The sequence below is a fragment of the Leptonychotes weddellii genome, chromosome 4, assembly GCF_054177405.1.
Source record: "Leptonychotes weddellii isolate Sample4059 chromosome 4, ASM5417740v2, whole genome shotgun sequence".
Taxonomy (NCBI): Eukaryota; Metazoa; Chordata; class Mammalia; order Carnivora; family Phocidae; genus Leptonychotes; species Leptonychotes weddellii.
The window spans coordinates 18,265,317-18,332,692 of NC_138372.1; the positions used below are offsets into that span (position 1 = coordinate 18,265,317).

At 52.5% G+C, this 67,376-nt stretch overlaps 3 protein-coding genes and 1 long non-coding RNA gene across 11 annotated transcripts in view; 1 reads left to right on the forward strand and 3 right to left on the reverse strand.

The window, feature by feature from the left end:
* UBXN11 (UBX domain protein 11) overlaps window positions 1-7,084 on the reverse strand; it is a 21,949-nt gene extending 14,865 nt beyond the window's left edge. For 3 of the 8 annotated variants that reach the window (XR_014144744.1, XM_081817796.1, XM_006746634.3), the window contains exons 1-4: window positions 7,008-7,084; window positions 2,696-2,801; window positions 1,887-1,915; window positions 1,177-1,275 (exon numbers count right to left, since the gene is read on the reverse strand). Coding sequence is in view for 5 of the 8 variants with exons in the window: in XM_081817796.1 (XP_081673922.1) it covers window positions 1,177-1,275; window positions 1,887-1,915; window positions 2,696-2,766 (199 nt within the window). In the remaining 3 variants the exon portion in view is untranslated. The remainder of the gene's footprint in view (window positions 1-1,176; window positions 1,276-1,886; window positions 1,916-2,695; window positions 2,802-7,007) is intronic. The other 5 variants (XM_031017427.2, XM_031017429.2, XM_031017428.2 and 2 more) reach the window with 5 other exon arrangements.
* Window positions 7,085-8,215: 1,131 nt separating this feature from the next.
* Window positions 8,216-20,108, forward strand: LOC145721207 (uncharacterized). The gene is made up of 3 exons (XR_014144745.1): window positions 8,216-8,424; window positions 12,308-12,457; window positions 19,089-20,108. It is a non-coding gene; the product is annotated as an uncharacterized LOC145721207 (long non-coding RNA).
* Window positions 20,109-23,074: 2,966 nt separating this feature from the next.
* On the reverse strand, window positions 23,075-50,334 carry CRYBG2 (crystallin beta-gamma domain containing 2). Its single transcript, XM_081817799.1, has 22 exons — window positions 49,885-50,334; window positions 47,775-47,844; window positions 45,499-46,187; window positions 38,351-40,976; window positions 37,867-37,914; window positions 37,678-37,790; window positions 37,385-37,514; window positions 35,365-35,504; window positions 34,415-34,541; window positions 34,136-34,171; window positions 33,654-33,790; window positions 33,369-33,495; window positions 32,926-33,065; window positions 32,702-32,828; window positions 32,447-32,479; window positions 32,241-32,353; window positions 28,727-28,856; window positions 27,298-27,437; window positions 26,819-26,942; window positions 25,121-25,279; window positions 23,362-23,521; window positions 23,075-23,259 (listed from the first exon to the last, which is right to left on the reverse strand). The coding sequence occupies exons 1-22, from the start codon at window positions 49,998-50,000 to the stop codon at window positions 23,171-23,173; spliced, it is 5,574 nt and encodes a 1,857-aa protein (XP_081673925.1). The 5' UTR covers window positions 50,001-50,334; the 3' UTR covers window positions 23,075-23,170.
* Window positions 50,335-51,798: 1,464 nt separating this feature from the next.
* ZNF683 (zinc finger protein 683) lies at window positions 51,799-58,888 on the reverse strand. Its single transcript, XM_081817800.1, is given in 8 exon segments — window positions 51,799-52,039; window positions 52,042-52,180; window positions 53,206-53,334; window positions 54,863-55,515; window positions 56,930-57,134; window positions 57,773-57,897; window positions 58,085-58,144; window positions 58,747-58,888. Coding segments are annotated over 8 exon segments (1,497 nt in total). The 5' UTR covers window positions 58,757-58,888; the 3' UTR covers window positions 51,799-51,863.
* Window positions 58,889-67,376: the final 8,488 nt, after the last annotated feature.

Genomic DNA, 67,376 nt, shown 5'->3' on the forward strand with positions numbered 1-67,376 from the left:
CTCCCTGCTGAGCCCGACTCGGGGCTCATCCCAGGACTCCAAGATCATGACCTGAACCAAAGGCACACGCTTAACTGACCGAGCCCCGAAACCTGGACTTTCGATGACGTCTTTGAGTGGATGGATGAACAACCCTAGAGCTACCTCCTGGACTTCGTGCTATGCGGGACAGCAAGTCCTCCTCAACGTTCATGCTAGCTGAGTAAGGGTTTTCTCTGCCTCGTAGTCAAAGCTTTGTAATGGCTATACAGACATCTGGACCCGGTCTGTGCATAGAGCGTGGATGAGCTCACGGAGGCAGCGGGGGGACAGGGAGGGGAGAACCCAGGGGAGGAGCACCACACTGAAAAGCTGGGAGGAAAAGAAGGAGCGAGCAAAGAGAGGAAAGAGCCTGGGAGGCAGGAAGAAATCCGAGAGAGCAGTGTCATGGTGGCCAAGAGCCCAGGGCGCTCTGAGAAGGAGGGAACGGTGACCCGTGTGGAATGCTGCTGTGTAGCGAAGGGAGACAGGACAAGCAAGTCCTTGTTTGTGACCTCGGTGGGGAGAGACACTGACTGAGAGTGGGGTGAGGAGCAGACGCCAGGGGAGAGGCAGAGAGCGCATGGGACGGCTCCTTAAGGGGAGGAGCTAGTTATTGGGGTTGCTAACAACAGTGTCCCCAGCTGCGCTGCAGGACAGCCTGACTGTATGCCGCAGAGGCTGTGGGGCCAGGCTCTTCTGGTCTCCTTTTCCCACCTCAATTCCCTGTCCTATCGCGTGGAGCGGTGTTTGGTGGAGGAATGCCTCCCACCTCACAGACGAGGAAATGGGATGCAGAGAGACAGACTGTTGCTTACCCAAGGTATCACAGCTAGGGGAACCTTCTAGCCTCATCCCCAGCTCCTCCGGGCTTGCAGCAGACTCTGACCCTACCTGCCCATGTCTCCCCGGTGCCCAGGCCCGTTCCACCCTCCCTCCTCTGGGAAGCTGCCGGGTGAGCCCCATCTGGGCACCTCTGAGATCGGGGTCACCACAGCCCTTTGGGGACAGTACAGACCAGGCAAGGAGGGCTGTCTGGGGACCGGGGGCTCACCCACAGCAGGCAAGAGTCGGTCCATGCCTCTCTGGGCCTCGCCCCCTCTCTGAGACCCTCTCCTGCTGCTGGGGACCCAGACCCCTTTAGGCCTCTGTTCTCACCTTGTCTCCTCACAGGGGCACCTACAGCGCCATAGCAGGAAGGGACAGAGAGCCTCTCTTCTGAGCCAAGTCCATTATTCAGCACATCTGCCTCGTCTTCTGCAGACAGGGATGCCCAGGTCACTGCTCTGGGGCTGAGGCCCAGAGGAAACTGGGACCCTGGGCTCTGGCCCGGGTGAAGCAGCCTATACTCTGTACCCCCAAGTGTATGCGGATAGAACAAGTGGGATGTCAGGGAGCAACGATCCAGCCAGAGCAGGCTTTCTTGCAATTCTCCCAGCCTGGCTCCCGGGAGGACCCGAGTAGCCAATGCCGGCCACACAGTGGCAGCGAGAATGGGGTTGGGATGCCAAGGTCTGAGCCTGCGGGAGGCAGGGCCGCCAAGCGAGGATGGGGCTTCTGGGGGGAAAGGCGGTAATGGGCTGGGGGAGGCTGTCAGGGGAAGGAGAGCTGGAGTCTGACCCCCACGGCTTCTTGGCACCCACCAGCCAACCCCACAGTGAGTGGAGGGCTTCCCACATTAGCAGTGACATCTCTGCTAAGGGCGCGGGGCCTCTGAATCAGGGAGCTGCCACAAGTCCTGTCCTCAGGGAGGCGTGGGGGTTCTGACAGAGGGCACCATCCTGCTCCTTCTCTCCATCGGCACGACCCCGGGGACACACCGCAGGTACAAGGTGGGGGGGAAACCCGAGGCCAGAACCTGCACTTACCATCTCCGTAAATTTTTATCCCTCGCCTGCTGGGAACCCGGGCAGGAAGGAAAAGGAAGACAGACAAGTTAGGACCCTCTGGAATGTCATCAGGGGAGCGGCTCTGGCACTAGGTGCCCAGCCAAGCCTAAACGAGATGGAGGCCGGGCCTCTGCCTCCCGAGGCTATCTCCTCCCCGAAACCCATCCTTGGCACTGGGGCAAGCCAAGGGACAGGCTTCAAGGTGTCCCCTCATCCCAGCGGAGAAGGGCGGGGAAGGGCTGAAGGGCAGAGGTTTGGGTGGAAGACACAAGAGCTCCCGGGCCCAGGAGCCCAGCTCCAGCTCTGCTTTGAAATGGCTGTGGGACCCCAGCTGCCCTAGATCTCCCTGGCCTTCACATGACTCAAAGCGGTGTTCAGAAGAGCAAGGAGAGAGGTAAAAAAAAATGCTTCAAAAGGATGAAAGCGCAAAACAGATGTAAAGGATTCCCTTTACTGAGGGCCCAGCACGTGGCACCGGCCCATCGGTGTTGGCAAATGGACACCCAAACCGTGCGTACCCAGGGGCTGCGCCACTCCCACCCAGCCCACCCCCTGGCACAGGGCACAAGCCCGCATTCGCTCGGACATGCTGTGGAGCCTCTCTGTCTGAAGAATTTATACAGAGAAAGATACAGTGGTCAGGAAGTCTATGTGACTCCTCATTTTTTCCCTGAGACACTAGGAGCCATTCTCCTAGTCCACAGGGGCCAAGAGGAGGCAGGGGCGTGAACACAAAGACCCCCCCCTCACCCCCCTCCCCCCCGCCCCAGCAGAGGCGGGTTCCTTACCCTGGATTCACAGGCTCTGACTGCAGGGGGACTCTTCGGGTCTTGCCAAGGGAGGCCAAAGGGGAGCTCATAGTTCTACTTCTAGACTCTAGCTGTCAGGGACTCCCTGAGAAGAAAGAAGGAAGTCAGTCCTTGCGGGCTGAGAGGGGGCCCAGGGCTTCAGGACCAGAAAAACATCCTCTTCCCTGGTTTCTTTTCCTAGGAAGGAGCACTGTCCAGGGAGCAGCAGCCCTCAATTCTTCCCACCGCCCCTGTAGAGGTTTCTGGAGGCAGCTTGGCCTCAGGATCCCTGTGCCTGATGTCGGCCTGATCCTCTGGATATCCTGCTCTCTGCTCTGATCCTGGAGGCCACTGGCCTGGCTGGGCAAGGGCGATGGGTGTGTGTGTGGGGGGAACAGAGGTGGGCCAGGAGTCCAGGACTTTCCCAACTTAGAGCCAGGACACAAGACTACCTAGAAGGTCTGGGGCTTTTATCCATCCTTCACGGAGCTGGTTGACACAAAGCTCAAGTGTCCCGTCCCCTCCTACAAGAACCCAGCTGTCACTCGGACTCTCAGAGCCACAGAGGGGCAACCAAGGGAAGGATGCGACCAAGGCACAGTCCGTGTGGAAGGGAGGTCAAGAGCCCAGGCTCTGCAGAGGCTCTGCCGTCCACCAGGCTAACCCGTGCCTGGGTTTCCTTTGACATAAAGTAGGGATGGTGATAGTACCAGACAGGTAGGGTTATCAAGGGGATTCAGAGATAACATTCGTAAAGCACGTAGCCCAGTGCCACGCTAAAAGGAAGCACTTAAAAATGCGAACTGTGTGGTTAAGCGACTGCCTTCGGCTCAGGTCATGATCCTGGAGTCCCTGGATCGAGTCCCGCATCGGGCTCCCTGCTCGGCAGGGAGTCTGCTTCTCCCTCTGACCCTAACCCTTCTCATGTGCTCTCTCTCATTCTCTCTCTCTCAAATAAATAAATAAAATCTTAAAAAAATAAAAATAAATAAAAAATAAAAATAAAAATGTGAACTGTGTGGGACATGTGGGTGGCCCCGTCAGTTGGGCATCTGCCTTCAGCTCGGGTCATGATCCCAGGGTCCTGGGATCAAGTCCCGCATCGGGCTCCCTGCTCAGTGGGGAGTCTGCTTCTCCCCCTGCCTGCCACTCCCCATGCTTGTGCTCTCTCTCTCTGACAAATAAATAAATAAATAAAATCTTTAAAAAAAAAAAAAAAGTGAATTGTGGGGGCACCTGGCTGGCTCAATCCGGTGGAGCCTGCAACTCTTGATCCTGTCAGGGTTGTGAGTGTGAGCCCCATGTTGGGTGTAGAGATTACTTAAAAATAAAAAATATATATATTAAATAAAATCTTAAAATTTTTTTTAACGTGGCTGTTATGGCTTTTGTTACTATACACCAAGGACACTCATACATGTTCGTTCCCTTCCTTCTCTCTTCCTTCTGGAAAGATGAATGTACATCAGGGATGGAATGAAAGGCCACTACTCTATTCAGTGAATTAAGTATATTATGTGGCTAATATCTAGAAACCCTAGAACCAAAAGACCGCCATCAGGGCCTGAATCAAGTTTTTTGAGGACAAATCCAAGGCAGCTGCCCTTTGAAAATGTACGGCATGGCCTCCCCCTGCCGCTGAAGCTTCCCAGCAAGGGGAGCCGTGCCACCTGGAGGCAGCTTCTCTGTCTTCATTCAGAGTTTGGGACTCATGCCCCAGGCCTTGCGTTTCCTCACCCCCACCACGAGCCTTCCCGATCTGCCCCTAGTCTGTCCCCGTCCCTGCTGTCTTGTCCAGGCATCCTCATGGTTTGTGTGGCCAAGTGTGACAGCCCCTCCTGGTTCTCTGAGCCAGTCTCCAGCCAGAGGGATCTTCGGAAACCTAAAGCTAACATGTCACTTCCTAGCTAAAAGCTCCCAATGGCTCCTTCTCGCCCAGAGAAAAGAAATTCCCAAATTTCCGTAACAGAGATGATCAGGTCCCTGCCTGTGTCTCCTGACCTCACTCTCCCATCTCCCCCAACCCCACCTTGAGCCAGATCGGCCTCAAATGCACAGGCCTTGGCACACGCAGCTCCCCTGGCCTGGAACCCCCTCCTGGAATGGCGTCCCCACTCCGACCCGCACCCTTCCTTTGGTTGGGCTAACTCCTCTTTTTTTTGTTTGTTTTTGTCTGTTCTTTAGTTATATTTTAAGTTTTTATTTTTAAATTATTATAGATTCGCAGGAAATTAGGAAAATAGTACAGAGAGGATTTGTGTGCCCTTCACCCAGTTGCTCCCAACAGTGACATTACATGTGTGTATCCTTTTATGCTTTGTCACCCACATGGACATTCCAGGTAACCGTAGTCAAGGTAAAGAACTACTCCATCACCACAGAGATTCCCTCACCCTGAGGATCGCCCTCATGCCAACCCTTTCTGGTCACACCTGTACCATCCCCCACCCCTGGCAACCACTACTGTTTTCTTACTTCAAGAATGTTACATAAATGGAGACATACAGTATTGACCTTTAAAAAAAAAACAGCTTTATTGAGATCTAATTCACATACTTAACCCTTTTAAAGAGTACAATTCAGTGGTTTTGAGTATATTCAGAGTTGTGAAACCATCACCACAATCAATCTCCAAATTCTTATCACCATAACGACCCCTCAGAAGAAACTAGTTTAAAAAAGACAGACGTTAACAAGTATTGGTGAGGAGGTGGGGAAATTGGAACCTTAGCTGGAATGGAAAATGGCACGGGAGCTGTGGAAAACCATCTGGCAGTTCCTCAAAAGGTTACCTTATGGCTCAGTGATTCTGCTCCTGGGTATCCACCCAGGAGAAATGAAAACTTATGTCCACACAAAAACTCGTCTACATGTTCACGGCAGCATTATTCACAAGATGAAATAACCCAAATGTCCATCAGCTAACGGACAGATAAAGAAGTCTGGTATATCCTTACCGTGGAGTATCATATGGCAATAAAAAGAAATGGAAGTCAGGTCACCACATGAATGGACCTCGAAAATATTATGCTAAGGGAAAGTCACAAAACACCACATATTGTTATGACCCTATTGATATAAAATGTCAGAATGGACAAATCTAGAGACAGAAAATAGATTAGTGGTTGCCTAGGGCTGGAGGCTGTTGGGGGGTAAATGCGGGTAGTTGCTAAAGGGTACAGTTTCTTTTTAGACAGATGAAAATGTCTAAATTGATTGTGGTGATGGTTGCACAACTTTCATGAATATCCTAAAAACTGTTGAAATTTATATTTCAAAGGGGTGAAGTGAATAGTATGGGAATTCTATCTCAACAAAGCTATCACAGAAAAAAAAGGGACCTGGTCCCCAAACCAAACCCAACATTTCCCTCAAATTAAGTTCCTCCCACTTTCCCCTTCTTTAGGGGACCCCATCATCCAACCACAAAATTTTCCTCTCCTTCCTCCTCTTAACCCCATCCATCGCCAGACTTTGCAGATTAAACTCCGCAGTGTCTCCCATACAGTTCCTTCCTTCCATACCCACTTTGGTCATCCTCGTGGGGCTCTCCCTGCCCTTCCTTGGGGCTGTCACGACGGCCGCCAAGTGACTTCCCGGTTTCCTGTCTCACTTCAGGCCAATCCAACACACTGTCTCCAGGTTAACTTTCCCATGGATGATAAGAGACCCCTGGGGGTGATGACTGCATCTCCCTATCAGTCTGGGGACTCCTGAGCGCGGGACTGTGTCTCCTCCCTCAGACCCGGGGAGGGGGGGAAGGGGGGCGCTGAGGATAGAGCCACGTCAACTCCCCTCACATGGGGGCTTCCAGGGGCCAACTGTTGACTTCCCCCTCAGGCTGGAGACTCATAAAGGTTAGACTGTCTTCCCTTCAGGCCGGGGCTTTGAGAGGAAAGCTGTGTCCCATTCCCCTACATCTTCAGGACCCAAGTCAGGGCTGCGCTTGACTGATTCATCCTCCGGCACGCCTACTTGGTCTATTCGCACAACCCACGCCAGGCCCCAGTGCTCTCCAGCGCCGACAAGGCCCGGCCGGCTGCACGCCTTCAAGCCCTCACTCTCCAGCTGGAAGCGCTCACGACGCGACTTCAGTCACGACCTAACCCCTCCCTGGGAGCCGCGTCGCCTCCTCCGGCCTCCTCGCGTAGCCACGGTAGGCGGGGGCCCGAAGCCGCTCCCAGGACGCGGAAGCCTGCTGGGCCACCCGGCCGCGGGTCCCGCGGGTCCCGCGGGTCCTCCGGCTCTCGGGGCGAGGGCCCCAGCCTGCGTGCGGGACTCCGGGGCCGCAAAGGTTTGAGCCGGGACTCACCACGCACGCCACGGAGCCGTCCCGCGGCGCCGCCATCTTGTTGTCACGCGGTTTCCCAGGCGACCAGGACCCGTGCGCTTCTCATTGGCTAATTCAAGGGGGTCCCAGCAGGGAACCACCGCCTGTGCTCGAATTCTATTGGCCTACGAATCTAAACTCTTCGCGGGACTGCAAATCCCAGAATCCACCGCCGTGAACGCCTTCGGAGTCTAGAGAAATGGAGGGTTCGTTTATACCCCCCCAGCCTCCACCCCGAGAAAGGAAAGAATCTGGAGTTAGATTCATGAAGCCTCTGAAATCTTAATGTGTAATCCGACAGTGCAACCGTTTTTGCTAAATTGATTTGGGGGGAGATTATACCTCTGAGTCTCTTGTTTCCCCATCTGATCAGTCCAGTACATCTCGGGGGCTTTTTTTGAATATGAATTGAAATGATGCAAGCACTTAATAAGTGTTTCCTAAATCCGAATTTCTCTGCTCACTTCTTGACCAGATGGCGCCCTACAGGGATGCTCAAATCCTAATTCCTTTGTGTAAAAGTTCAGGTGAGACTCCTTCTGCCTTTTTTTTTTTCAGATTTTATTTGACAGAGAGACACAGCGAGAGAGGAAACACAAGCAGAGGGAGTGGGAGAGAGAGAAGCAGGCTTCCCGCTGAGTAGGGACCCCGATGTGGCGCTCGATCCCAGGACTCTGGGATCATAACCTGAGCCCAAGGCAAAGGCTTAACGACTGAGCCACCCAGGTGCCCCTCACTTTGCCTTTTGATAAGACATTGTCTTTGAGTGAGATATTTCCCCTCCCCAGCCTCATCTAAAAAAGTAAGATGTTAGGTTAGATCAACCAGAGGCAGTTTAATTAAGAGTATGGACTTTGGCCTCAGGAGTCCTGGTGCCTGACTTGTGTGTCCTTGAGCAAGGAAACCTTAGTTTCTTCATCCATACAATGGGGTAATACTCACCCTGCAGGGTTGCCCTGAGGATTAAATGAAATAATTATTCACAGTACCTAGCAAACACCCAGACAGAGTAAGTTTTCAAAAACATTTCCTGCTTTAAAAAAAAAAAAAGTATTTCCTGCTTTTAACTATCTTTATCATTATCTCTCAAACTTTCAGCAGTGATGATCTAAAAATAGATGACCTCTACTCTCAGGCACCAACTTCCTTACACCTGGGCTCAACCACCAAAACTCTTGCATATCTCAGACTGCACTTTGTAATATTTTCCATTTGACTTTCTAATCTACTGCCGTCAGGGGAGGGCCAGCTCCTTGAGGCATTCCTTACACACCAGTTGGAAGCTGAAGGGAACTACGAATTAATGAGTGCCTTCCAAGTGCCAGATGCCAGCATTATGAGGTTTACAGATGAGAAAACAAGCTCAGAGAGGTGAAGAGATTTGCTAAGGACTATGCAGGTAATCAGTAAAAGTGGATTCAACCCCAGAACTCTGCCTCCAGAATCTGTGCTCTTTCTAGAAGTTCCCACTTTGGTGAAACAGGCAAGCAAAGATAGGCCAAGGGAGGGGTTCAGGTGGAAAGTGTGACTGGAAGTGAGAGGTGGGAGAGCCCTCTTGCCACTGAGCTTCTCCCAGAAATTTCTCTGAGGCTTGAGATATATGAGTTGAGAAAGCTTTAGGTTATGCGGGGCCAAGTGTTTTTGGGGGGTTGAAGCCATGGTCAGCAACTTTATATTGTCACCTTGTTTATATTCATTCTGCTCTTGAAGGTAAGCAAGGATCAACAGCGTGGGAGGCGGGGGCAGGGGTGGTCTGGCCTCACGAGCCCTGCTGTGGTCTGCCTACTGCCTCCCTTCTCAGCAAGACTGGGGAGCATGGATTGGCATTTACCCAGGCATCAGGGTTTACCACATACCTCCCTCCTACCCAGGACCTGAAGCACAGCCTAAGATCCTGGAGCAGCAGACACTCAACAAACACCTAGGTCATGTGAAAGAGGTGGGAGCCCTATCTACCCTGGTAGGCCAGTCTATTAGTTTTTTTCTAAAAAACATTTATTGGGAGAAGTCAGAACCTTATTATAAAACAAGTATAAATTTTCACATAGAAACTTGGAAAATAATTATAGCCATCATTTATCGAGGATATATTATGGGTCAGCATAACTTATTAAGTCTATAAAGCTGGGATCTGTCACTTGTAGCTGGCTGTTCTTGCTCAAGCTACTTCACTGAGCCTCAGTTTCCCTATCTATAAAATAGAGATACTAATAGAACCCACCTCATAGAATTATTTTTTTGAAGATTTTATTTATTTATTTGAGAGAGAGAATGGGAGAGAGTACGAGCGGGGGGGAGGGGCAGGGGGAGAGGGACAAGCAGGCTCCCTGTACAGAGGGGAGCCCAACGCAGGGCTCGATCCCAGGACCCTGGGATCATGACCTGAGCCAAAGGCAGATGCTTAACTGACTGAGCCACCCAGGCACCCCTTACCTCATAGAATTATTGTGCAAATTAAATCTCATAATGTCACATTATTGATTTTAAAAAGATGTTTTCCAGAAACAAAGTTATAAAAACAAAACTAGAGTCTAAGCTCACCTAATAGTTATTTTTCTTAGATTTCACTATCCCTCATCTTAGGTGGTTCTGGAAATATTTGCAAGGTCTCTAGGCTCACATGAAACTTGAGTGTTGGGAGGACATTAGAGGCCACTCTGTCTAGCTTCCAAGGATTCCCTCTGGACATCTGGGGTGGGGGACACTCGTCCTCTTTTTCATTCCAACCCAGGGTGGATGTTCACTGTTTGATAGCAGTGAACAGACTCTGGACTGGGAGGAGGGAAGTCCTGAACAAGGCTCTCTCTGGGCCTGTTTTCCCACATGCAAGATGAGGAAGTAGACCCCAGACCTGGCATTAGATGATTCTGGAAGTCTCTATTCTTGGGAATGGACAGAGTCCTCTGCTTTTAGGCCATTTCCTGAAAGACTCTTATCAATTATGACCCCTTTGGGGTTAAAGAGTTTATTGGGTCCCAGCAGCTGAGGAGGGAAAGGTAAATAATAAAGGAGAGAGAAGTCCTCGAAGTCCATACATTCCTTTCAGAATAAAACCCTCGCCATCTCTCCCATCTTCCCCTCTTCCCACCCATGTCAAGGCTGATTTATGCATCTTTCATGCCCCACCATCTCTAGTTTAACTGGCATTTAGGGCTTTCAGAAAGATGCCCTCCATCCTTCTCAGTGTTCCAGAAACTATCATGCTCTCTCCTATGTTCAGGCTTCTCCTTCCAGTGAGAACATCCACCTTTGCCTTTTTCCCTTGGGAAAATCCCCCTTAATCTTTCAAGGACTAGCTCAAGTGTTCCTTCCTCCATGAATACGCCTACTCCTCCCAAGCAGAATTACACTCTGCATTCTAATGGTCCTGCTGCCATTATGGCATTTCTTCTTCAGTTTTGTGATTATTACAGTATGTGTCTTCCTCTTAGACTATGAACTCAAGTGAAGAGACCCTCACTCATTCATCTTGCCTCATACACAGTAGGTGTCAATAAATTGCCTGAAATGGATGGATGGGTAGATGGGCAGATGGATGGACGGATGGAGGAAGATTTACCTTAAGGTGCTCTGTGGTACTACTGGATCACAGCCCTTAGTGGGGATGAAAGATGCAGGACAGACCATATTGTAATATGTGCTGCAACCCCCTTCCCCTCCCTCCCAGGGCTTAGACCCCAGTGATAGGTAATTGAGGGCTCCTCCCGCTTCTCTCCTGAACCAACACCCCTCCAGGGGCCTCAAGACTCCTACCCCCTCCCTCCCCACTTCCTGGCTTTCTCTCACCAGTTTTCACTCTCAGTTCTTTTTTCTTTCTTTCCTTTTAACCAGGGATGGAGGCCCCTAAGTGCCCATTCAGGTTTTTCTAAAGCTTGCAACAGGAGGCTTAAAACCATAGAAGGGGGGCACCTGGGTGGCTCAGTTGGTTAGGCGACTGCCTTCGGCTCAGGTCATGATCCTGGAGTCCCTGGATCGAGTCCCACATCGGGCTTCCTGCTCGGCAGGGAGTCTGCTTCTCCCTCTGACCCTCCCCTCTCTCATATGCTCTCTCATTCTCTCTCTCTCAAATAAATAAATAAAATCTTTAAAAAAAAAAAAAACCATAGAAGGGAAGTAGAGGGGTTTTCTTTTACTACCTGGCATGCAAATGAGGCACAAAATAGACTAAGGTAGGGTGATATGGTGAGGCTAGAGCTGGGCTTCACGGACAACCACTGGATCCTCTAAGAGGGAGATGGGCAGGGAATCAGTGACTTCTAGGGCAGCCCCAGAGGTTACATACATGGCTGTGGCTTCAGACAGACCTGTATTCAAGTTCAAATGAGGCTGGCTCCACCATTTACTCCCTTGGACAGGTCACTTAATATCTAAGCCTCAGTTTCTTCATCAGGAAAATGGAGATAATTAGAAAATCTATCACAGGGGCGCCTGGGTGGCTCAGTTGGTTAAGCGACTGCCTTCGGCTCAGGTCATGATCCTGGAGTCCTGAGATCGAGTTCCGCATCGGGCTCCCTGCTCGGCAGGGGGTCCGCTTCTCCCTCTGCCCTCTTCCCTCTCGTGCTCTCTGTCTCTCATTCTCTCGCTCTCAAATAAATAAATAAAATCTTAAAAAAAAAAAAAGAAAAGAAAATCTATCACAGAGCCCCAGTGAGAGAATAAAGTGAGAGAATGTATAAAGAATAGAGCACCATCTAAGCAGCTTCGTGATTTATCTCATCCTCCACCCCTCCCTGGGACTTCATGGCCATCCCCACTCCAAATCCCTTCTGCTACAGTTTAGTCACCAGCTTGTCCCTCCCCTAGCCCTCCTCCCATCCATCCTAGATTGATACTGTGAAAATTAGTAAAGGGAAACCTCACTAAAATGTAGTCGGGAGGCCCAGAAGGGGGAGCTCTCATGCCATATCACTCAAGGCCAATTACAGGAAGAATTGTCAGTTGCGGACCCCAAGAAAAGAAGTGTCCACAGGAAAGAATCATCAATTACAGGCCTTAACAGGAAGAGAGGTACATTGCATCTCCTACAACAAATCAACTATTCCAACAACTCAGCCAATGAGAAACTGTCACCACCTTGAACTCATGCTTTTCTTCATTGGACCTTTGTTCAAAACAACTCCTCCCAACTTTCTCCTTCTTCTCCATAAAATGTTTCTCTCCTTTGTTTGTTGGACTAGCCTATGGTATTTGCTGTAGGTTGTTTGTCCTAAAGTGTAATTCTCTACTTATGCCCAAATAAACCCATTTTTGCTGGTAAAATAACTGACAGTTTTATTTTCAAGGTTAACATCACCTGGTGTCAGAAGTGGGATCCAGAGACGACCCTATCCCCTCCCCACTGCCAACAACTCCAAGGCCGGTGAGCAAGCAGGTGCCAGTACTCACCGGGACCACTGAGCTCACTGCTTTCTTACTGACACTGGAGCTTGAAGGTGAGTCTCTGCTGGAATTTGAGCTCCACTCTCATTGTGTTTTGTGCTCTCTGGGCTTTATTCAGGATCTGTTTTAAGGATTTGTCCTTTCTTTTTTTTTTTTTTTAAAGATTTCATTTATTTATTTGAGACAGAGAGAATGAGAGAGAGAGAGCACATGAGAGGGGGGAGGGTCAGAGGGAGAAGCAGGCTCCCTGCCGAGCAGAGAGCCCGATGCGGGACTCGATCCAGGGACTCCAGGATCATGACCTGAGCCGAAGGCGGTCGCCCAACCAACTGAGCCACCCAGGCGCCCCAGGATTTGTCCTTTCTAAGAGTACTTGTCTGGCTTTTGGTTTGACTGCTTTGGGGAACTGGGCTATTCCTATTGGAACTATGCTGTTTAGGATTTTTCTTCCCCCTCTAGAAAAGCCTGTAAGAACTGGGATCCCAGTAATCAAAATGCTTTGAGAGTGCATTCCCCCTTTCTGGCACCCCAGCTGGTTTTATGTTTAAAAATTTCAGTCCCTTTTCATGTGCATTTCTAACTAAATGGATCACTTAACCAAAAGTAATTTAGAACACAAATGCTCATTATGGGGAGCTTTCAATCACCCCAAACTTACTTTTCTCAAAACTGAATTGAATAGCCATGGCTCTAAAATTGTCAAAATGACATGAAATGCCTCTTTTGATGTTTTAAAGCTTCCAAATGTTATCAGGAATCTAAAATTGCCTCTCTACAAAGTACAATTTCTGGACTGAGGCAAACAAACAACTAAAGATAAAAGGGCTTCTGAGGCCTCTCTTTTCCCTCCCCCATTTCCTTTGTTTCCAAACACACAGTCCCTTTATTTATTTATTTATTTATTTATTTATAAAGATTTTATTTATTTATTTGACAGAGAGACACAGCGAGAGCGGGAACACAAGCAGGGGAAGTGGGAGAGGGAGAAGCAGGCTTCCCGCCGAGCAGGGAGCCTGATGCGGGGCTTGATCCCAGGACCCTGGGATCATGACCTGAGCCGAAGGCAGATGCTTAACCGACTGAGCCACCCAGGTGCCCCCACACAGTCCCTTTAAATTAAGTCTTCTGAGGATTCAAATAACCCCCAAATGTCTTCTGTTCCCTGGATGAAGGCCAAATTGTGAGCCATAGTTAAAGAGTTTCTTATGAAACTGACTGAGGACCCTCATAGGTTTGCTGAAGAATTAATAGTTATTCAAACTTACCAACCTGGTTTCTCAGATTTATATCAGTTAGTTTGTTGCTGAGGACCAGGCCAAACCTTGGCTAAAACTTGCCTGATGGGCACATCATGAACAGGATTTTAAAAAACAAGCCCCTAACTTATGGCTAGAATACTTGCTGAAAACCTCCACTGAGCAATGGCGATAGCTTTCCCTAAGCCTCTTAATTGGAACAAAATTCAGGCTTGCACACAAAAGTCTGATGAACCTGTTCATGACGATTGTAATCAACTTCACATTGTTTTCAAAGAAAACTCTGGTCTTCCTTTAGATGCTGGATCCTCTCGGGGAGACTTTCTTTATTAATGGGCTGAACCAGGATCTTTCTCTTTCAGTTGAAAGGACCAGGATGGAATGGGAAACTGTGTCCACTCCAGATTTAGTTAATTTGGCAAACCAGGTCACTTGCACCCTAGATGAGTCACCTAAAAGAAAGACTGCTAAAATTAATTTTCCACTCTGGCAAATCCGGCCCCTAAACAAAACCAAAAAATGTCCCAGTTTCAGCTATTATTGCAAAGGGCCAGGACGTTGGAGAAAAGATGGTTACAAACTCAAGTGCCCCCGGCATCTTTAGCCCCCTAGCCAGCCTTTCTAATGTCCTCCCAATTCCCACTGTCGGGGCTCTGAGGAACTACAGAGGCTCTTCCCAGTCCTTCCTCTTTATCAGCTCAGAGAAACCACTCTCTAGAATGAGAGTGAATCTCTGTCCTTACAGATACCAGCCCTACACTATCAGTGCTCAGCCCCACTGCAATAAAACAGCACCTGCCTTGGGGCACTAAAACAGTTTGCTCACTTTGGCGGCACATACACTAGAACTGGAATGATAGGGAGATTAGTATGGCCCCTGCGCAAGGAGTACTAAACAGCTCAAATGGAGAGGTCTCTAATAAACCTCAACAAGTTCCTCTGTCTGTACCTATTCTCTTTCATTTTGGCTCTTTGAGAGACACACCTTTTTCTCTGAAGTTCTTCTGTCTCCATTTATTAGGCCACGATTTCTATTTTATTTTTAAGATTTTATTTATTTATTTATTTGAGAGAGAGGGCACAAGTGTGGGGAGGAGCAGAGGTACAGGGACAAGCAGACTTGCACTGCCCAATGCAGGGCTTGATCCTATGACCCTGAGACCAGGACCCGAGCCAAAATCAAGAATCAGACACTTAACGGACTGAGGCACCCAGGCACCCCATCAGGCCAAGATTTCTTGAGAGTAGTACCATGTCAGAATTTCCTTCTCCCAAAAGGGGGAAATAATTCTAGAATTTGACGGTAGCCATCAAAATAGCTAAGCAAGTGAATTAAATGAGTTTTGACTTTTTTAATTTGCTCTACTTCTAATGGCACGATAGCTGACTCTGGGGACAATGATCATTAGTCCCTATTGGATCAGGTACCACCCTTCTTATGGGCAAAATCTTCAACTGATATTGGCAGAATCCATAGGGCCTACCTCCCCTGTCCCACCTATCCAAAATACAATCCAGGGAAATCTGTTGGCACTGCTCCCAGACACTTTAAATGGCCTGATGGACCCTTTGAGTTTTGACACTCGCCCCGTCTCATCAATATAAATATGTTTTAGTTATGGTTTGTGTGGGGTTTTTTTTGTTTTGTTTTTTGTGGTTTTTTAAAAGATTTTATTTATTTATTTGACAGAGAGAGACACAGCCTGAGAGGGAACACAAGCAGGGGGAGTGGGAGAGGGAGAAGCAGGCTTCCCGCAGAGCAGGGAGCCCGATGCGGGGCTCGATCCCAGGACCCTGGGACCATGACCTGAGCCGAAGGCAGACGCTTAACGACTGAGCCACCCAGGCGCCCCCATGGTTTGTGTTTTCTCACTGAATTGAAATCTTCCCTTGTAGACAGGCCATTGCCTCTTCTGTGGCTAAAATTCTGTTAGAAAAGATTATCCCTATCTGGGGAACCCCTCTTGCACATCATAGTGATTGGGGAACCCATTTTACTGGGCAGGTGCTTTGACAAGTCTGTGCTGTTTGGCCAGTTTTGCAATACTTTCATTGTCCATGCCATCCTCAATCCTCAGAGCTAGTCAAACATGGCACTATTAAAACTCAACTGGCAAATTTGTAGAAACCCTCCAAATACCTTGGCCTGACGCATTGCTATTTTTCCTTCTAAATCTCAGATCCAACCCCTTGGGAACACATAGATTCTCACCCTTTGAGATAGTTACAGTAGGTCCAATGCACTTGGCCCCTGCCTCCTTTGACCCACAATTAATAAAAGAAGTCGTACTTCAATATAGTAAAGGCGTAATTGCTTCCATTAAAAATAACCATGCTAGGTGGTACTGGCACAAAACAGACACATAGATCAGTGGAACAGAATAGAGAGTCCAGAAATGGACCCGCAACTCTATGGTCAACTAATCTTTGACAAAGCAGGAAAGAATATCCAGTGGAAAAAGACAGTCTCTTCAACAAATGGTGTTGGGGAAATTGGACAGCCGCAGGCAGAAGAATGAAACTGGACCATTTTCTTACACCATACACAGAAAAAACCTCAAAATGGATGAAAGACCTAAATGTGAGACATGAATCCATCAAAATCCTAGAGGAGAACACAAGCAGCAACCTCTGTGACCTCGGCTGCAGCAACTTCTTGCTAGACATGTCTCCAAAGGCAAAGGAAACAAAAGCAAAAATGAACTATTGGGACTTCAAGATAAAAAGCTTCTGAACAGCAAAGAAAACAGTTGACAAAACCAAAAGACAACTGACAGAATGGGAGAAGATATTTGCAAATGTCTTATCAGATGAAGGGCTAGTATCCAAAATCTATAAAGAACTTATCAAACTCAACACTCAAAAAACAAATAACCCAGTCAAGAAATGGGCAGAAGACACGAACAGACATTTCTCCAAAGAAGACATATAAATGGCCAACGGAAACATAAAACATTCTCAACATTACCCGGCATCAGGGAAGTACAGATCAAAACCACAATGAGATATCACCTCACACCAGGCAGAATGGCTAAGATTAACAACTCGGGAAATGACAGATGTTGGTGAGGATGTGGAGAAAGGGGAACCCTCTTACACTGCTGGTGGGAATGGAAGCTGGTGCAGCCACGCTAGAAAACAGTATGGAAGTTCCTCAAAAAGTTTAAAATAGAGCTATCCTACGACCCAGCAATGGCATTACTAGGTATTTACCGAAAAGATACAAGTGTAGTGATCCCAAGGGGCACCTGCACTCCAATGTTTGTAGTAGCAATGTTCACAATAGCCAAACTATGGAAAGCCCAGATGTCCATCAACAAAATGAATGGATAAAGAAGATGTGATATATACATACAATGGAGTATTACTCAGGCATCAAAAAAATGAAATCTTACCATTTGCAACGACATGGATGGAACTAGAAGGTATTATGCTAAGTGCAATAAGTCAATTAGGGAAAGCCAATTATCATATGATTTCACTCATATGAGGAATTTAAGAAAGAAAACAGAGGATCATAGGGGAAGGGAGGGAAAAATAAGACAAAATCAGAGAGGGAGACAAACCATAAGAGACTCTTAACTATAGGAAACAAACGGAGGGTTGCTGGAGGGGAGGGGGATGGAGGGATGGGGTAACTGGGTGATGGGCATTAAGGAGGGCATGTGATGTAATGAGCTCTGGGTGTTCTATGCAACTGATCAATCACTGAATTCTACCTCTAAAACTAATAATACACTATATGTTAATTAATTGAATTAAATTAAATTAAACAAATAATAACCATGCTGGGGCGCCTGGGTGTCTCAGTCGGTTAAGTGTCCGACTCTTGATTTTGACTCAGGTCATGATCTCAGGGTTGTGATACTTAGCCCCAGGTCAGGCTCCATGCTGGGCGTGGAGCCTGCTTAAGATTCTCTCTCTCCCTCTCCCTCTGCCCCTCCCCCCACCTTCTCTAAATAAGCAAACAAATAAATAAATAGAATAACCATGCTTTGGTGGAGCAATCTTTTCATCTTGCACTCTTGGGAGATGAAGACCTTAAACACCATACCCTGCAACCTGGAGATTTTGTCTATTGGAAAAGAGACATTCTAGAAAGACTTTTCAGCCTCGCGGGAGAGGCCCCTCTCAGGTGTTGCTAGCCAAACTCCCGGGCCTAGAATCTTGGATTCACACGACACAAGTCAGGAAAGCACCAAACCCTGATTGGACCCGCCCACCATCTGGTGACCTGAAAGTCAAGATTTCCCGGAGTCTGAGCCGACTACATCCGACAGACAATGTTGCCAAGATGTCCAGACTAGGCCTGTTAGAAGGTTCAGGATTCATAAAAGTCTCTCTTTTTCATGTGAACTATTAACAGACTCTGCATTCTTATCCAAATTCATATTTTCTGAATTTACAGCTTTACCAGCTATATTACTGATAACACATTTCATGTCAAAGAGTTCTTTTGAGATAAGAATACTGTGGGGTTTTTTTGGTTTTTGGGTTTTTTTTTTAAGATTTTATTTATTTACTTGACACAGAGAGACAGCGAGAGAGGGAACACAAGCAGGAGGAGTGGGAGAGGGAGAAGCAGGCTTCCCGCCAAGCAGGGAGCCTGATGCGGGGCTCGATCCCAGTACCCTGGGATCATGACCTGAGCTGAAGGCAGACGCTTAACGACTGAGCCACCCAGGCGCCCCAAGAATACCGTTTTTAAAACATATTTGAAGTTTTGCTGTTTTGCAAAAATTTAACCAACTATTGCTTCATGGTCATACCTGCACTGTGTCTTCACAAATGCCCTCTGTGAATTCTTTCAAAGGGCTCTTGCGGTATTCACTGTTTTGCGTTCATGACCAAGTTAAATAGGCACTTCCGGGAGGCATAGGTCATTGGGGGTTTGCCTCCACAGGGAGAACTTTTCTCCCCTATGTTGGAATAAATGCCAATATTTTCAGTTGGCTACTTTCAGGCCTAGGGTCCTGGTTTGGAACCACAAATTTTATCTTTGGAATTGTCATACTACTTTTGATTCTGTACTTGTTGCCTGCCAGACCTTTCTAAAATGATATACCCAAAAAGGAGATGATCTCCGATACTACGTTCTTGATAAATGTGAACTAAAGGCGGGAAGTGCCTGAGAGTTCTCCTGCTTCCCCTCCTTCTTCCTCCAATGGGAATTTCCAACCTGTACAATTTCCTTTATTTGGGAAATGACACCCAGGGAAGACCCGTTCTGGCACTGAGGAACAGAAGGTCACTGAATTAGGAAAACCGGACTCTTGATCAGGGATGCTTTTGGAGAAAGATCTTGATCACGAGGAGGAAATGTGGAAAGAAAAGGAAACCTCACTAAAAATGGAGCGGAGAGGCCAGCAGGGGGAGCTCTCAGGCCATATCACCCAACCTCAATTACGGAAAGACTTGTCGGTTACAGACCCCAGCCGGGAAAGGGAAGTGGACCACCCCAGCAGCTCAGCCAATGAGAAACCAGCACCCTGGACTTGCCGCCTTCTCTCCTTTAGACTTCTGTTCAAAACAACTCCTCCTAACTTCCTCCTCCTCCGTTAAATAAGGTTTCTCTCCTTTGTTGGGCTAGCCTCTGGGTTTTGGTGTAGCTTGCTGGTCCTGAATTGCAATTCTCTTCTATTCCTGAATAAACCCGTTTTGGATCAAATAACTGTTTCACTGTTAAGGTCAGCAATACAAACAACCCGTCTGCTATTTTCTGTTTCCAAATCACAAAATTCTAGGCCTTAAAATAATCATCCACTCCAGTCTTCTCACCTGAAAGGTGAAACCTGAGGTTTGGAGGGAATGGGCTCACCCAGGAGTTAAGTCTCTGGATTCCTAAAGCTGTGCTCCTTTGATTTCGCAGAAATCTATTAACCCTAAGTTTTCATGGTCCCCAAACGTTCGTTCTGAAACTGTGGAGCCAGCTACAACCTTACCTTGAAACCTAAGCCTATCTCAGTCTCTTTTTTAGCTCCTATCCCTTGCTCCAATATTCTCAATTATATTGCATTTAATCCTCTGGCAGCTCTTGGCGTTAAAGATTCAGAGAGGCACAGTTGCTAGCCCAGGTCTCAGGGTTTATAGGTAATTAGACCAAGATTCACTCCCCACTCTGCAAGACTCCAAGCTCAGGGCCCTGCTTACTGTCCCACAGAGGCTCCCTTGGTTTGCCCACCTCCCATCCCAACACTTGCCTCAGTCCCTATCCAGAACCTACCATCTACAGCAGGCCTTAGAACCTAGGGCCTGGTGTCCTCAATCATGAGGTCTGCAGAAAAGTAGAAGTACCCCACCCCACACCCATAGGCCCTCCTTCTTCCTGCTTCTACCCCGCCTCTGCTGCCTCCTGGTTCAAAAGCAGCCAAGCCAAGAGGCCTGCAGACAAGCCTGCGCTCATCTCTAGAAGCTGCTACCAAGACAGCCACCAAGATTCTCCAAAGATGAAGGGCTCCTTCTTCCTCCTACTCACCATCAGTCTCCTGGTTCTGATTCAGGTAAGAACAGCCCCTTGGAGCCCCCTGACACCACCACCCAGGACTCCCCAGACCTGCCTGGCAGGGGAGGGAAGAAATCCAGGCTCCTGGGCACTCAGCCTTCTTCCAGGAGAACAGAGGGTCCCAGCAGGAGAACCCAGGACTCAAGGGGCCTGGTCCCAGCATTCCAGCCCTTCTGGCTGGACGCAGACTGCTTGAGGCTGGGGAGCGTTCGCAGGGTGCCAGGCACAGTGAGGCACACAGGGGGGTGATGTGGAATAGGAATGACAAGGCTTGGGGAGACAGCTCGGAGTGAGGAAGGATGGCATCAATTCCCAGGGAAGCTGGGGAAGTGGCCCTGTTGGGAAGGGGCCAGGACAGGTTCAAGGGGAGCTAGATCTGGTCCTGGAGACAGCAGGGAACCACCCCAGGGAGAAAAGCCTGTGTTCGGGAATGCAAAGAAGATAGAAATCTCCCACTCCAGAAACAGCTGGAGTCTCAAATTCAACTGCTATTCCAGGAGGCAGATTTGGCAGCATCCCATGTGCCCTAAGGGCGCTAGCCCGCATAGGAGACCAGAGCCATCAAGTTCTAGATCAAGAACAGCTTGATCAAGCATCAAGAACAGCCTGATCGCCATCAAAAACAGCTTCATCTCCATCAGGGGCAGCTTTACTTGTAGCCTGGTCAAGCATTGAGAACAGGTGGATCACCATCTGGCGATTTCCTCGTGCAAGAGGTCACACCCTCCCCACCTCCTCACCCACCCACACTTTGCCAGTGTCTTCTCCCCAGCCTCGTTTCACAAGACCTCGAGATTGTGATGGGCTCGTTCAGGAGATGAGGAAGTAGGCTCAGAGAGGCTAAGCCCCTAGCCCAGCTAGTCAGGTCAAGGGCTGAGACCACAGGTTCCTGTCTCCCACATGCTGGAGGAGCTGGTGGCTTGGCGGAGGTGAGAGGAAGCTTCCATGGGAGGAACTGCCTTTGACCCTGCCTGTGCCAAGGCAGGAAGGTCCTGTCCCCACAAGACCTTGTGGCAGAAGTCGTGGTCATGGGGGACAGAGACCAGAGAACTATTGTATCAGGGTAGGGGAACTAGGGCTCTAAATAACCTGAGCTTCGAAAGCCCTGAGCTTGCCCCACTTCTCTTGCAGATAGAAACTGGAGTCCTGGGAAATGGTACCACAGCTACCACCACCAAGGAACCCAAGAGTGCGTCCCCAGCACTCAGCAACGTAGGCGCTAGCAGTGTCTTTCTCTTCCTGGCTAACACCCTCGTCCAGCTCTTCTACCTCAGCTGAGGTGACATGCCTCAGCCCTAGCTCCGGGCCCCCTGAGACAGCTGCCACCATCACTAGCAAGAGAAGCCCCCCGCCCCACCACCACCACGTCCCTGGGAGGGGTTGATGCCAGAGATGACCAGGCTGTGGCAATTGAGAGGCAGTGCCTTGGAGCTATGGGGGGGCAAGCGGCACCCAGCTGGGGATCAATAAAGTTGTCCTGTACTCGGAGCGGGGTCCTGTGTGTGGTCACTGCACATCGCCGGGCTCCAAGAGCCTGGTTTGCAGCAGCACCAAGGATCTTCCCTTGCCCCCACCAGCAGGAGAGGTAGCACCAGAGAGCTCCTACGCTAGCGTTCCCGCCCCAGAATCCCAGGGCGGAGGCCTCTCCCCTCAGGATCACCTTGCAGGGACATGGCCCAGAATCTGCCAGCCTCTTTAGTTGCATGTGCTTCACCCAGAGGACCCAGAGGACCCGCCCTCCCCCATCCTGCCCCTGGACATCCCCAGTTGCAGAAGCTCAGAGAGTCCCTCACCCTATACCTGGGTGTCTTCAGAATGGCAGATTCAGAGACCCACTCCCTCAGCTCTTGGGGTCTCAGCCCCACAGGCACCCTCCTGTCCTCACCGGACACTGGACACTGGTCCACCAGGGGTGCTGAGAAGGATGACGAGGAGGCCGTCCACTTATACCCCACTGAACCCAGGCTGGGAAGGCAGGAAGGACACAGGTGCTCTAACCACTTCTAGCATCCTGGGTCTGCAGTGGTGGTACTAGGAGCTGCAAGGAGGGAAGGGAGCCCCAGAGAAGCCCCCAAGGGCCTTGAGCTTCTCTGTCTCTTCCTAGAGGACCTTGGCCAAGGGGCTGAGAAGTGCCTGCTAGATCGGGGGATGGAGGGAGCTGTTCCTCTTCTATGTCCTGTCTTTTCTAGGCTGGGTTAAGAACCAGACTCCCTGTCCTGGCTTCTTTGACTGAGAGGCCAAACCTTTGGGCCTTTAGACTGGAGTTGGGGGAAATTAAGAGGGACGCCAGTGGGCAAGGTCCTTGGGGGTGTGTCTCCCATTCACCTCTCCTGCCTGGCCCACTGCAACTCCTTCACACTGAACTTCCAAGTCTTCACCCCTCGACTTACCTGCATCCCTAGAACACTTTTCCTCCGCCACCCTCTAGCCTGGCTGACTCCTTCCCCTCCTCCACATCTCAGCTGAGCATCCCTTCCTCCCAGCGGCCTGCCCTGTGCCCCTAAGTGGTTCAGGTTCCTCCTCTGTGCATCCTTCTACTTCCCTTCCTATCCTACCATTGAGTGTTATCACCCTACCTGTAGGAATCCTCCACTAGCCTGTGAGTTCTCTGAGGGCAGGCACCAAGGGGCTTGGCTTCTGTTTGTGCCCCACAGCTCCAGTGGACCCATTTGGACCTGGCTCAGAGCCGGCTCTTGGAACCCATCATTTGGGGTGACAGCATAAAAGACCACACTCATCAGTTCGTCTGGGCCCAGGGCTCCCTCTGGTGGCCAAGGGAGGCCTTACGGCTGAGCCCCAGAACCAGAGCTGGGAGGAAAGAAGTAGGGCGAGTATAGGGCAAAGAAGGCAGGTGAACAAATCCTCACCCCATCCCCAAATATCAAGGTGCACAAAGATGAGGGTACCTGGGAGCATATTAGAAAACAGCTTATGTTACAACAACAACAAAAAGCCTATAAAAACATTCCATCCCAGGGAAAGCCTCCAGGGCTGGGGAACGGGGGCGGTCAGAGCACATGGACGGTCCAGATCTGGGACGCCCGGTCCTTGGCCAGCTCCCACAGCACCGCATGGTCCTGGTCATAGCCCCGGCCGCCTGGGGGAAGGGGTGAGAGATGGGGAGATGGTCAGAGATTGCTGAGGACCCCACTGGCCGCAGCCCCCCCAGGTGCCTTCTCCCACATACAGGCCCCCTTACCCTTCACATCTAGGATCCGGCCTTCAAACATCTGGCTGCAGATGTGGCCCGATTCACTGATGCTCCACGTCTGGCGGGGCAGGCGGCTCTCAGCCCACAGCACCGCCTTCGAGCCTGTGTTGGGGGGCCCGATCACCTGCAGGCTCATGGTTGGGGCCACCTGCGGCCCCAGGAGGTCATCAGGGACTCTGCCAAACCCGACACGCTTAACACACACCCAGCTTTGAATCCTGGCTCTCAGGGACTGGGACCCTGGGCAAATCTCTTAATCCTTCTGCGTGCTGGATTCCCTGGGGATGGGAACCTCTGAGTGCTGCCTGATGCAAGCAGTCCATGTGAAAACCCATACAAGGTCTGGAAAAATAGCTCCTCCAGGAAGCCTCTTGTGACTGACTCCCAAAGCACAAGATTTCGCATCAGACAAGCTTCCACACACTAACTGCCTGTGTGACTTTCAGCCTGTTACTTAACTTCTCTGTGCTCCAGTTTCCTCACCTATAAAATGGGGAGTAGAGTAAGACCTGCCCCATAGTGCCCTCTGAGGATCATACGAGGCATTCATGTAGAGGGCTTACCACAGCACCTGCCACAGAGCCAGGTTCTCTCCCATTTCAAGTAAGAAGCGAAGCTCCTTCCATGGCCTACAAAGACCCACACCCCCGTAACCTTTCTGACCTCCTCTCTCTTGCTACTTCCCTCCCGCCCTCCCTTCACTGCCGCCAGTGAGGGGAGCTGGCTAGTCCTGTTGCCAGGCAGGTTCCCACCTCAGGGCCTTTCCGCGACTGTTCCCCCTGCAGGGAGCACGCTTCCTGCAGATACCTACATGGCTGCCTCCCTCAAATGCCACCTTCTTTTTTTTTAGATTTTATTTATTTTTTTTGACAGAGAGAGACATAACGAGAGCAGGAACACAAGCAGGGGCAGAGGGAGAGGGAGAAGCAGGCTTCCTGCCGAGCAGGGAGCTTGATGCGGGGCTCGATCCCAGGACCCTGGGATCATGACCTGAGCCGAAGGCAGACGCTTAAAGACTGAGCCACCCACGGGGCGCCTGGGTGGCTCAGTTGGTTAAGCGACTGCCTTCGGCTCAGGTCATGATCCTGGAGTCCCTGGATCGAGTCCCGCATCGAGTCCCGCATCGGGCTCCCTGCTCGGCAGGGAGTCTGCTTCGTCCTCTGACCCTATCCCCTCTCATGTGTTCTCTCTCTCTCAAATAAATAAAATCTTTACAAAAAAAAAAAAAAAAAAAGACTGAGCCACCCAGGCGCCCCAAATGCCACCTTCTTAGGAAGGGCTCCCCTTGTCAGAGCTACTGATACTCCCTGTTCCCCTTTCATTGATTTTTCCTCGCATGCACTTCTCATCCCCTAACGTACTGAGGTATTTTACTCATTTAAATGGTTTCTGTCTCTCCCCCACTACGATGTCAGCTTCGGAAGGGCAGGTGCTTGGGAAATGTTCGTGGAGTGAATCTATCCTTATTAATAGGATCCAAGGTCTGTCCCAGGATATCAGAGCTAGGAGTTCCCTTAGAAGTATCTGGTTCAATGCTCTCGTTTTGCAGATGGGGAACTGAGGCCCAGAGAGGAGCCCACACTGCCCAGGGGAGCAGAGCCTGCAGTCTTCCCCGCCTCCCCAGGGTCCTGGCAGGTGTGTGTCTCTCTCTGTCTCTCTGGCCTGAGGGCAGGTCCTGCTTCCCCACGCAGGGAACCTTCGAGTGCCTGGGGCTCTGGTGTTCCCGTCCCAGCCCCTCAACCAGTACCTGGTTCTTCAGCAGCCCATGCTCGTAGTACCAGATGCAGCTGCCTCCCGCTTGGGGCTCAGAGACCACCACACGGCCCGCCTTCATGTCCTCCACGTGGTCTGGCACCGCCAGGAATCCCCTCAGTGCAGCATTCCAGAGGCGGAAATAAGCCCGGGGCTGGGGGGGGGGCAGGGGGAGCAGAGAGTGAGAGATCCCTGGGGCAGGGATGCTCCCAGCTGGGCACCCGACACCCTCAGCTCTGGAGCCACGAGCATCCCCAGCCCCCCAAGCCCTCCCTCCTGCCCTGAAGCCTTCCTTGGCCCTGCTTCTTCTCTCACACATGTGTATCAGGGATGCATCTGTGGTGCACACCCACGACCACAGACACCAGGACACACTGGCAGAGATGCCCCAGGTCCCCGTGGTTGGGCAGAAGTTTGCCGCAGCCACAGAGCCACAGACACATGCAGCCCCGCCCGCGCCAGCCGACTCCACACCCCATGTTTGCTAACAGGATGGATGCAGGTAGGCATACAGACATGCGCACACACACCCGTGCTGAAGAAAACACTGGCCCGGGTGTGGGGCAGACGCCCGGTTGTCACACATCAGACCAGGCTCTGCCACAGATCAGCCGGGGGTCTTGGATCGTGGTGATGGTAATAGCAGTCAGAAGAACCACCGCTAACCCACTCAAGCACCGTTCTAAGGGCTTTACAAACATTATTTATCTTCAGTCCTCAAGACAACTCCATCACATGTGTTATCCCCATTTTATTTCTTTTTAAAGATTTTTTTTTTTGGGTCTTTTTTGTAAGTAATCTCTACACCTAACGTGGGGCTTGAACTCACAACCCTGAGATCAAGAGTCGCATGCTCTACCGACTGAGCCAGCCAGGTGGCCCCTACGTTATCCCCACTTTAAAGAGGTCCATGGAGGTACAGTACTTGCTCAAGATTGCAGAGCAAATCCTTGTCCATTTCTGTGGACCTTTATTTCCCCATTTGTAAATGTGGGAGCCGGACAGAACCTCCAACCTTTCTTCTAGCAATGCTGTCCTAAGAGTCTGTGAATCTAGGGGCCACACAAAGATCCTCATACAAGGACACACGCTGTCTCAACAGTGTCACAAAAGCAGGCACAGGTAGTCATTTACACACCTCCCACACAACCACGTCACCTCCAGAGCACAGACACATGGATACAAATAACATCACAGCCACAGAAATACCCTGAGAGGGCATACGTGCGCGTGCACACACACGCACGCGTGCGTGCGCGCGCCCCATGGCCATGCCTCCACAACAATGCGCATGTACATCAATGAGAAGCAGGTCCAGACATGCGCTCTGAGACCTGGAGAAACCCAAGCGTTTCCAGGTGTTCCAGTGTTTCCCAGAGGGAGGCACATGAGATGTGGATAAACAGATGGCTAAAAATTTAATGGTTATGTATTTATTATAATGCCAATTAAAGAAAAATCATACACACACACCAAACCCATGATTTTATGGATATCAGTCCCTAGCATAAGGATAAAGTGAAGACAAAAAGTGAGTTGGTTTAGAGAAAAATATTAAGTAGATAATGGTTCAAGAGGAACGACAATGTGGCAAAATTGTGACAAAAGTACCCAAATGCTGAGTTTGGGAAACATGGGAAGCACACGGCCCGAAAGACTGGCACAGACACACACAACCCGACTCGCTACCCACCTGCTTGATGGGGTAGAGGGAACCCACCCTCTGCGTCCCGCTGTACGTCAGCCAGTTGGTGATCTTGCAGCCGCCCACCAGCCACTGGCGGCCCCGGAAGTCACTGTGCTCACACAGCACCCAGCTGGGCCCCACAGGTGCCGGAGATGCAGAGAGCAAGACAGATAGACAGACAGGTGGAGGAGAGGCACAGATGTCAGAACATTCTCCACCTCCTTTTCTCTCATGCTGAGACTCCTCTGCCTGGTGTTAGGGTCCCGAGGGAGGAGAGGGGGGCCGGGAAGTGGATTTCGGATTTGCAGGGCAGAGGAGGGTCGTGGAGGATCCAGGCTGGGGTCCAAGGCCCTCCTCACACTGCCCCTCTCCCTCCTTCTTGGCTGGGGGCAGGGAGTGGAAGGGAATGGAAAGGGGCAAGAGGCCAGGGACCCCGCCCTCACTCCCTAGCAGCCCCTACCCTTGAGCTCGCCCAACACACTCACACGCCGCCCCTGATCCGCACGGACAGCACGTGGTTGTTGAAGCCCTCGGCTTGCAGGCTGCGCACCTCCCTGTCCAGCTCGATCTCCTTCCCCTCAAAGCACTCCAGTCCGTACAGAAAAATGGAGGGCTCTGAAAAGTGCTGGGGCCGGGGGCATGGAAAAGCGGTGAGGCCGAGAGAGCCCCAGCCCCCACCTCGGCCCCAAATTCCAGATACTCCAATCCCCAGATCCATATTTCAGGCCCTCTTCCCTCCTGAGCTCCGCCCCACAGGGCCCTGGACTCCTGGACACTGGCAGCTGGGCGTCCCCCAGATTCTCAGATGCAGCACGTGCCAGAGTGGGCCCCCCACGGCCCCCTCAAACCTCCTCGCAGTGCCAGTTAATGGTGCTTCTAACAGTAGTAATTATAGCAGTAATTATAGCGGTTCTCATGTATTCAGGGCTTACCACCCGCCAGATTCTGTGCTAAGTGCTTTACCTGATCTCATTATAACTTCTCAACAACCCTGTAAGGTAGGTGCTGTTATTATCATCCTTGCTTAACAGAAGGGAAACTGAGTCTGCAGAAGATCAAACCACTTGCTCAAGTCCCTAGAGCTGGGCTTCAGAACCGGGTCTGTCTGCCTGCAGAGCCCAACGTGTACTTGTAAAGCTTGGACTCAGCAGCGACGCTGCCTCGGGGAGAACTCAGCTCTGCCTGTCACCACCTTTGCGGCCTGGAGCAAGTCGCACGACCTCTCTGTGCGTCTGTTTCACATCTGGAGAAGGTTGCTGACGGCAGTGACAAAGCTCATCGGATTAAGTGCAGGGGAAGCATTTTACACACCGCCTGGAGCTCGGCGGTCACCGTCTGCTGTGCTGCCATGGCTGGCCCACCCCGTCCTCCAGACTCTGGTTCCTTACTATGGCCGGGCCGCTTCCCTCCATCTCCTCCCTGGCCCAGGGTCCATCCTTCCCCCTCTCCCTTACTGGAGCGGCAACCCTACTGCCTTGTCCCCAATCCTCCCCACACAGCGGAGCCAGCCCTCTGTCCCACTCCTTCCCGCACAGAAGCCCCTCTCCGCAGTCCGGCCCCTGCCCCCGATCACCTGAGTGCTAGTCCCTCCTGTCCCCAGACCACCTCTATATCTGGGCACACCACTGCCTTGTCATCTTTATGTCAGTGTGGCCATGGGTTCCTTGAAGGCAGGGCCGTGTCTGATTTATTTCAGCGTCCCCAGCGACCTGTCACGGTGGGTGCTCAATAACTCTCTAGTAAGTCAAACTGCCTTTGAAGCCACGGGTTCGGAGGGACCTGGGGTGGTTCTGACGATGACTGGCTTGAAGCTCCAGCAGCCTAGCCAACAGTGAGAAGAGACCCGGTACCTGGCATGCCCCCAGCAGCACCTCCTGCCCCAGGGGTTGCCTGGACCTGGACAAGGTTACTCACCAGGGGTACCTTCTGGAGAGAGCCCAGGACTGTGGAGGCTAGGCAGCCCATGGCTGTGAGAGTGGGGAACTCGCCCTCGGAGAGAATGTGTTGGTCACCCTCAAAGTTCTTCTCATCAAACAGGATCCAGCTGGGGAAGGGGAAGAGTAGGAGGATGTGAGTAGGTATCTGAGCTTGTCCCATCCTGTGCTTGGCCTGCCAGGCCCTCTGAGATGCAGCAGAGTGGAGGCGGACTTGATTGTGACCCCCACCCCCCGCTCCAAGCCCATGGGAGGTCAAGGATGAACAGGCCCTGCAGCAAGAGACTGAGGCCAAGGCTTCAGAAATGACTGGATGAAATCATACTGCCCCTATGGAGGGAAATTTGGCAATATGAAGCAAAACTCTATGCACAATCACTCAGCAGTCCCATTTCTCGGAATCTCGAAACCTCCTTCAGAAACCTGAAATGGCGCATGCACAAAGTTCTTCGTGCAGTGTGGGTGGCCATGGCAGAGTGGAAGCAGTCTAAATGTCCATCAACAGGGGAGAGTTGATTAAACTAAGAATGTAGAGTATAATAACACAGCAGTAAAAAGGAATGAGGAAGAGCTCTTAAAGGGATATAAAATGATCTCCAAACTGTTAAGGAAAAACAAACAAGGGGCAGAACAGTGTTTATAGTATGCTTCCCTTTTGAAAAACTGAGATATAATGCACATACCATAAACTTCATTCTTTAAAGTGTACAATTCAGTGGTCTTTAGTATTCGCCAGGTTGTAGTACACTTCTTTTTGTGTAAGAAAATGGGGAAAGAGGGCAACAAATATATTTGGTTTCTATAGTTATATACAAATTTATATATGAGAGTATATTCGCATATATTTTCAAAAAGAAACAATGGATGAGTTAACTAAACACTGAAAAAACAAAAGATTACCTATGAGGGAGGGAGGGGAAAAGATCACAGGGATAGAGATAGGTCCTACTGATTGACTTAGCTTTGGAACTGCTCTGGACTGAATGTGTCTCCCCAAAATTCCTATGTTGAAGCCCTAACCTCAAATATGATGGCCTTTGGGAAATTCAGATGAGGTCAGGAAGGTGGGCCTCATGATGGGTATAGTGTCCCTATACAAGAGGAAGGCACAGGAGCGCTCTCTCCACCACATGGGGACACAGGAAGAAGGCAGCTATTTGCTAGCCAGGAAGTGAGGCCTCGCCGGGGAGCCGAGAATGGGCCTGCACCTTGACCTTGGACTTCCCAGCCTCTAGAACTGTGAGAAAATAAGTTCCTGTTGTTTAAGTCTTCCAGCCTATGATATTTTGTTACAGCAGCCCAAGCTAAGACAGGGACACTATAAATTTTTTATGTAATTAAAAAACAAGTAAAAATGGAAAGTATTCCTAAAAATTTAAATAAATTAAATAAAATAAATGAACCTAACTGTATATCAGGTTGGTGGCATAACCACACACACAAAAAGTATTATTTCAAATGTCTTAAAAATGATACTTTGAACTGCACATACCAAGTGGGATGTTGGTGAATGTCCTGAGGACAAAAAGAACCACAGAGAAACCTCAAACAGTTTTCACTGCTTTTTACTGTTAGTAATATTAGTAATATAGTTTTGAAACATCCAGCTTCCATCCAAATACCATTGGAATCGGAGTCCCTTGGCAGATAACTAAATCCAAGTTTAGGGCAAAAATGTACAAAATGATCCTGGAGCATCTTATTATACCACGAAAACAAGGAAATTATAAAAAACCTACTGGAGTCACATCAAAAGCAGACAATTTGAAGGGGCTCTCATTTGTCAAAGAGAGAATGATTAGAGCACACAAAAGAATAGTAACTCCAATGGACGGAGGCATTTCAATTACATATAAATCCATGAGTTCATAACAATACTTAAAAAATATTTCATTAGCTCTAGAGATTGCTAGGGCACCAATTCAGAAATTATTCTGAAAATTGATCAAGAGAAACTGATCCTTGGGAAAGGATCAAACTGCCTTTTTTATATAAACTATTTTGGGTAAACAAATAATAGAAAAGGGAAAGCTCTTCTTTATAGAGGTATTCCAGCTAACATATGTAGAAGGAATACCAAAAATCTTAAAATCATCATTTTGTAACCTCTAAAGATATAAGGGGTCTAGGCAATTATCATCAGTGGATGCTAATACCATTAGGTGAGAGGTAAATGACAAATCTTGTTTTTTTTTATTTTATTTATTTATTTATTTTTTTAAAGATTTTATTTATTTTTTTGACAGAGAGAGACATAGTGAGAGCAGGAACACAAGCAGGGGGAGCAGGAGAGGGAGAAGCAGGCCTCCCGCAGAGCAGGGAGCCCGATGTGGGACTCGATCCCAGGACCCTGGGATCATGACCTGAGCCGAAGGCAGACGCTTAACGACTGAGCCACCCAGGCGCCCAAATCTTATTTTTTTTTAATGGCAAATCTTACAATGTAGGGATCTTGATATCATTAAAAGTGGGACAACCAGGTATGTGCCTGAGGTAATGTAGTAAAAAGTACAGGGTACCACTTATATAGTCTTCTTGCCAACAGAACAAAACACCCTGAATCTCATCAAGCCTCCGGATCTACCAGTTTACAGGAAATATGGGACACAAAGGGAAAAAAGGCACCCGAAGGAAGCAATAAGCCAAATTCAGAAGATGGGAAACTTACAGGGCAAATTATTGGTTTTCTTTTCTTTTTGGGGAGGGGGAAGGGGGGATGCAGAAGGAGAGGAAGAGAGAGAATCTCAAGCAGGCTCTACCCCCAGCGCGGAGCCAGACACAGGGCTCCTGGGGGGCTTGATCTCACCACCCTGAGATCATGACCTGAATCAAAACCAAGAGTCCGTGGCTTAACCAACTGTGCCACCCGGGCACCCCTCTTGGTTTCTTTAAACAAATGAATGATATAAAACAAAAAGAAAGGAGGGGAACTGCTATAAATTAAAGACCAAACTGACCAAAAGCAATGTGTGGACCTTGTTTGGATCCTGAGAAAAACAGATCAATTTCACAAAGGCACTTTTTTAAGACAACGGGAGAAATCTGAACATGGCCTGGGTATTAGGTAACACTAACAAACTACTGTTAATTTTATTAGCTGTGATAATAAATTATGGCTATGTGGGTTGGGGAGAGTTCTTTCTTACTAGAGATACATATTTAAGTATTTACCTGTAAAATTTTATGTTGGGTCAGGGATTTTAAATGCTCCACTAAAAAAAAAAAATAAAAGGCAGCGAGATAGATGAAACAAGATTGGAGTTCTTTATCCTATACTACCTACAAGTTTTACGTTTTCCATTAAACCTTTATTTTGCTTGGTTTGCTTTAAGATTGAATGATTCGGGACAGAATAGCTAATCTCAAGGAAGCCGAAGGAAAGAAATCATTTCAAAGAAAGACCTTCCAGCAGCCTGGATTTCCAAGTTGAGTTAAGCGCGCTCGGGGCCGGTGCGGCAGGTGCGCCCCGCTTCTCCCCTCCCCCACGTCCTCACCTGCCCCCGTGGACACGGCAAGACTGGACCTGGAAGCAGGCGGGCAGGGAGGTCTGGTCATCCTCGAAGGAGATGTGGTCGCCCAGGAAGTCGGGGCCGGAGAAAAGCTGAATCTGCAGGTAGAGACATGAAGAGCTGAGAATGGAGGGCGATGGAGTGGGACAGAGAATAGGGAAGAGGAGACAGGCCCCGCACCAGCTCCTTACCTTTGAGACAAAGTGCAGATTGTGCTCGCCGACCTGAAGGGAGGGCCCAAAGTTTCGAGACTTAAGGAGGGTACCAGCCTCTAGCCTCAGTTTCCCGACTCTTTCCACAGCAATCCGTCGCTCAGGCCCGTGTTAGCTCCGCCCCTTCTCAGGGGCCCCGCCCCCACGCTCCCCGCGCGTGTCTCCCAGCCCCGCCCCCGCAGCGGCGGGCCCCGCCCAGGCCCCAGGGCCCCGCCCCCCGCGGCTGGCGCGCACCTGCAGGACCGGCTGCAGCGAGGCGAGGGCGCTGTTGCCCGCGCCCCAGTCATAGCAGTTGCGGTACACGCCCTTCTCCAGCACGTACTGCTCCCCGGAGAAGCCCACCTTCTGATAGGCCACCCACCTGCAGGGAGGGCGGGGCCCGGGTCAGCGGGGCGGAGCCGGCGCCTCAGAAGAAACCGCTCCTGGCCCGCCTCGCTCCCGGAGCCGGGGTCACTCACACGCCGCTGAGCACGTGGATGGCCTGCGTGTGGGGGCCGTGTCGCGCCAGCTCCACGTCCGGCAATGCCTCTCTCACCTCCACGCCATGCCCCTCGAAGTCCATGGCCTCAAACAGCACCACGGCCGGGTCCCCAAAGTCCTGGGCCCCAGGGATAGTCAGGTCTCTCCTGCCCACCCACGGAAATCCCTGGGAGTGCCCAGACCCCGGGGACGCAGCCCACCAGGGGACTTTGCAGTAAGGAGATCAGTGTGGCCTGGGGAAGAGCAGCCCGAAGGCAAGAGGCTAGACCTCAGGGAACACTTCCAGGTGCTCTGGAGGACTGGGAAAGAGGACACAAACTCTTCTCTCAACAGATTGTACTTGCGGGCGGGGCGGGGGGTGGGGTGGGAGATGTCTGGCTGTGGCCACAGGCAGAGGGATGGCCCAACTGCCCTTGCTTACCGTCCGGATGACCCGCAGGGAGGTCAGCCCCTCGTCAAAGCCTCCCCAGTGTGACCAATCAGCATACTCCCCCTCCTCCAGCAGATACTGGTGGCCCCGGAAGCCTGCCTTCTGGTAGCCCACCCAGCTGGGGGAAGGCGGAGGCGGACAAACAGACTTGGTCAGGAAGGCCCACGGATGTGTAAGACAGCTGCCCCCACCCCTAGGCAGCCCGGGCCATTCCCCAACCCCACTGTAGAGGCCAGAAGGGAGGATGAAGTAGGAGGAAAGTTTCAGAGTCCTCACCAGCCCCCAAGAACTCGCAGGGACCCCACAGAGGCCAGGTGGGGGCTCTGGCTGTCCTCTGGCTGCTGAAGGTTGTAGATGTCTCTGCTCACTTCCCAGCTCTGGCCCTGAAAGCCTGTGGCCTCATAAACCACAACCTGGGGGAAAGGGGGGTGGTGTGAGGGTGGTGGGGAGCCATCTGGACTGAAACACACCCAGCCAGCCCAGGGAGTCCCTGCCCAGCATTAGTTAGCCCAGAGCTAAGTCCTCCCACTCTCACTAAGCTCCATTCTCTTAGGTAACTCCTGTCTCTTCTCTTACCTCTAACCTCCTTACACACCAAAAGCCAGTTCCCAGTGAGCCCATAGGATTCCACCCTCCCAAACCCAGCTTCTGTTCCCCAGCACTCTCCTCCCCTGTCTTCTGGTCCAGACTATGATAGCCACACGCATATACACATCCCATCCAAAGGCCCTCTTCGACCCTGCAGCGCAGACTCCTACCTTGGGCTCCCCTGGCTTTTCCACACTCGGGCAGCCCTGCAGAGGAGACAGAGCTGAGACACCAGCCCAGAGGTAGAGGAAGAAGACAGATGGGGCTGGTAATCCAGGATTTACTTGATCCTGAGACCCCTAGAAATGGCCAACCCCTTGTCTTCCCTCTGCCCCAGCCCTTGGGCTAATTCCCCCTCTCCCAGATCCCATTCTCAGCAGGAGCCCCCCAGGCCCTGCCTCTTCCCCCAACCTGCAGGATGAGGTAACTTGTGACCACTTGCCCCTTACCAGTCGCATGGGCTTCAAGGAGCCCACCCTGGGGTCTGATGTACCCCAGGCCTCTGAGGTGGGGTACTCTCCAGGCTCCAGGATGCAGGGAGTGTCTTCAAAGAAGGGTTTGGGGTACAGCAGCCACCTGGGGGGGAGGAGGCAGAAAGGCAGCTGTGGCCCAGATAGCCAGGGACACAGATTGGTGGTTGGGGGGAAGGTTTAGAGGGGAGAAGAAGGTTTAGGGGAAGAGGCCCCCATCGAGTCGATGCTGGAGGATATTTCAGACCCCCATAATCTCTTGCAGTAGCCACTCCATCCATCCCCATTCCTCTGGCCTGGCGCTCTCTAATTTCTCACAGCTGGAGAGTTCTTTCCCGCACACATACCTGCTTAGGGGCCCCCAGTAGTTCCCCGTTAGCCCCACAATATAGTCTAGCTGCACAGAGGCCCTTTGATCTGTCTCCCTGCCATACTCCTGGGCCTCACATCTCCCCACCTGCTGCTTTCTTGGGCCAGACTGAACTTTCAAGGCTTAGATCTCTCACCTCTGGGCCTTTGCCGGTGCTGTTCCCTCTGCTAGATATACTCTTCCCCATTCAATTAACAAATATTTAGGGGCATCTACCCCAGGCCAGTCCCTGCTTCAGGCATCAGGGAGAGAGTAGTGAACAAAACATACAAAGTCGCCCATGCCCTGCTCTCATTATGCTGAGATTCTTCTGCGGCCAATTCATCCCAGCTGAGGCGTCTCCTCCTCCAGGAGGGTTTCTCTGACCTCGGGTTGGTTTGGTGCTTTTCTGTGCTCCCCCATCCCAGGACTCCGATCACCACTGCCTTCTTACTTGCGCGTCCCCTCCAGTAGACTAAGCACTTCTTGAGGGCAGGAGTTGTGTCCTGTCACCTCTGGGTCTCCAGCACCCAGCACAATGAATGTTAAATGAAGGGATTCCAGAATTGCCCTGACTCACAGTCCTGCAGAGACAGTGGCAGATTCCACCTGCAGGGGCCTCTCCGGGCCCTGGGAGTCCTCCAAGGCATCCGTTAGCTTCACTTGCTCCCCCTTGAGGCCCTCCTCAGAGTACAAGATGATCTCTGGGCTAATGTAGTCCTGCAGAAGAGAGGTGGAAAAGGGAGTGTAAACAGCCCCACCTCAGAGACTACCCCCCACCCCGCCCCTAACTGCTTTCCCAAGCCTGTCCAGCCAGGGCCCCAGGGTGCTCCTGGGAGACCTTTGTGGCCAGCAGCAAAGAAGCCAGAGGGTGGCTAGAGTGTTCTCTGCAAGGTGGGCCAGACAAGCCTGAGACCAAAGCCATCTCTCTGGTGCTGGACCTTTGGTCCCTGTGACCAAAGTTCCCAGCAGGAGCCTGCCAAGTGCCATAGGCCATTCGCCTTGCCTCTGGGTAGCCTGATAATCCAACCCAGAGATGAAGAGGGTGGACAGCTGTTTCCTGAGTCTAACTTTGACTCTTTCTTTGTAAACAATTCCTGCCCTAGTCCAGACTGGCTTCTACCTGCATCTTACCCCGGGCAGCAGCGGATCCTCTCTGCATTCTGGGTGTTTCTCTCCCGCTAAGAATCATTTCATTCCCTCGCCCCTTCAGCAAACGCTTATGAAGCCCCTACTGAGTGCAAGGCACTTCGCTAAGGGCACGTCCTACTCCATCTCAGTTGGCCCTCTCAACGGGCGTTCTTACTCCAGTCACAGGCTAGGAAAGTGAGGCTCAGCGAAGTTAGGCGGCCCGCCCGAGGGCACAAAGCCTGGACGTAGCAGGGCAAAGAACAGAGCAATGTAGTTTTTGTTCACTGTTGCAACCAGCACCTCCCATGAGCCTGGCACACACTCGGCGCCCAATTCATGCTGAATGAATGAAATGAAACTAGGGCCACCTGACTTCAAAGCTCTCGTTTTTTCTCTTCTATCTCGTTACTTCCTACATGAAGATGAATTTATTGTGAGAAGCTCACAATAAACCGTCCACAAACATTTGTGTGTTTCTGGAGAGGCTTTCAAAACCATTCCCTCCTTTGCATAGCTGGGCCACTGCCCTGGTTATGACTCGTCAGCTCTCGCCCTCTTACCCAGAGGATTGCAACAGCTGTCTTGGAGTTATTCGTACTTTAATTAAAAAAAAAAAAAAAGTCTGATAGGCCCTGCTTTTAGAGTTAGGGCTTTCTCTTCTCCCTAGTGGCCAAGACGGTTTTGTCAAGCTCAAGTTTGGTAGTTTGTAAATTTGTGGTACAAAAACAGTATTGTTTTTTCCCACTTTACAGATATGAAACTATAATGTTGACTGTGCCTTTTCAAACCACACACCTCTCCCTTCAAATTCAGAGGTGCCCCTCACCTGGAAATCACAGCCCTGCCTGGTCTTCCTGAGTCCCGGATTTCTCCTCCTGGCAGCCAGAGGGATGTGTATAAATCCCTAATCTGATTATATGCTTTTCCTGCTTCAAGTCCCACCCTCATACCCTACCTTGACCATGAGTCCTGCAGGGCAGAGAGCAGGTCTCCCCCACCCACCCACTGCCTGGCATGGTGCCTGGTACACAGCAGACATTAACCAGTATCTGTGAGCAAATGAACAAACATCCTAGCACCTTGGGTCTGACCATGGGCCTGAGATCCTGGGCCTGGGGGCGGGGGGGGGGGGTTGGGCCAGCACCCACAGCCACTCCCACCCATTTCTGTTGCCCTAACCGAACCCTTCTCCAAGTCCAGCTCAAATTTCCCCAGGCTGCTCTCCCAAGCTGGGGCTTGGCCTCTGTCTGCCCCCTGCGTCCCCAAGCCACGCTGAGCTCCCCAGAACTCCTTTCTTCCACAGGTGGGGCTCTGAGGTCAGGAATCCATAGTAAGCCCCCTTCAGGCTCCTCACCCATATGAGTTCTCCCGGCCATTCCAACTCCAGGCACCTGAGGGTGTCCCCATCCTCAGGGCCTGGAGCCTGGGGAAGACGGGGCAACATCTGGTGCCCACTCCCAACCACTCACCCGGACAACCCGCCTCAGGGAGCCAATGCCTTGGGTGCTCCACGCTGGCCCCGAGACTCCTAAATCCGCATCTCCTTCAGGCAGGACCAGCTTCCGGCCCCGGAACTCTGGCTCTTCGTAGAGCATCCAGCTGTGGGCACAGAGACCCAGGGTCACTGGTGGGGAGAGGATGTAGCCACAAAGCAGCGTGGCTGAAGGGGTTTCTGCCAGGTTGGCCTAGGTACATCTCACCACCCTGACATCCCCCAGGTCCACAAGCAGCCCCCTGCCTCGCCTTGGCAGTCAGCACTCACCAGCCTCGAACCACCCTTACAGAGGCCATGCAGGCCCAGCTAGAGGTGTCAGCAGTGTCTTCCCAGACCTCCCTGCTGCTGCCTTGGCAGCCAGGCTCCGAGAAGAGGATCATCTGGAGAGGACACAGAGGGAATCCTCAGGCCCTGTCCCCAGATCCCCGCCTCCCCCATGGCCTCCCCCCGCCTTACCTTTCCAGGTCTGATGTTCAGCTTGCCCTGGGTCTTCAATGCTGGGCTCTGGCATGGAGGGAGGTGATAAAAAGTCTTACGGTGTGGCCTCCTTACTGCCTCCCTGCCACCTGTCATTCCAAGGATCCCACATGTTCCCTATTGGCCTCCACTCCCAAAGAGCTGGCCCACAGAGAATGTCACCAACCTCCAGGGACCTCATCACCCCATCCCAGCAGGTGAATGCCTATCACTCCCTTTCCCCAGCTTCCAAGAGATCAGAGCCACTAAGCCCTTTGGACTCCACAGCACAAGCCTTCTGCTATGTGAATAGGGAAACTGAGGCCCAGAAAGATGTAGCTTGTATAAGATCACACTGAACTAGACATCACCAAGCCTCTGGCTTCTTGAGGCTCTCTTCCCAGTGCCACGATCCTCATACCATCCAAACCCTGCCCCAGATGAGGCCAGGAGCCCTCCCTTGCTCATCGAAGGCCTCACTCACCCACCCCTCCGGGGGCCGGGCACAAGCAGGCTTCTCCAGCAGTGGCCTTTCGCTGCACAGCAGGGGCAGCTGTCCTGGCACCTTCCTGAGCCCCGGTGTCATGTGGGGTGTCAGAGCAGATAGTTTTGTGCCCAGTGGTTCCGAGGTGGGGGCCTCCTGTGTGGTGGGCACCAGACCACCAAAGAGAAGGCTGCCTCCAAGACGGGAAGGGGGCCTGCCCCCTGCTTGCCACTCTGGCCTCAGCTCTGGGTGGGGGCCCTTGGCATCTGCCACATGTTTCTTCATCATCTCCAGAGGAGAACAAGAGACCTGGGGGGGCCTCGCAGGGCGAGAGTCCCAGGAGGGGTTGGACTCGGCTTTCTCCTGTCTGCGTTGGAGCTTCTCATCGTCGCTTAGGTAGGGGTTCTCTGGTTCTTCCTCCTCCTCTTCCTCCTCCTCTTTCCCTTCTAGTGTGGGTGCCTCCTGGGGGCCGGGTCCCAGCACCCCTGGTCCGGGCTGGTCCTCCTCGATGGCGGGCAGCGTAGCATACATAGCCAGGTAGGAGGAGCGGGGGGCTCGTGGCAGCCGGTGAGTGCGGAGGATCTCGGGGGGCTCCATGCTCCGCAGAGTGTCCAGGAAAATCTCCAGGTCAGCAGTCAGGGCCACCTCCTCCTCCCTGGATGTCTCTGGGAACATCTTGCCCTCGGTGGAGTCAGGGACAAGCTGGGCCTCCAGGCTGGCCTCTACTCCCATCAGCACTGGAGCAGGTGGGCCTCCTGGGCTGGGGGACACCTTGCCCCCTGAGGAGGGGGCAGGGAGAGCAGCAGCGTCCTGGACAGCCACTTTCTGGGTGGGAGATGGGGCAGCAGAAGCACCAGGACCCCGGACAACCTCTTTTTGGGTGGGGGATGAGATGGGGCTCACTTCAGAGCCCTCAACAGCCTCTTCCTTTTGGGGTGATGGGATAGTGGAAGCAGTCAGGCCTCGAACAGCCTTGTCCTTGCTGAGAGAAGAAGCAAGGCCGCCGTTAGTACTGTGGACAGCCTCTTTTTGGGTGCTAGGGCTGCCTTCTGGGGCCTGGACAACCTTGGTTGGCTTGGGGGATGAGGTGGCAGGAGCACCAGGGCCCTGCTCAACCTCCTTCTGGGTGGGGGATGGGTCAGCCTGGACACCGGGGCCCTGCGCTACCTCCTCCTGGGTAAGGGAGAAGATAGGGACATTTTCAGAGTCCTGAACAAACTTATTCCTTGGGGAGGATGGAGCAGAAAGCCCTCCTGAGTTTGGGACTGCCTTCCTTCTTGTAGAGGTTGGCGGAAGAGGCTGTCCAGGGACTGTAACAACCACCTCGCTCTTCACCTTGGGCAGTATGGTGGCAGGAGAGGGATCTGTGAACCCCTCCCTTTTTACAGAGGGCAGGGCCTGGGGTCCCCTGGGCTTGACAGTGAGCTGGGTCCTGGGGTGAGTGGGCACTGCAGGCTGCTCTGGGGGGCGGACTGGGTCCAGGGAGGGGGTAGGGGTCTGGCGTCTGGGAGAGGAGGGTGACGGTGCATGGCCCTGAGAAATCTGGAGAGGGGGCTGGGTGGGGCTGGAGACTCCCTGCACCCTTGGGACCTCATGGGCTCTGGAATCTGGGGCTCTGCTCTGGTCTTGGTCTGGGTGAGCTGCAGGGACTTCCTGGTTCTGAGGTGCGTGAACATCCTCTGGGATGCGTGCAGGGACCAGAGCAGGTTTGTCCTTTGGCTCTGCCATCCCTGTCTCAGGGAGCTTCCCCGAGCCCACACCCCCGGTGCCGCCGCCCAGACCCGGACTCCTTGGCACAACAGCCATGGGCCTGGGAAGCCGGCTGGTGGGGGTGCTACGCTCAGCAGGTACAAGGCTACTTAGCAGCTCCCGGGCTTGACTGCGGCTTGGTGAGCCCTCAGCCTGGGGGCTCACCACCACCGCCCGTACGGCGCGAACAACTTTGCGGCCCCTCAGCAGGGCCTCGCCCGACAGCATCGGCCCCGCGGTCACAGAGCTGTTCACCCGTCGCTCCAAGTGCCCTCCCACCACCATGGTGGTCTGCATGGTGCGTGTCACCCGACGTTCCTCGAGGATCCGGGGGCTCCCGCTGATGAGACTGACACCTGGGTGGGGGCTTGGTTCACGGGGCCCAGGCAGGGGCACCAAAATCTCAGTCCTGGCCACGGCTCCCAGGTGTGTTGGCTCAGTCCTGGGCTCTGGGGGGCTGCCATCACCCTGGCCTACGGCCTCCTTCAGCCTTCCCACTGGCCTTTTCTCCTTAGGGAGTAGCGTGTACTTCTTAGAAAAGACGGGCCCATGGCTCTGGCCGCTCTTGCAGCCGGACCCATCCCGGGGTCCCGGGTAATTTACAGGCATTTCTTCCCGTGTTGCAAAGCCGTTGACTTCCTCTCGACTGTGGCTGTACTCGAACATCTCCCGGGGGGCTTCCGTCTGCTCCCCCGACACCAGGGACATCTTGTGAAAATGGTGTCTCATCTCTCCCTGGGCAGGGGGCAGCCGCCGCCACATCAGCATGGTGCTCACCACTGGGGCCTCAGCCTGAGCCGGGGGCCCGCCTGCCTCCTCCATGTTGTGCCCTGGCCACCTGTCCTGAGGTGTCCTCGGCTCCTTGTGCTCCAGCTCCCTGCAGATGTTGCCGGAGGAAGAGAGAGAGGGTCAGGGGGTGGGGAGGGTGGCTCTCGGCAGTACAGAGTAATGACCCCTGCCAAGCTCAGGCTCGGTCGCCCCAGGCAACTCATTTGACTTTCTGGACCTTTGTTTCTTCACCTGTAAAATGGGCGTGCTACTCCCAGCTCTCCCACCATCTCCCCACTTTCAGATGATCCCCAATGCCAGGGTCCTTCAAGGGGTGAAGCTGAGGCCTGAGCCTGGAAGGAGAGAGAAGGGAGAGAGCAAAAAAGCCTATGGGTCGGACTCACTGGTCTACGGATGGGACTGTAACTCTGCCCAAGGAGCCCTGGGTCTAGTCCTCCAGAAGCCAGAAACTAGAAAACCAGGCAACTGTTCTGACCCTGATCATGACCATGATAAGGGGAGGGAAGGAAAGATGGGCTGTGGCCTCCGGCAAAGCTGAGCTTCCCTGACCCGATCACTTCCTAGCTGGATGACCTTGGGCCAGCCACTTCTCCCCTTCAAGCTTCATGGGCCAGGCACCTTGCTAACTGCTTTATGTTCATTGTCCTTCTGAATCTTCAAAAGAATCCCATGCATTTGACACCTCAAAGAATCAATTATAAACAAACATTCCCATTTTGTAGATGAGGACAAAAAAGGCTCAGGGAGGTTAAGAAACTTGACCAGAATCACACAGCGGCAGAGGCAAGACTTGAACCCCAACCCTAAGCACTGGACCACCATACTAAACTCCCTAATGTAATAATTATCTGGTGAACCAAGACTCTATGGTTTGGAGGTTTACTTTTAAAGGGGGCCATAGTAGTCCTGGAGGGACCACCCAGGCCCCACTCCAACTTCCAGGCTGTGCTGACCAGGACAATCCTATTCTGAGATCCCAAGGACCCAAGAGGTCAGGCTGTTCATCCTCAGCCTCAGGTCGAGCCTGTCTTCAGGGCCATGCCTCTCCAAGAGGCAGCCCCCAGGCCATTTATAAGGGAAGTTAAGGCCAGAAATGCACCGCTGTCCCCACCTCCCCTCCCCCATCTCTATCTTCTTCTCTCCTGAGAAGCTGGTGGAACCCAGAACTTTGATCCTGCTCTGTGGCCCTAGCAGTGACTCAGATTTTATGAGGAACAGAGATGAAAGGGGCTGAGGCCCAGGGAAGCCTGACTTGACTCCAGAACCTTGGGAGCTCGGACAGGGTCTGAGTGGCCCTGGAAAAGCCTTTCGTAGGGGGAAGGTAGGGAGCTGACATGAATCCCAAACCCTTCCCCAGACCAGAATTCCTGAGAGCAGGACACAACCAGACACCTGTGGCTCTAGATCAGAGCCCTTTGCCCGAGGCCGCGACCCCCTCCCATCCTCACTAAGGAGCCCCTTTTCTTCCAACAGAACCTTGTCCTGCTTGCTGGGACTACTGCCAAGGAGCTTCACCCGCTCACTGAGCCCCCTACTGAGTCTCCTCTTTATTTCTGCAATAATAATAACTAGGATTTCACTGAGATTCCCTGCCCCTGAGGGCATTAAGTGGCAGAGCCTGGGTTCTAAGTCATCGATTGACTGATTGACTGATTCGTTCATTCAGGGCTAATTGGGTTAGGTAATGTGCTGGGCCCTGGTTTGGTTCCCCCAAAGGTGGTATCCTAGGAGTCCAGGGGTCCAAAGAACTGGACCTAAAAACAGGAACCACATTTGGAAGGCCCCATTGGTTTTGGCAAAGCAACAAGAAGAGCTTCAAAGGAAGCCATTGGTCATCAGATCAGATACTGTAAATGACCTCCCAGCAATCAAAATTCCACGCCTTTCTCAAGCCAGCCCAGCCCCTGAACAACACTCCTGACAGTCCCTCATTCCATAAACATGTGGTCATTGGCTTCTGCTTGCACACTTCTGGGGATACAGAGGTCACCATTTGACAGCTGACCTGTCCTATCCCTGGAGAGTCATGACTGCTAGAGTGTTCTTCAAACTATGCTGGAATCTGCCTGTCCATAGCACCCCCTTTCGTCCTTGCTCTGAAGACACACCCCACTGACCCAGGATGCCTCTCCTAGGCTAGCAGAAGTCCTCATCCCCAGAGCCCTCTCTTCTTCAGGGCCCCAGACCAGAAATGGGTCTGTTGGCAGGGTGACTGTGACCTCCAAACAAGGTGTGTGGGGCGGGGAAAGGGAGAGGCTGAGGAGGGGGCGGGGGGAGTGTGGGAAAGAGCGTGGTCTAACCCAACAAGTCCTGGATTCTCCCCGCTTACCTGTGAGTCACCCCCAAACTAGGCCAAACCAGTCCACAGGCCCATAGGCCCACAAACACATGCTGCGTCACAAAGGCCCACCCCGACACCAAGACAGACATCAGCACAGTCCCACCGAGTCACACGGGCGCCAAACCAGCGCACACTTACGCAGACTCGGTCAGACACGGTTACACACACTCAGAGAGACTCAGTGGACACACGAGGCACACGCACACACACCCAGAAACACACAGACACAGTGACACGTGTCCACATTCACAATACACACGGTCAACTCGCAGCCCTCCTCCTCCTCCTCGTGAAATCCGCCTGCACTCAAGCACAGACACATGGATGCATGCATGTCTTCCACAGCCCCACGTGCAGCCCCGACTGTGCCCCACCTCCCCGCCCCCCCCAACATCTGCCAATCCTCACCCAGGAATGCTTCCCCCAGAAAGGGGTCATAGAAGGATGATATCCCCAGAGGTCGGCGGCCGGCCTCTCTAAGTGAGCCCCTAGCCTCCAGCCAGAGTCTGTCATTAGCTACCTCGTCCCAAAATAGCCAGGGAGTGGCAGGTCGCACCCGAGTACCCTCAGCTAAACCTGCTGCTTCTTCCTTCTCCTCTCCAAGGCCTGCCTCCTCCGCCCACCTTCCCTCTCTCTGCAGCCCTTCTCTCCCAGCTGGGGCACCCAAGCAGGTCCCTGAGCCAGCCTGGGTCTCACCTCTCTCTTTCTTGTCACAGGACGACGTACCCTGACTCCTGCTCCGGGGCCTGGGCGTTCCTGATGCTGCCAAATCCACCTCCATGGGGTCACTGAAAACCCTATACAGCAACCACTCAACCCTCCACGGACGGCACAGGGCCAGCAAGCCCTCTGGGAGAGGCAGGAGAAAGTGGTGCTTAGAGCACAAGCGTCCAGGTTCAAGTTCTGACCCCTTGACTTTCTAGCTGACTTTGGGCAAGTGATGTGACCTCCCTGAGCCTTAGTTTCCCTATTGCAATGGGGGCAGTTAACAAGATTAGTCCTGCTTCATGGGGCTTTCTGAGGATTTAAAAGAATTATGCTTAGGGGGCGCCTGGGTAGTACAGTCGGTTAAGCTTCTGACTCTTGGTTTCGGCTCAGGTCATGATCTCAGGGTCGTGGGATCGAGCTCTGTGCTCAGTAGGGAGTCTGCTTTGAGATTCTCTCTCTCCCTCGCCCTCTGCCCCTCCCTCCTGTATGAGCATGCTTGCCCTCTCTCTCTCTCTCTCTCTCTCTTTAAATAAATAAATCTTTTAAACAATAAAAATAAAAAGAATTATGCTTAGAAAATAAGCCATGGGGCCCCTGGGTGGCTCAGTCAGTTAAGCATCTGCCTTTGGCTCGGGTCATGATCCCATGATCCTGGGATCGAGTCCTGCATTGTGTCGGGCTCCCTACTAAGCAGGGAGCCTGCTTCTCCCTCTCCCTCTGTCTGCAGCTCCCCTTGCTTGTGCCCCGCCGCCCGTCAATAAATAAATAAAATCTTTAAAAAAAACCCAAAAAACAAAAAACCAAGCCAGAAATAACAGCCACCACCATCATCATTAGGAACTTTTCAGAGCCCTCTTTGAGCCCCACTGCCCCTTCCTGGTGGCCCTAGAGACATCACCCCCTCCTCGGTGAGTTCTAGGGGACCCACCCTTCCACCTCTGGGCCTACCAGGCAGATCCAGGAGAGTCATTTCAACACAAATAAAAACTGAGGCTTGGGAACCTCGCGCCTGTTCCTGTGGTCACCACCCAAGGGCCAGGTGGGGTCGTTATTGCTGCGACTAAGGCGTTGGTAACAAGCATCCCTGCTATTTGGGCGGCCCAACTCCCTGGAGTTCAAAGCATGTCCTGTGACCACCTCTGCCTTCCTCATCTCCAGCTACCAAATCTACTCAACAACTCAAGTCCCAGAGAGGTTAAGCAGCTTATCCCAGGACACCCAGCCCTTTGGCTGGGCACCTATTCCCAGGCTGGGTCTGTGGGGGGTATTGCTGAGAAGAAGGTGACCCTCCCCCATCCCCTCCATGACAGGCTATCCCTCTCTCAGGTAGACAGAGGAGAAGAGTGGCAATAGTCCGCGGGAGGTAGCCTGTGGCTGAGGGGAGGGAGAGGAGCGCAGAGTGGGGTGGGCAGGAGATGGCACAGTCAGCTCATGCTCAGGGAGCTGAATGAATGGGCCTTGAGTTGGAAAAGCCCAGAAACCAGGCAGAGACCCAAGAGGGGGCAGCCAGGCCAGTTTCCCCTCCCGCTGTCGCCCCATGTGGGGACCGACCTCTACTCACCGTCCGTGTGGGGACCCGGGCGTCCAGTGGGCCCAGCGCTCCTGCTGCTGGGCTGTGGCCTCCTGACGCGGCGGGGCGCTCAGTCGGGGCTCCTGGGGCAGGTCTGTCGGGCACCCCGAGACGGGGCGGGGCCCCTGGGGAGGATCCTGCCAGCCCCTGGATTCCTCAGGGCCGCAGGGGTGGAGAGCTGGTTGGGCCGGTTTAGGTTCCCCACCCACCTCCCCAAGTGCCTGCCCATGCCCCTGGAGGGTGACAGTGAGGTGGTAGTGGGTCCTGGCAGAGGGACACTGGTGTAGGGTCCGGGCTGGATGTGGCAGGGCTGGCCCTGGTGTGACAGCCTCGCCCTTTGCCCCCTCTGCCGTGGGGAAGGACGCTGGGCGGGGCAGCAGGTTTTCCAGGTTGCCTGGTGGCTCAGGCCTCGCAGGAACCTCGGGGGCAGTGCCTGGAGTTCGCGGGCAAGCGCAGCCTGGGGTTCCTTGCTCCAAACTTCCAGGAGCTGGCACCGGGCCTGAGGGGCTCTCCAGTCCCACGGAGGCATAGTTGGCCAGGTCAGAAGCACTGCCCACAGCTGGCCTCTGTAGGCGCCCCAGGGGCTGAGGGGGCTCCCCTGAGCTGTGTCGTCTCCTCCGAAGCCAGGAACCACGGCTCCCTGCCCGAAGGTCCCATTCTGAGCAGCTGTGGGACTGGGCCTAAGGGAAAGCAGAGGCAGGGGACTGGTGACGGCACTTCTCCCTACCCTCCAAGCTCCCCCCTCACCCTTGACTGCCCTCCTGGGCACAGGAGAAGCTGAACAGGACTCTGACACCAAGCAGAGCTGCCCTAAGGGCCACGAGAACTGGACAAAGGGTAGAGCTCTGGGAAGGCGCTCAGCATTTCACTTACCCCCTTCCGTTCTGCATATGAGGGAAGTGAGGCCCAGAGGGGACACTGACTTGACTAAAGTCACTAAGTGAGGGCTCAACTCTCAGGCCAACTGCCACCTTCCCAGGCATCCACAGGCCTCTGGCCCTTTGGCAGCAGCTTCTCTGGGGATTAGGGGCTGCATGGACGTGCCTGGTACGAGTGTCTATGGCCTCTGCTGACTCCAGGCTTCCAGAGGGCTTGTAGCCAACGCCCCCCCCAACCCCGTCCCCCGACCCCCGTACTCTAGCAGCCTGAGAGTCCCAAGCACACCTGGGAGGCACCTGGGCATAAAGATATACCTGGGCCATGAGGGATCCAGGGAAGAGGGTTCCCCTGAAAGTGGGACAAACCTACCTCCATCTGCTATCTTCCCCTGGGGCCCAGCCTGGCTGTGGGAGTGAGGGGAGAGGGCCATATGGACACTGCTCCCAAACCACTAATTTTCAGGGACAGGCTTGTGTCCTTGGCAACAGAGGAGCCAAGTCTGGGGTCAAAAGTCCTCCTAGCAGGGGCCCTTGATCCCAAATACCTCGATTTACCCATCTGTGAAATAGGTACAGCCTCTTGCTCCCAGGGGCTAAATACCTCAAGAGACAGGAGGGCACCATGATTAATGTGGGGGCCTTGAGCCAGGCAACCCAGGCTCAAATCGCAGCTCTGCTACCTCCCAGCCACAGTCTCAGTTTCCTCGTGTGTAAAATGGGTATGATAATAACAGCACCTGCTTCCTGGGAGTGCTGCGAAGACGGTATGAGATAAGCCGTGCAGAGTAACCAGCACATAATGAGTACTCAATTAAATGCGAGTAATTACTAATGGTATTCGGGACCACAGACACATGGCTGCTTGAAGGACCGCCAGAGGAGGGCTTCTGCTCCTCCAAAGGGAGGACACCCTGTTACTGTTCAAGCCATGGCTCAGGTCCCCACTGAAGATGGGAAAACTGTGGCCAGAAGGTTAAACCACCGCCCAGCTTCACCCCTGGGGCTCCGTGCCAGGAAGTGGGGAAAGGGGGCCGGAGAGGAGACAAGGTCAAGCTAAAGGAGGGAGTGCAGAAAGGGGCCTCCTGGGCACAGGCACTGAGTAGGAAGCTCAGGCTTCCAGAGCATCTAGGTCCCTTGCTGGATGTCCTACACCCATGACTTTCTTTTTCACAACAACTCTGAGCGGCATTCTTGTCCCTATTTTTCAGATAGGGAAACTGAAGTGGGGAGTGATCTCCACAGGGTCACACAGTGAATCAGTGGCAGAGGGAGGATTAGAGAGCTCCAGGTGCCTGACTTGTTAAGTCAGGGTTCTCAGGGCTGGCCCAGCCCCTCCCAGAGCTTCTGACCCCCCTCCCTCCCCTCCCACCACTTCGGATTCTCTCTTACCTTGAGGCTGACGTTGCTGGTGCTGCCCAGGCCCTGGGTTAGGTCAGGGCAGCTCCGGCCACCCCAGGGCCTAGGAAGGAAGCACAGGGAAAGGAGTGAAGTAGCCTCTTCCCCTCCCACCCTCAGACTGGACCCTGGGGCCCTCCCCTACTTCTCTCAGGGCACACAGGCAGGATGAGCTCCTGAAACCTTAGGAGTGGGTGGGGCAAGGTCTACGCAGCAGCCTCCCTTCTGCTCCCTCCCCCAGCTATCTACTCCCCAAAAGAGAGAAAGAGACAGGAGATGAGCTTGAGACAAGAGTGGGGACTAGGTCTGTAGCAGGACCAGAATATACAAAAAGGACAGCACCTCAATAATTCCAAAGCCTGCCATTTGCTGAGGCCCTCCCAGCGCCAGGCTTAGCCTTAGGTATGGCGCTCACGTGATCTCCTTCAAGCCTCACAATAATCCTAGAAGGTGGATATTATGTCCCTATTTTTCAGATAAGGAAACTGAGGCCCAGAAAGGTGAAGTGACTTGCCTGGAGTCACACAGCTGGTGAGCCTGGGAGTTAGGACACTAGGACTGTCCCATTCCAAAGGCTGGTTGGACATCATGGCACTAATGGGGGCAAGATGGGGAAAAGTGCCTTGACTGCCTGCCGCCCCCCACCCTGCCCCTGCCCAGGGGCAATCAGCAGGGCTCAGAGAGGCCTGGGCCTTAGTGCTGGAGTCCCATTACCACATCTGGTGAGAACTGAGTACAAGTGCACGCATGGGATGTATCATCACGCTGACCCATGAGCATGCACAGTCCCTCCCCTGTCCTCCCAACCCCTGACTCACCAGCATGCCAACCTTGCCTCCTCTCAAGTGGGGAAAGGGAGGGGCAGTGCCACCGGGGGCCTATAGGGCAGGTTCCTGCCAGACCAGGTAATGGGAGAGGGCGTGGCTTCCAGGTGGGGGCGGGCAGGGCAGTGGCAGGGTGTGGGTACCCCCTGGGGCACCCAGGCTTCCAGGCTTTCCAGGGTGGCTAGGCCCTCCCCTCCCCTCCCTCTTCGGTGTGAGAGAGCAGCACAAACCCCTCCTCTCCCTCTGCACCCGCCCAGTCCTCAGGTACCCCACCTCTCCCAGGGCTGCTAAAGACAGCTGTGTCATGATAAGATCAGAACAAATTGCCTGGTAACTAACAGATACACAACACCTGGTGCCTGGGAGCACATTCCACGCTCTTTTCAGATACAGGGCCCGTGAGCCACTGGGGGCCTCTTCACTATCCCTCCCAGCCATTCAGCTTTGCCATCCAGAGCCTTTTTCCTTCCACTTAGACAGTAGCTATCAATGAGTGGGCTCAGAGAGAGGAAGCAATTTGTTCAAGGTGACCAGGCCAGTGGCACCTAGGGTTAGGACGGAAGTCTGGCCCCCTGGCTTGCAGTCCTGAAATCTCCCCAGGCAAGAGAGCAGCCCAGCGCTTCAGGACACGGGCTCTGGAGTCGGACTGCTTAAGCTCTAACCCCGCCCCCACCACTTCCCTGCTGTGTGACCAGGCAGGTGATTTCACCTGTCTGAGCCTCCGTTTCCACATCTGAACCACATGAACTACCTGCCTCATGGAGCTGCTGTGCGGATTAAATGAGATAATCCAGGTAAGGCAGGATGCAAGAGGCACATAAAGGTTTATTGTTACTACAGTCTGGGATGACAGGGGAAACCGTCCCCGTGGCATCTGAGGGCAAACGCAGCGCCGTCGACGACAACTCAGGTGCCTGTCGTGCTCAGGACAAAGGGAATGCAGACCAGAGGGAAACTGGCCTGTGACGTGACAAAGTCCACAGGGGCAGGGGGAGCTCCTACGTTTGCCCTTAAACTGGCTCTGGAGAGGAAATCATTATCCACGGGCCGTCGCCTGACTTCGGGAATTGCCAAAGTTTCAAAAGAGCGCAGGTATTTTCTAAAGACCATGTTCACATTCATATATCCAAAATCGTAGTACACTGACACGTATATTTTTATGCTCTCAGACACTCATACACGCTTATTTGAACATCCACTACCCTCTAACACACACACACACACACACACACACACACACCCCTAGGGGCGCCCCTGCAGCCCTCCTCCATCCCCCTCACCTATCCCGGGCTCTGGCCTCCTCCGGGGTCCGCTTCCCCCGGCGCTCCCTCCGGAGCCCCAGCCTGGCCAAGCCGCGGGCCAGGCGCGCCCCCAGACTCCCGTGCCGCTCGGCCATGGCCAGGGCAAGGCTCCGGGCTCCCGGGCACCACAGCGCTCGGGGGCCACGGGGGCCACCCGGATCCGCTCCTCAGCAGAGAAACGCCTTCTCCGGCCCGCCCCCTTGAACAAACAGCGGCCCCGCCCGCACTCCGTGCGGGCGGGGGACTGACCCAGAGGCGGCCCTTGCCCCAAGACACGGGGTGCGTTCTGCAGGGGTCGCTCCGCCTGTGCCCCACTTCTCCTCCCCGCTCTTGCCGTGCTCTCCGCACGGTCCGCGCTACTTCCTTAGGTCTCGGGAGGCTCCAGGGGCACACCGGGGGCGAGCGGCCCCCAAGCTGGCCTTGCACGAGGTGGGCAGGAAAGGGGAAACTCGGGCGAGCGGGGGCCGGACGCGGGGCTGAACGACGGTCGTCTCTCCCCCCGAGAAGGAGGGGCTAGAACGCGGGGGCGAGGTCGAGACGGGAGGGGGCATGGTCTTGTCGAGTGGATGGGGCCTAGCCCGAGGGGTTGGCCTCTGGCGCAGGGCCAAAGGGGTGACGGGGTGGGCTTTAAACCCGGACCTTGATTAGGGGATGAGCGAGGCCGAAGCCGACCCCGCCGTTGCCCCGCCGCGGTGGGCTCCTGAGAGTTCTCGCGCGCTCCTGCAGAGCGTCCGACACAGCGCGAAGCTCGCCCAGTCCCCGGGTGGGGAAGTCGCTTTCAAACCCCTGGGGCCGCGAATGGAGGCCCCTGCTGGAAGTTGGCCAGCTATTATTATTTAAGAATTTTATTTTGTATTATTTTTTAAAATTTTTATTTATTTATTTGAGAGAGAGAATGAGAGACAGAGCATGAGAGGGAGGAGGGTCAGAGGGAGAAGGAGACTCCCTGCTGAGCAGGGAGCCGGATGCGGGGCTCGATTCTGGGACTCCAGGATCGTGACCTGAGCTGAAGGCAGTCGCTTAACCAACTGAGCCACCCAGGCGCCCCGGCCAGCTATTATTATTTAATAATGGCTACTGTTTATTGTGATTATAACCTGGCTCTCCTGCTTCCCAGGCAGTAAGTACCCTTTCCCACCTGATGCTAACTCCCGAGTCCCCCGGGGGTGCAGAATACCTTGCACATCTGAGGGGATCCTCTGGGACTGCAGGGAGAAAGGTCACTAGGAGGGTCCTAGTTCCTCAGGTTCTCTTTGCCAGTTCTTCCCTTATACTCCTTGTAGGGCCTCTACACCTTCTGTGGACTCGTACCTCCTTAGCCCTTTGCCTTCTGTGGTGAGTGGTCCTGGCACACAGGACGACCTCGTGTTTCTGGGTCATGAATGGACATTGACCTCCTTGTGTTCCTGCCCCTCCACCCCCACGGGGGGCTCAGATCCTGGCATGTACAGAGGGAGAAGCACACCCCACCTACCTGACCATGGCAGGGAGTACCAGCTAAGGAGGCACACTGGCTTCCTAGGAGCTGTGAGACAGGAAGGTGGTGGGAAGCAGCAGACATACATCTGGGCAGGTGCTGGAACATCTGCTCAGGAAAGAGAGCAGTGTGCCCAGTGCTTGGCAGCACAGTCTGTGCCATGCGGAGCCCTGGAAGGCTGGACTATCCATTGGCAAGCTGAGATGGGAGGGCCAAGTCCCAGACACGGAGAAGGACCCAAATCCAGCTGATGTGGATGGCTGCAAGCACCCACCCCGTGAGCGGGCATCACAGGCTCTCCCTGGCTGTGTTCTCTGACCTGCTTCCAGGTGAGGTGTGAAGACTGACAGATACACAGTTGCTTCCTCCCTCCCCCCTCCCCCGCCACTGCTGAAGTCCGGGAGGCCTCAACTCGCCATAGAGAAAATCCTTTAATTACTCTGCTCCTGCCCCCTCCCCGGGGCCGTCCTGGCACCAGGGCTCAGGCTGGCTGCCCATACTTTCCCCCAGATGCCAAGGACACCTTGACCTTTTCCAAACCCCAGCCCGTCTGCCTCTCTGATGGCAGCGCCACAAGATCTAGGGCTTCCTGGTGCCATTGGGCAAGGCAGGCAAGAGACGCCAGGGGCAGGTGGCTGTGAGCTAGGCCACAAGGCTGTGCAGGCGGTCATGCAGCTTCAGGTGAACACGCTGGGCGAAGCGCCGGGGACAGACACTGCACCAGAAGGGCCGGGCCCCCGAGTGCAGGCGCAGGTGGGTCTTGAGGTTGCTGGAGTTGCCGAAGCGTCTGTGGCACATCTGGTGGGAATGGGCACTGGTGTCAGCTCCGCCCACCTGGCTGGCTCAGGATCTCTGCTCCACCCGCCGACGCTGGGCACCCCTCCCCCCACACCACCTGCCTGTAACACTGGCCTGGAAGATTTCCCCTGATGATTTCTCCCTGGGACTCGGAGACCTGGGTTACTATCCCAGTTCTTACTCCCTGTGTGACTTGCATAGGTACCATCTCCTGCCCGAGCCTCGTTCTCCTTATTGGTAACATGTGACCATTAATACCTAACCTCAGAGGTGTGACGGACTGGATGAGATCATCACATAGGACCCTTAAGCATGGGCCTACAGCTTTCGTGGGCGTAATTAACATTTACTGGGAGCTGCTGCATGCCAGGAATTGGTCTCACAGAGTCTTCCCCGGGACCCTGGAGAAGCAGGGCTAAGTCCTAGTATAATTCCTCTATTACAGTGAGAAAGCAGAGGCTCAGAGGAGGAGAGCCACTAGCCAAAGATCACACAAGTTGGAGGGAGAACTAGGATTTGAACCCAAGTAGCCCAGACTTAGAACCGCGATGCTTCTTTCACGTCTGCCTCTGTAAACTGGGGAAAGAATTCCTGCTGTTCTGACCTCCCAAGGGATGTAGCAAGACTCAAAGAGAGAAGGAGCTAACATCGAGCTGTGTTATCTGTAGTGTTTGCGTACTTTGCACACGCGAGGCCCTTTACTTCTCCAGCAACCCTGGGAAGTAGGTTACGGGTATCCACTCTCCAGGACTCCCCAGCTTTATTATTCTCCTCCCGTAGACATACATCTCTGTTCCTCACCCCAGGCCTAGGGAGGGACCTCCAGTCTCACATTCTGGCCCTTCCAGGCTGACGGGTCATTTTTACCTCCCTCCACCTCCCTCCCCGCCTCCACCCTTGCCTCCAGTCCTGTCTGCACTTGCTCAGGAGCATTGGTGAATGGAGGCTACAGGGGCCATCTGTCCAGGTGCCTGGAACTACTCACCAGCCTGCAGGAGTACGGGGGAGGGGAAGTAGGCTCTCACCAGGCATTCATGGGGCCGCTCCCCAGTATGCACTAAGTGGTGCTTCTGCAGGTGGGCGAGCTGGGTGAAGCTCTTCTGGCACAGGGCACACTGGAATGGGCGCTCCCCACTGTGCACACGCAGATGGACCTGAGCCAGGTGTGGGAGAAAGGCTGCCACCTGCCCAGAACCCTCCAGCAGGCCCTGGGATCCTGTCCAAATCTCTCCCCACAATCCCACAGGACCCCTGTTTCACATCAAGGATTCTCAATCCCCTTGCTACCCTATCACTGCCCTCAGGGCCTCTCTTCCATTCTCCAAGTTACCCTCACTCTTTCTGGTGCCCCGTGGGAGGGGAGGTGACGGTGGTCAGAAGGCTAGGTAAGGGATGGCCCACGTATATATATCCTGAGCAGTGCAGCGCAAAGTGTGGTCCACAGGGGCGCCTGGGTGGCTCAGTCGGTTAAGCGACCAACTCTTGGCTTCAGCTCAGGTCGTGATCTCAGGGTTGTGATCTCACGGTCGTGAGATCAAGCCCCGTGTCGGGCTCCATGCTTAGCTCGGAGTTGGCGTGGACTCTCTCTCCCTCTCCCTCTGCCCCTTCCCCCTGCTCTCTCTCACTCTGTCTCTAAAATAAATAATCTTAAAAAAAACACACATTTATTTATTTGAGAGAGAACGAGCATGAGCAGAGGGAAGAGGTAGAAGGAGATGGAGAAGCAGGCTCCCTGCTGAAGAGGGACACCCCCCCAATGCCGGGCTTCGTCCCAGGACCCCAGGATCATGACTTGAGCCGAAGGCAGACGCTTAACCAACTGAGCCACCCAGGTGCCCCCTAAAATAAATAATCTTTAAAAAAAAGTGTGGTCCACAGACCAGCAGCATCAGCACCACCTGGGAGCAAGTGAAAAATGCAAATTCTCAGGCCCTGCCCCAGACCAGCTGAATCAAAATCTCTGGGGCAGGGACCTAGGAATCTGCATGTTTCCTAGCTCTCCAGGTTTGAATCTCATTAAAGCTTAAGAACTCACACCCTGGAGGACCCCGAAGGGCCGTTCCTCAACAACCATAACTTTTCCTCAACTTCAGTGTTGCCAACACATGCATAGATCCCCATCTTTGCTGACACAGAGCGATGGGCCCGGGTGCTCCTGCTGGGCAGTGTGGATGGTGACACCAAGAGCAACATGCTGCTTTGTAGGATCCCACGTGAAAAAGGCTCGTTGTCAGGTCTGTGACCGAGACTCACTAAAATCTACCCGCTCCCCCACTGGACCTTCAAACAAATAAGGAAGAGGAGGCTTAACCGGGGATCTAGAAAGATGGTTGTTTGGGAAAGGGCTTTGCACTCGACACGGAGAGGCTACCATCAAGGCCTAACTTCACCATGAAACCAAAGTGACCTCGGGCAAACCTTTCCTTCAGTTTCCCCATTTTTGACTGAAATGAGATGCCCTCAGAGACAGTCTCTTAGGGTGGAGAGGACTTTGGTGGCCATCTTGTCCTGCATCTCCTCTCTGCAAACATGACAGTGAGGGGCCAAGTGAACCATCCCAGATCACAGCCTAGGGGTTGCCCAGGAGTTGTTCCAGCTTTCAAGTCCTTGATTCTGGAAGCAGGGTAGGAGGGGGTCATGGAAGGATGCTGAGGGGAGCAGCGGAGCCCGGGAGGCAGATACCTTGAGGTTGGAGAGCTGTCCGAAGCTCTTGCTGCACACGTTGCACTCATACAGGATCTTGCCGTTCTCTTTCTTCAGTGGGTAAGGCAGAGCTGTGGTGCCTGGCCGGGAGCCCGTGGGCGCCCGCCTTGCTGAAGCCGCCCTGCCCGCGCTCTTTGGCCCTGGGGAGTGGGTCCTGGCAGCTCCAGGACCTTGACTCCAGGCCTGGGAAGGTTGGCTTTGGCCAGAGGCTTGGGGGGCCCCTGGGTAAGGATACAGTGTCTCCCTCTGAGCAGTAGGGTGCCCAGGTTCATTGACACTCATCAGCAAGCTGGGCATAGCCTTGTTGGGGTAGGAAGGGTCTGGGGGCAGCATGAAGATGAGGGGATATTGGACAGAAGGTAGGGCCCCATAGGTGAACAGGTGAGGTGGAGGCAGAAGTGGATACTCAGGATAGAAGGAGTGGAGGCAGAATGGGAGTTCCTTGGAGATGGGAGTGGGCAGCGGGCAGGAGCAGGGGGTTGGGGAAGAGCCACTGTGAGGAGAGAACGATGGGCAGAGGGCCCCCTCGCCGGCTCTTTCCTGATGGCTTCCCCTCTTGTCCCTGCTCGCAGGGTACTTGGCCGTGAGTTTCTCATCAGTGGAGCCGGCCTGCAGCCCTGGTGGCTGGTGCTCTGAGCAGGAAAAGAAATACTGGTCAGGGCCCTGCAGCCTGGGGGAAAGTTCTGCTCCCCATCAAACTGGGCCGCTAGCTAGCTCGGGGTGGGGGAGTGCTCTAGCCTGCAAGCCTGCTGGATGACCCGGGCAGGCGTTGTCCCTCTCTGAGCCTCCCTGGTCTGCACTTGCCGACAAAAGCAGCTAGAGTTTATGCAGCGCTCAACAGTTTTAGAGAGAGAAAATGATTCGAGAAGCTTTTTAGACACCCAGGTGGAAAAGTCAAGTAAGCAGCTGGATGAATTGGTTTGGAGTTTGGTTGATTGGTTGTTTGGTTGGTTGGTTTGGAGTTTAAAGGAGACGTCCAAGCTGAAGACATACATTTCGGTGCCAGGAGCCCTGCCTGATGAGACCACCTAAGGGTGAGCTAGATCTGCTGTGTCCAAAATTGGTGGTCACTTGACACATGTGATCCCATTTCAATTAATTAAAATAAGTACAATAAAAAATTCAGCTCCTCACTCACACTAGCCACATTCAAAAGGCTCGGTAGGTATGGCAGCAAAGAGCACAAGCATGGACGGTGACCCTGATTGCAGGAAGTTCTATCAGACTGTGCCACACTCCCTGAAGTGGACAAGAGAGGAGAGGAGGGAAAGCAGAGGAGAGAGGAGACCAAAGCAGGGGAGGGGAGGGAAGAACGCTCTGGACTGAGTTCAGAGCGTGGGGATATTTAGGAGGTAAGTAGAGAAGAACTAGCAAGGGAGGTGGAGATGCAACAGCCAGGGAGGGGGGAGATAAGCCAGGAGGCACGTAAAGTGAGATACTAAAAAGAAAAAAATGCCACAAAGTAGACTGTCTGCTTGAATCCTCATTTATTCACTCCGCCAACCTCACTGAACCGCTTCACTCTGCGCTCCGTGCTGACATGGCCACATAGTTCCCGCCCTCCAGGAGGCCACAAGCGTGTAAGGAAACGGTGCATTACAAAGCAACAAATCTAGAACAGATCCTACTCACCTGGAAGAAGAAACGGGCCTCAGTGATGTGGCCGAAGTCGCAGAGCCAGAAAGAGCACAACCAGGACTCCGCCCTCCGCTCGCTGGCTCCCAGTCAGCACCCCTATCTTATAAGGACCCCTCCAGCTCACACATTCTAGGCAGCCAAAGCACCATCTTCAATGCCCGGGACTTTGGCTACACCTACTCCAGATCTCCCTGCCCGAGAAAGCCCCTGTCCACCTCCTGTGGCTCAGGGCTCGCCCTGAAACCCCACCCACCCACCCACCCCGGACCAAGGCCCGGACTCCAGGCCAAAATGTGAGGCTCTGTTCTCACCGGTGGCACTGGTCCCTTCCCTTTCCTGTCCTGGAACCTAAGAGTCCTCTCCCGCCTCCCGCCTCCGTCCAGGTGCAGCCCTCTGCCCTGGGCTTACTTGTGCTCAAGACATCGCATCTGAGACTCTGCGGGGCTGTGCTCAGGGGTGTCGGCTGCAGGGTGCGCAGATATAGGCCGAGGCCCTGGGGACAGGTCAGCGAGGCAGACCTGGCTGGTGCCAGGGGCAAGGGGTGCAGCCAGCTGGGACAGGATGAGCCACGGGCGTCCACTGTGTCGGAGAGTGGCGTCCAAGCTGAGAAGACCTGGAGGGCAGGAGGCAAGGGGCTTGGGGGTGGGAGGCTGGGGCACCTGTGTCCCTGGGTTGGTCCTAGCTCCGGTTTGATTTCCAAAAGGAGAGGAGAAGCTAAGAGCTGCCCTCCACGTCTGCCACTCAAATGGCTTCCCCATCCCTCAGCCACAAATTTCTTTCCTCAGGAACTTTCATGCCCATCCCAGGATTGCCCTCCTCCTACCCTCCAGAACCCCTCACCCACCCTCCCTTCCTGACTGCCCTGGTCCCACTGGGTCTCAGACCATCAACTGTGTTTTGAATGGAGCCAAGATGAACTCGGAGAAAATCCTCATCAAAGACTATAAGCCCCCCAAGATAGCCCTGGGTTCCCCTCCCGCTAAGGCCCAGGCCATGGTCATGGAGCCAAGGCGTCCTACAGGCCCTATCCCTTCTGATGCCCCACAGGAGGACTCTGACCCCTGGGGCATGAGAGAGGGTCTCTGGCACCTCAAGGGCACATCCCCACAAAGTGCTGGGTGGGATAGGGATGCTCAGGACCAGGGGACAATGGGAATCTGGTCCCTAAATATTTTCCCCCACTTCATCCTGACATCCTCTCCCTTCCATAATCGGACTGACCTCAAAGATGGGGCTGGGATCCCTCCTTACCTGGTCACCTTGGCAGAGCTGGAAGTCCAGGCTGCAGGACAGGAAGCCCCCTGCACTCCTCAGAGCCTTAGCCTTGTGGCAACAATTCAAGTCTGGAGCAGATTCCCCCTTCATGCCCCTACTACCTGGGAAGACAGGTCAGTCACCGGTGAGCAGTGAAGGACCTCCAAATAGGAGCCTGGCTTCTAGAGAAGGCCCTTCCACTAAACCATCATGTGACCTTGAGCCAGTCACTGCCCCTCCTGGCCTCAGTTACCCTATCTTCAAAACATGAGGGCTGGACAGGCTGATGTGTAAGGACTCAGTACTGACATTTAGAGGCCAGTGATGCTCTCTGGGTAGGTGGCAGAAGAGGATTGAATGGAGTCATCCCTAGGGAAGAGGAAAGAGAGGAAGGTCCTCATGGAGGTTACTTCTAAGTGAACTCAGAGACCTGAAGGAACATTCCAGATTTCCTGGAGGACACCAGGAATTGAGAAGCCGCTCCCTTCCATGCTGGGAGGGACTTCTGCCTCCTTGACTCTGCCAACCACAGCCCACCCATCAAGGGGTGCCCCTGCACCCTCGATCATCCACACAGCTTTTCTGGGCAGCTGAGGAAGCCCTAGGGTCCTGCCTCCCAGACTGCCCAGGCTCAGCTCCCTCACCAGGGACAGTCTGAGAGACTAGGCCAAGAACCCTCCGGGTCCCCTGACTTGCCTGACGGGAAAATGCCCTGATTCCTCTGCTGTCTGCTCAGTTAGCATCCCGCTTCTCCGCCTTCTTTCACTGAAAGCCGCACAACACAGGGACCACCTCAGCTCAACCAAGTGCCCCAAGGTTCCTTCCCGTTCTCCTCAGGAGCCATGCGTCTCTCCTTCTCAAGCGCCCCTGGGGCCCTAGCACATTCACTCAAGCATCTTGGCCTTGCAAAACCCGGTCTCTTTTTTCTCTTCCCTGACTCCTCCCAGCCCTGCCCAGCAGAGGCCCTTCACCTGCCTGCATGAGGCTCTTCACCGGGCTCTGCACAGCTTCCTTCTGGAGGATGCAAAGAGGTGGGCAGGTGGGCAGCCGCTGTGGCTGGGGCCCCAGTGAGTGTGAGAGATGACAGGAAGGTGTTACATTTGAAGTTGCCACTTCAAATAGGAAGAAGGGGATAGACAGGCAGGCAGGGAGCCCTGCAAGACCTGATGAGAGGGAGCCGCCCACCAGCCCTAACCCACCTGTGACAACTCCACAGGACAATGTGCTGATTTTGGACCACCATGAACCAGGGCTACTGGAATGTCAGTGTGTGGAGGTGGGGTGGGGTGGGGGTTGCTGTGTCTGGTTCTCAGAGAACCCAGATGGCTGAGTCCAAGAGGGACAGAGCAGGGCTGAAAGGCTGGAGCTGGGGTCCCTCTGGAGATGGGGGCCCAGCCGAGATAGAGACAGGCAGGGATGATGACAGCAAAGACAGTGATGGTGACGCGGGGACAGGAACGGGCACAGACACAGAGCAGGCAACACAGAAGGACATGGGGTGAAGCAGAGAAGAGAGTAGGAATCTGGTCTCACAGAGCAGAAGCCCACGAGGCAGCAAATACACCTTCCTCTTTCTCGTCCCAACTCTGGTCTGCCTATCCCGAGAATCCCTTTCTCTAATCCAGATACAGCGTTGAGGCCCCAGCAGGGACAAGGGGTACTTCAAGGACATTGCAAAATGCTTGTAGGGCATGACGAGATATCAAAAGAGAAGCTCCATTAGCCAGGAAGCAGCTTTTTTTTTTTTTTAAAGAATTTATTTATTTATTTGACAGAGAGAGACACAGCCTGAGAGGGAACACAAGCAGGGGGAGTGGGAGAGGGAGAAGGAGGCTTCCCGCGGAGCAAGGAGCCCGATGTGGGACTCGATCCCAGGACCCTGGGATCATGACCTGAGCCGAAGGCAGACGCTTAACGACTGAGCCACCCAGGCGCCCCAGGAAGCAGCTTTTTAGGCCAAGCAATTTCGTTACTTCTGTGAGCAAGAAAAGGTGCATCATTTCTGGAGACTCGAATTCTGCCCAGTCGGTGTGCGTCTGTGTCACACAGTGTCTGGCCCAGTGTGACAGCCCCAACTAGTCATCAGACTCCACCCAGCTATTCCATCTAGGTGGCCTGGAGCACACAGGGACATCTTGGACTCTCCGACATGGGCCAGGGCCATGTTATCGGTGTTTCTCTGCCAGCCCCACCCCTGGCTGCTGATCACCTCCACTGTGGCCGCCTTCACTTCCTATCATAATTATCTTCCCACATAACTGACTCCTGCATGTCTGGGAGTGTCTCAAGGACAGGGACCCCTGTCTACTCATTTTTGTTTCCTGTGCAGACATCTGTTGGGTTTTCTGGATGCCCAGCTTGTGGAGCTTCCCCCCACATGAGTCTAGAGGGAAGCAGAAGGCACCTCCCACTATAAAAGCCAAAAAAAAATAAAATAAAATCTTTAAAAAAATAATAAAAATAAAAGCCACAATGGCCACACACTTAATTCCGACCTCCCTATCCCAGCACATGATGCAGACATATGGCATCGACTGGGCCAATTGGATACCCCTATCCAGACAGGATCAGAAGTCAGTGGCCCTGAAGTGGCAGGTCCGTGGAGACTCCACTCTGCACATGATGCCACATCAGCTTCCAGGGCAGCAGAGGAGAGAAAGTAAACATTTCAAACAGTTCAGAGGAGGTGGTAGAATCCTCTCGGGACTGGTCCTGAGGCGTGTGGTGGGCTCCCAGCTCCCCCTGATCCAGCCTGTTCTCCAGGCCTGCCTCTGCAGCCTTTCCAGACATTCCGGGAGTTTCCTCAATAATTTTTAAACAGACTTACTTTTCTTTCTTTCTTTTTTTTTTTTTTAAAGATTTTATTTATTTGACAGAGAGACACAGCGAGAGAGGGAACACAAGCAGGGGAAGTGAGAGAGGGAGAAGCAGGCTTCCCGCGGAGGAGGGAGCCCGATTCAGGGCTCGACCCCAGGACTCTGGGATCATGACCTGAGCCGAAGGCAGACGCTTAACGACTGAGCCACCCAGGTACCCCGAAATGGACTTACTTTTCCTAAATCCTCCTGAAAGGGTTTCTATAGCTTAAACAAAGAATCCTGCATAATATATGCCCAGAACAGAAGATGAAGCAACAGGATTCAGGCTGGAAGAGCCAAGGATCTGAGTGGTTAGTTACATGTACAAACAGCTTCCTGCCTTTCCCAAATTCATGGAAGAGCTTGCAGCACCCCTTGCAGTCTTGATCCACCCAAACTCCATGCGCCCAAAGCTGGAGCCCTCCCAGCCTCCAAGGCCACAAGCCTGCCTCCCCTACCACCGTGCTGGAATCACAGGGGGGCACCCACAGAAGGCCCCAGTCTCATCTCCCGAGGAGGAGTCACACACACAGTTGGCTTCATCTCCCACCTGCCAATTCCAACCCCTCCTGGCATCACACTCTGCTCCCAACTCTCAAAAAAGTCTGGACAACCTCTTGATTAGAAACAAAAAGGGAAGTGGTCTTGGAGATTTCTGGATCTCCAATCCCTGAAAGGCCCAGCTAGGAATGTCCTGGGAGGCAGGCTGAGGACACAGTCCCTCAAGTTCCCGCCCTAAACAGCCTCTACCTGCCAATCCCTTCCTTGCTCCCATCTCCTGAGCCCTGCCAGGTCTTCTGTCCTGTCAGCCTCCGGGTCCACTATGATGTCATTAGCCCAACTGTGATGTCACCACATCAGACATCCCTGGGGTGAGTGGCACAGGCAGAGGATGACAGCCTCCTAGCCAGGGAACCTGCGTAGATGCCTGGACCCAGATGAGAGACCCAGGCCAAGCCAAGCCCTCAGGGAGCAGAGGGAGTTTGGGGAAGTGCTTGTGGAGGGGAAATAGGATTTGGGGCCTATGATTCCAGGGTCAGTGGGAGACACCAGAGAGGACTCTGACAAGAGCTGGAGGGCGGGACAGAGTTCGTCAGGCTCCCGACTCATGCACACTTATGTTCTTCCTCTTTCTGTTAATGACAAAATAAAACATACTAATGGTAAACATTTCAAACAGCAGAGAATAAAAAGACAAAAATGGAAGCTCCCCTCTTTCACAATTTCCCCGTGTCCAGTGTGAATAGTTTGGTGTTTATCCTTCTAGACATTTACGTATGAACCTACAAACAAGTAAGTGAACGTTTTCATTTTCTTTTTATATAATAGGATTATATGATACAAATACTGTTGTGCAGCTCTCTCTATCCAACAGTCTATTGTGGCCATCATTTCATGCAGAACATACACAGCTGCCTCTTGCTTTTTCCTGACTACATAGTATTCTTCTGCAGGGATGGGTAAACTATGTGGCATTCCTGTATTGTGGACTCCCAATTTTTCCCTGTTCCATGGAAGACTGGAAAAGACCTCCATACGGAAGTAATAATGCGGAGTGATTAAGAATATTTGCTCTGCTGGACTTAATCCCAGCTCTGTGACCTTATGGCAAGTCACTTAACCTCTCTGTGCCTCTTTCCTCTTCTGTCAAATGAGGATAATAATAGTACTTGCTTCACAGGGTTCTTTTGAGAATTCCTCAAGTTAATTCATGTAAAGCTCTTAGAACAGTGCCTGGCCCAAAGCAAGCACTTGACAAATGTGGGTTAATATTAATATTGTACCTCAATCTTTGTTTAGTTAGGCAAGTATCTGCAAGTCAGCTTCCTAATAGTGTTAAAGTTGTGATGAATGTTCCTGGCTCACTTTGGAAGACCAGAATTTGAGCACCACACTTGGAAAGATTAACTAAATTCCGTTTTATTCTTTAGCCCTTAGTTGGAGACCACCGCACTCACCCAATGTTGTCCTGCCCCCACGCCAGTCCTCACACCACAGTAATTATAGCTTTTGGCATTTGGGCACTTACCATGTGCCAGGAACCCTGCAAAGCATTTCGACATGTTTTGCTCAACTCAATCAGCACAATGAGCCTCCAAGATGAATGCTTTTATTCCTGTTTTACAGGCAAGAAAACTGAAACTCCGAGAAAGAAAGTGACTGACTCAAGATCACATGACCCAGGTTGGGAATGCCATGTCCCAGAGAGGAAGGAGAGCTCAAGGAAGAATTGCTAGAAGGGCACCTTGAAGAGGTAAAAAGAGCCACAAGTGAGGTACAGTAGAGTCTGGATTCCCTTCAGGACTATGAGAACTATGTCTCAGGCATTGGACTAGTCGCTGGGATTATAGCCCATGGGAATATGACCTAGACCTTGGAAACCAACAGGCTTGTTGGATGCTGCTGAAATAGAAAGTGGGATGCAAGTCTCAGGACTTATTATTAGTAGAACAGGCACACTCTACTTTGGGAAGCAAAGTAGAGCCAGGGGTGTAGGGCTGGCTCAGGCAGTAAGAGGGAGAAACAATGGAACCACAGGAAATGCCCCACTTCCTCTTTAAAAACCTCAAAAGCTTCAATCCACAACCATGGCCACCTCCAACCTTGAGGCCAGCCAGGTGAGCTCCAGGCTGGCTCAGTTCATGGGTCCTGGAGCTCTGTTGCATGAATACTTTAGGACAGCAGGTAAGGAATCCTGGTCAGGAGGGGATCTGGGACTGTCATTGGTTTAGAGGGTTAAGCAGCAATGTGGGCTATGACTCTGGACAGGGTTAAGGGTGGGGAGCTCCATGCTCTCACCTCACTCTGCTCTGCGGTTGACACCTCCTTCCCCCTGCCTGACACCCACTTATCTCATCTCCGTGGACCATCTGTCAAATGCAATGAGTTCATTTTGGCTTCACACCCTAGGGCGGGGAGATCCTGAGATAGGGTGCACCAGCTTTCACATCTGCAGAAGGGGCCTCAAGACTCTTGCATCTCTTGCATCTTCCCCTGCACCTACCTGTGACTTTCTAGTCCTGAGGACAAAATTAAGAGATGTCTTTGAATGACATCTGAGGTCATCCCACCCATCCTCTCATCTCAACCATTCCAAGAGGATAGGAGGCAAAAAAAAGGTCACACGCATTGGATTCTAATCCACTAGGGCTGATATACTCTTAACCACTACGCAACGCTACCTACCGTGCACATGGATGTCCTTTGCACCCTTGCAGGAAATGGAACAACTGAATTCCACCTATATGTCCACTATAAGAGGAACTATGTGCATCCATGCAACAAAATACTGTGCAGCCAGAAAAAAGCAAGGGGTACATTTACTGAGTGACTCCTATGTGCTAAGCCTCTTGACAATCGTCTCATTTAATCTTCCTCAAAATCTTTCAAGGTAAAAAAAAAAAAATCTTTTACGTTAAGAATTACTAATGTCCCCGGGGCGCCTGAGTGGCTCAGTCGGTTAAGCGTCTGCCTTCGGCTCAGGTCATGATCCCGGGATCCCGGGATCGAGTCCCACATCGGGCTCCTTGCTCCGCGGGAAGCCTGCTTCTCCCTCTCCCACTCCCCCTGCTTGTGTTCCCTCTCTGACTGTGTCTCTCTCTGTCAAAAAAAATAAATAAAATCTTTAAAAAAAAAAAAAAGAATTACTAATGTCCCCATCCGATTCTTGATCTCAGGTCCATGAGTTTGAGCCCCACACTGGGTATAGAGATTACTTTTTAAAAATGTATGTATATATATAATGAAAGACAAGTGTTGGCAACAATGTAGAGAAAACAGATGCTCTACGGACTGAGCCAGCCAGGTTCCCCTTATTATATATTTTTTTAAAATTACAACCATCCTGATGATCCTATGAACATGTATATACAGGTGCTTGTTTGAACACCTGTTTTCAGTTCTTTGGGGTATATGCCTAGAAGGGGAACTTCTGGGTCATATAGTAATTATTTGTTTAACTTTTTGAGAAACTACCAAACTGTTTTCCACAGCAGCTGCACCATTTTGCATTCCCACCGACAATGTCTGAGTGTTACAATTTCTCAACAACTTTGCCAACACTTATTTACTTTTATTTTTTATTATAGCTACTCTTTCCTTTCTTGGTGGAATCCTTCGAAGCACAAAAGTTTTTAATTTTATAAAGTCTAGTTTACCTACTATTTATAGAAGCAAAAAATAAAGGAGCTCAGATGTCCATCAACAGATGAATGGATAGGGGCGCCTGGGTGGCTCAGTCGTTGGGCTTCTGCCTTCAGCTCAGGTCATGATCGCAGGGTCCTGGGATCAAGCCCAGCATCGGGCTCCCTGCTTAGCAGGAAGCCTGCTTCTCCCTCTCCCACTCCCCCTGCTTGTGTTCCCTCTGTCGCTGTGTCTCTCTCTGTCAAATAAATAAATAAAATCTTAAAAAAAAAAGATGAATGGATAAATGGTTGTATATATATACAGTGGAATATTATTCATGCACTAAAAGGAATGAAGTACTGATACATGCTACAGTGTGAATACATCTCCAAAACACTATGCTAGGTGAAAGAAATCAGACACAAAAGGTCACATGTTTTATGATTCCATTTATATGAATGTCTAGAATAGATAAATCCACAGAGATGGCTGACTGGTCATTGACAGGGGCTAGGGGGAAGAGGGAATGGAGAGAAATTGCTAATGGGTAAGAGATTTTACTTTGGAGTTATGGAAATGTTTTGGAACTAGATACAATTGGTGGTTGCACATTATGAATGTGCTAAATGCCAGTGAATTGTTCACTTTAAATGGCGAATTTTATGTGACGTTAATTTTATTTGTGTTTATTTTTTAAAGATTTTATTTATTTATTTGTCAGAGAGATAGAGAGAGAGAGAGAGCACAAGCAGGGGGAGCAGCAGAGGGAGAGGGAGAAGCAGGCTCCCCGCTGAGCAGGGAGCCCGATACGGGACTCAATCCGGGACCTGGGTTCATGGCCTGAGTTGAAGGCAGACGTTTAACCGACTGAACCACCCAGGTGTCCCAGAATTTTATTGTGTTTAAAGATGTGAAAAGACAACCCACAGAATGGGAAAAAATATTTTCAAATCATATATCTGATAAGGAATTTGTATCCAGAATACATCAATAACTCCTATAACTCAATAAGAAAGGACAAATAACCCAACTAAAATGGGCAAAAATGTTCATGCAGACATTTCTCCGAAGAAGTTATACAAATGGCCAGTAAGCCTGTAAAGAAATGTTCAACATCATACATCATTAGGGAAAAGCAAATCAAAACCACTATGAATACTGTTTCACTCCCAGTAGGATGATTGTAAATTGTAAATTTTTTTAAAGATTTATTTATTTTAGGGGTGCCTAAAATAGGCGGTTGGTGGTTCAGCTGCTTGAGCATCTGCCTTTGGTTCGTGTCATGATCCCAGTGTCCAGGGATCGAGCCCCGCATCGGGCTCCCTGCTCAGCGGGAAGCCTGCTTCTCCCTCTCCCACTCCCCCTGCTTGTGTTCCCTCTCTCGCTATATTTCTCTCTGTCAAATAAATAAATAAAATCTTTAGGGGTGCCTGGGTGGCTCAGTCGTTAAGCGTCTGCCTTCTGCTCAGGTCATGATCCCAGGATCCTGGGATCGAGCCCCGCGTCAGGCTCCCTGTTTGGCAGGAAGCCTGCTTCTCTCACTCCTGCTCCCCTGCTTGTGTTCCCTCTCTCTCTGTGTCTCTTTGTCAAATAAATGAATAAAATCTTTAAAAAAAAGATCTATTTATTTTAGAGAGAGAGAGCACGAGCGGGAGGGGCAGAGGGCAAGGGAGAGAGACTCTCAAGTAAACCCTGCACTCAGCATGGAGCCCGACCCAGGGCTTGATCTCACGACCCCGAGACCACAACCCCAGCCAGAACCAAGTGTCCAACACTTAACTGTCTCCCCACCCAGGTGCCTCCCCCTCCTTTTTTTTTTTAAAGAGGGAGAGGGGCAGAGAGAGAGAGAGAGAGAATCCCAAGCAGTCTCCACACCTAGCATGGGGGCCCGATGCCAGGGCAGGATCTCACAACCCTGGGATCATGACCTGAGCCAAAATCAAGAGTCAGAGGCTTAACTGACTGAGCCAGCCAGGTGCCCCAGGATGGTTGCAATTTAAAAATATATATATAATAAGGGGACCCTGGCTGGCTCAGTCAGTAGAGCATCTGACTCTTGATCTCGGGGTTGTGAGCTCAAGCCCCACATTGGGTATAGAGATTACTTTAAAATATATACATATATAGGGGCTCCTGGTGGTGCAGTCAGGTGAGCGTCCGACTCTCGGTTGTAGCTCATATTGTGATCTGGGGGTCGTGAGATCAAACCCTGTATCAGGTTCTGTGCTCAGTGGGAAGTCTGCTTGAGATTCTCTCTCCCTCTCCCTCTGCCCCTCTTGCTTGTGCTCTCTCTCTAAAATAAATAAATCTTTAAAAAATAAAAATAGGGGTGCCTGACCCCGATGTTTATAGCAGCAATGTCCACAATAGCCAAACTGTGGAAAGAGCCAAGATGTCCATCGACAGATGAATGGATAAAGAACATGTGGTATATATATACAATGGAATATTATGCAGCCGTCAAAAGGAATGAAATCTTGCCATTTGCAACAACGTGGACAGAACTGGAGAGTGTTATGCTGAGCGAAATAAGTCAATCAGAGAAAGACATGTATCATATGACCTCACTGATATGAGGAATTCTTAATCTCAGGAAACAAACTGAGGGTTGCTAGAGT

Excerpts from the sequence above, each read along its gene's own strand:
- CRYBG2 (XM_081817799.1), bottom strand. The coding sequence starts at position 50,000 with ATGGCCGAGCGGCACGGGAGTCTGGGGGCGCGCCTGGCCCGCGGCTTG. Across the intron at positions 47,845-49,884 it reads GAGGCCAGAGCCCGGGATAG|GCCCTGGGGTGGCCGGAGCT; the intron begins GTGAGGGGGATG and ends CTTCCTTCCTAG. Across the intron at positions 27,438-28,726 it reads CTCTCCAGAAGGTACCCCTG|CACTTTTCAGAGCCCTCCAT; the intron begins GTGAGTAACCTT and ends CCCCGGCCCCAG.